General features: G+C 41.6%; 6 protein-coding genes across 16 annotated transcripts; 5 read left to right on the forward strand and 1 right to left on the reverse strand.

Annotated features, from left to right (window-relative positions):
• Nucleotides 1-6997: 6997 nt before the first annotated feature.
• On the forward strand, nt 6998-10486 carry LOC135638995 (transcription factor PHYTOCHROME INTERACTING FACTOR-LIKE 15-like). Of its 5 annotated transcripts, none has more exons than XM_065152656.1 (8): nt 6998-7416; nt 7564-7974; nt 8098-9028; nt 9106-9213; nt 9292-9357; nt 9428-9493; nt 9563-10027; nt 10135-10486. In XM_065152656.1, exons 2-8 carry the CDS (start codon nt 7874-7876, stop codon nt 10189-10191), a joined length of 1794 nt encoding a protein of 597 aa, XP_065008728.1. In that variant the 5' UTR covers nt 6998-7416; nt 7564-7873; the 3' UTR covers nt 10192-10486. The 5 variants fall into 5 exon arrangements, with proteins under 5 accessions (XP_065008728.1, XP_065008729.1, XP_065008726.1 ...); XM_065152657.1 differs by having other exon boundaries at nt 7586-7974; nt 10118-10486; XM_065152654.1 differs by having other exon boundaries at nt 7586-7974.
• A 13485-nt stretch (nt 10487-23971) lies between these two features.
• LOC103985841 (transcription factor MYB61-like) lies at nt 23972-25949 on the forward strand. Its single transcript, XM_009403695.3, has 3 exons — nt 23972-24378; nt 24457-24586; nt 24662-25949. Exons 1-3 carry the CDS (start codon nt 24246-24248, stop codon nt 25671-25673), a joined length of 1275 nt encoding a protein of 424 aa, XP_009401970.2. The 5' UTR covers nt 23972-24245; the 3' UTR covers nt 25674-25949.
• A 2864-nt stretch (nt 25950-28813) lies between these two features.
• Nucleotides 28814-29257, forward strand: LOC135638393 (uncharacterized). The gene is made up of 2 exons (XM_065151509.1): nt 28814-29093; nt 29169-29257. The coding sequence occupies exons 1-2, from the start codon at nt 28814-28816 to the stop codon at nt 29255-29257; spliced, it is 369 nt and encodes a 122-aa protein (XP_065007581.1).
• A 20-nt stretch (nt 29258-29277) lies between these two features.
• Nucleotides 29278-34655, reverse strand: LOC135638008 (pectin acetylesterase 12-like). The gene is made up of 12 exons (XM_065150931.1): nt 34381-34655; nt 33097-33179; nt 32774-32903; nt 32578-32651; nt 31901-31987; nt 31708-31832; nt 31515-31575; nt 31273-31326; nt 31108-31185; nt 30838-30943; nt 30599-30744; nt 29278-29671 (listed from the first exon to the last, which is right to left on the reverse strand). Exons 1-12 carry the CDS (start codon nt 34547-34549, stop codon nt 29555-29557), a joined length of 1230 nt encoding a protein of 409 aa, XP_065007003.1. The 5' UTR covers nt 34550-34655; the 3' UTR covers nt 29278-29554.
• Nucleotides 34656-39820: 5165 nt separating this feature from the next.
• LOC103985839 (germin-like protein 5-1) lies at nt 39821-52772 on the forward strand. 7 transcript variants are annotated; one of them, XR_010496791.1, is made up of 6 exons: nt 39825-40314; nt 40465-40632; nt 40997-41208; nt 41532-41571; nt 50557-50662; nt 50742-50955. XR_010496791.1 is itself a non-coding variant. In XM_065152525.1 (5 exons), coding segments are annotated over exons 1-4 (858 nt in total). In that variant the 5' UTR covers nt 39825-39837; the 3' UTR covers nt 41533-41571; nt 50742-50955. The 7 variants fall into 7 exon arrangements, 4 of the variants coding, with proteins under 4 accessions (XP_065008602.1, XP_065008597.1, XP_065008598.1 ...); XR_010496792.1 differs by lacking the exon at nt 41532-41571 and having other exon boundaries at nt 39821-40314; nt 40465-40542; XR_010496790.1 differs by lacking the exon at nt 41532-41571.
• Nucleotides 52773-53145: 373 nt separating this feature from the next.
• LOC103985836 (ferredoxin C 2, chloroplastic) lies at nt 53146-55265 on the forward strand. The gene is made up of 6 exons (XM_009403688.3): nt 53146-53547; nt 53662-53725; nt 54030-54118; nt 54486-54554; nt 54681-54725; nt 55030-55265. The coding sequence occupies exons 1-6, from the start codon at nt 53254-53256 to the stop codon at nt 55072-55074; spliced, it is 606 nt and encodes a 201-aa protein (XP_009401963.2). The 5' UTR covers nt 53146-53253; the 3' UTR covers nt 55075-55265.
• Nucleotides 55266-70745: the final 15480 nt, after the last annotated feature.

A 70745-nucleotide genomic window follows, 5' to 3' on the forward strand; every position in this document is an offset into this window, starting at 1 on the left:
AAAACTCAAAAATTTTACTAGCTTGCATGATGATAAAACTGAAGATTATGTTTATTATGCAATGATTTAAACTTGTATGTCTTAAAAACTTGATAGTTGTACTTCTCATTTTTGTTGATGACAAAGGGGGAGAAGTATGATGAAGTTTTATCATAAGTTTTATGATAACATATTACTTAGATTTTTTAATCCAAGAGTTCTATCAAATATACCATATTAATAGGGGGAGTTTGTTTAAACTCTAGGAGTTTGTTTAAACTCTGTTATTAATTGGTTGTCATCATAAAAAAGGGGGAGATTGTTGAATCTCGGATTTTGATGATGAAATCAATTGATGTGTTTATGATCTAATGAGTATTTTGAGTAACATAGGGCTAACGTCGATCAGAAAAGGTAAATTGATTAAAGCAAGAGGAATCAGATGTTGGGCCGGAGTAAACATGTCAGAAGATTGGATGTCGGGTCGGAGGAACGATCGACGTATCGCCAGAAGGCTTCGGACTATAAATTCGGGCATCGAGCCAAGAAGATCGGACATTGCGCTAAGAAGATCATATATTGCGAGAAGACAATATGCCAATTGGCTAATACACCGAAGGAGATGATGATGCGCCGATGGATCAGACGAAGCGCCGGATGAACCAATGACATGTCGGATAACAAAGATTTGCTTGTAATCAATTATGTCTAGATCAAGTTAGTTTATAATCTAATTGAGTCAGTTTAGAATGTAATTAAGCTAACTTAATTAGGGGCAAGTTTGGCCCAAGTTTAGGCTATATTGGGCCAAGTGAAAGGCCCAAACAATGATCCAACAGGTGGCACCACGTAGCACAGTCTCCAAGATTGTCAAGAGGTAGTACCGCCGGTCTGGGAGGTGGTACCGCCTAGACATAGTCTCCGAGAGATTGTCAGGCGGTGGTCCCGCTAGTCTGGGCGGTGGTACCGCTAGGACCTTGAAAACCAAGGATGAGACATTTTTATACTCTAAGTTTGAATAAACTTAAGGCCTATAAATACCTCTCTCATCCCAGTCTGGGCGGTGGTACCGCCAGGACCTTGAAAACCAAGGATGAGACATTTTTATACTCCAAGTTTGAATAAACTTAAGGCCTATAAATACCTCTCTCATCCCTGGTTAAATAACACACAACAATTAAGAGTGAAAAGGAAAGAAATGCTACTGTAATCTTGTGTGAACTCCTCTCCTTCTTCTAAGTGTTAGAATAGTTTGAGAGAGGAGTAAGTGGGGGTGCAAGGGTTATCTCATAAACCTGATAAAAGGAAAAAGAACTGTAAAAGGTTGTTGGTCTTCGCCTATTGAAGGAAGATCGATAGTGGATGCCAGTGGTCTCAACGGAGGAGGAATTAGGAGTGAATGTAGGTCACGACAATCGAACCACTATAAACTCAATTTGCATTTACTTTGAGTAATTTACTTTTATAGCAAACTGCCTCTCATCCTTACTGTGCTTTTACTACACCTACGCTCACATACACTTTCAAGTTAACATCTTTATGAAAAGGGTCTAATTGAAATAAATTTTCCAAAATCGATATTTTTACCACTACACTAATTCACCCCCTCCCCTCTTAGTGCCGACTCATTCCTAATATATTTATCATGCCTAAGCGATCATTCTCCTAACACCTCATTGGCTAAGGCTTCAACTAATTGGATGCATGGTGCATGCACCATTAGCCATGGAAGATCAACTAAAATTGAAACATCAGAGTCTACCAAATCGATGCACTTATCAAAAATTAAGACTAAGCTAGTGTATGCAGTTCTACATGTCACCATCCCATGAGAAGAGAGAACAGTGTTAGGACCGAAATCGGCACTAAGAGGGGGGGAGCGACGTGGTGAATTAGTCTATCGAAAAAATTACATTGATTCAAAAATCTCATTTCGATAAAGCCCGTATCGAAAATGATATCGAAAGTATGTTTCACTTAAAGAAAGTGTAATAAGTAATTAAAATAGAGAACACTAGTAATGAAGAGCAGAAAGAGAGTGCACACCAAATTTATAGTGGTTCGGTCGTCATGACCTTTGTCTACTCTTGATTCCTCCTCCGTTAAAGCCACCAGCTTCCATTATCGATCTTATTTCAACGTCGAAGATCAACTACCCTCTTACAACTCTTTTCTCCATTTCATAGGTTTAGGAGATAACCTTTACAAGCCACTCACCGCTCTAAATCAACATTTAGAGCTAGAGGAGGGAAATTCTCATAAGATTACAATAGTGTTTTTCCCAATTTTTATTCTCAGTTAATGTGTTAACCGAGCAAGGATGAGTGGGGTATCTATAGGCCCCAAATGGATTCAAATTTGAAGTCAAAACAATCTCATCCCGGGTTTTCAGGGTACTGCCGGTACCATCGCCTACTAGATTGATAATTAATAGTACCATCGCATGTCAGTCTGACATTGGGTGGTACCATTGCCCAGTCTGACACTGACACTAGGCGGCACCATCATCAAGTCTAGCGATACCACCACCCGACATAGTCTTGGAGACTGTATTTGAATGGTACCACTACTTAATATAGTTTGAAAGACTGTGTCTGGGTGATACCACCATCCGGTCTGGTAATACCACCGCCTGACCCTTTTATGGGTGACCGAATGAGCCTTCCACTTGGCCCAAAATAGCCCCAACTCAGGCTCAATGGGCCCCTAATTGAGTTGGCATGGTTACAGCCCAAAACCGACTCGATTAGACTCTAAACTTCGACTAAGACTTAATTACAATCATGAAGCCTACTTTGTCCAACATGTCATTGGTACATCCAACACTTCATTCGATCCTTCGACATATCGTTTTCTTATTTGGCATATTGCCTAATCGGCATGTTAACTTCCCGTAACATCCGATCTTCTTAGCGCAATACCCGATTCTTTTAGCCCGATGCTCAAACTCATGGCATGAAATATATTCTCTAGCACGTCGACCAATCATCCAATGTGATGCTCTTCAGCCTAACGTTAATTCTGCTTCCATGATTCAAGTCCACGATCAAAGTTTTTCCTACGTCACTTATCTTAAATACATATTAATTTATAACTTTATCAATTAATTTTATCATCAAAATCTAAGATTCAATAAGCAGTACACTCGCAAACTTTCCAGATCTTTGAATAAGGGCCTTTGTGTCAACCAATTAAGCACCTAACCACTTGACCCTTATGCCTAATCGTTTACCATGGCACTAACCAATTGAGTGCCCGATCGCTTGGCCCTTTTGTTGATCGATCAAACGATGATGCATAGCCCATGGGCCAAATGCACATTCAACAATGCACATCCCACGGGCCAAGTGTACACTTCGACGATACACAACCCATGGACTAACAACATGTTACGACAACACCCGACTCAAACATGCATCTCCCATATTCTTCTATGCACCATTACCCAATTGGGTATCCTCACGACAACTTAATGTCTGAGTAAAGAACCATGATTGATACACTTTGTAGATTAGATTGATGAATCCACGACGGGGGAGGATTGCAATGATAGGGAGAAGCTGACGTGACAAACACACAAGCCCAAATGTGATTGACAGGTCGACCATCCTAGTGACCTATCAACCATGTCTCGTAGATAAATGGTGATTGGATCTGAGGACACATGGCTTCAATCGGTCACTCATGGTCAAACGACCGACCGACAAACATTACGCCATGCCCTTTCCCAAAATATCATACGTCCCATCTTAGTGCTCGGTGATCTTGAATATAATCGTTCTCCAACCGCGCCCTAAGGTATGCATTCTAGACATTCTTCACCTACTTAAATTTTACCAATTAATCCAACTAGTTTAACAAATTTTGAATTTTTTAATTTCAAAAATTGATTTAATTATCGGAGGAGTCATTATCGGAATACCCCCGACTCAATCTTATAGGTTCCATTCGCTAAAAAATTATAAGTTAAACTTTAGACAAATTTGAAATGAGCCTCGATTGAATAATTAAAATTTGACTTAACATATAGTCACCTGTACCCATAGAGTAATTAAAAATACAATTTGAACCACTTAGTAGTCTGCCCCTTTCACGTATCAATCTTTTAACTTGCTTCGGATAAATCAAGCCCAAGTGCCTCAACACGAACCCGACCCACTTGCTAACAGGACCAGTCCTACAGGGTGGAGCCCACACACGTCAGTTTCATGTTGACTTGGTAGAGGGCCACGTCTGCGTCCCCGGTGAGGCATAAGGCTGAGAGGTCAACCGTACGAACAACGCACGGTATCGATGGTCAATGTGGTCAACACCACGTGCAAGCAACGCCTGCAGCGCGCGTCACGTGTCGGTCTCCATCCATTTGATGGAACGTGTCCACCACGTTCTTCTGCAGTGTGCACGTCATATCTGGAACCACGCCCAACACGTAGCACGGCCCACCACAGAGACATCAAGGCCCGAAACGTAGCCTCATCACAGATGTGGATTACGGACATGCATCATGTTGTTCGTTCCATGTCACTCGCTATTCATTTTGATTCAGGAGCTGCATGATGTTATTCTTAAACAAAAAGTCTTATTGAGGAACAACAAATCCTTAATTTATAAGCCACAAACTTCTTTTATTGTTCGTCCTCTTTCATCTACACTATTCTTTGTATATTGGATTGGATTATACTATGAACATCATTTTCTTTTACCACCAAGAATCTAAAACATAATATTCCCTGCGATGAGCATACGAAGCATCTGTGGTTTCAATTCCATGCCAACTAGCTGTGGGATTTTAGATAAGGAGAGACATGGATGCTGGGATATGATGCCTTATTCTCATGCCTAACCCCACTTAATTGTTCTCTGATGCACCCTTATCACGCAAAATTTGCAGGAATGTAGAAATCTGTAACTATGCTACCATCCAACTCTTCAAAGTAATCATCAGGTCATGTTCTCATCATATCAGCCATGAAGAGGAATTGATGAAAGCCATTTGCAGAGGCTTGTATTGAAGAAGTTCACAGAAGAGGAAAGCTCTGACAGCCATTTTTCTGTAGTTTCCATGGTCAACAGTAAAGTGTGGACTTTGCCAACTCAACTGACACAGGCTGCAGGACCCACCCATCAGTGTCACTAAATCTCAGTTGCACCAATCAAATCTCCTTTTCTCTTCTTTCCTTATCTTAAAAAACATACATGAAGATGATGTTTTCTTTTCTTCACTGCAACTGCTACCTGCAAAACTGTGGAGGATTCACATTAACTCTACTGCTGTCTGCTGCACATATCTCCATTGGATGCAAGAATTGGTTGTGGCAAATGATTGCCAATGGAGCCCATGCCATGGCAGGTAATTATATTTCTTGAGAAGGGGGTGGGGGACAACCTGCTTCTTCTGATACAGAAGAAAATAGAAACCTCCACAGTTCCTCATCCTCTTTCATGAAGTACTTCACAGGGCATCATATGTCATCCCCCGTGAGATGATTCAGGCATCACAGTACAATAATAGAAGACATGGCTCAGATTCAAATAGTAAGAAAGGGAGGGCATCACATATAATATATGGTGGGGATGATCAACCTGTCCACATATTGGCATTGCAATCACCAATTGTCTTTGCTATAAAAAAAGCCTCCCTGTTTTTTTGGAATTGTGACATACCATTCACAACATCTATTCAGACCCATTCCATTTCTTCCTCATGTTTAGCTTTTCCCCACTTCATATCTCAGGATATATGTCAGTAACATTCTGTGTTCTTAACAAAAACTGGGAGAAAGAACTCACTGTTCTAACACTCTTTTTTTTCTCTTTAATTTAATGATAGTATCTTATACCATTTTTTAATTGCACTCTTTCTTTCTTTTCCTTTGGAAAACTGAAAATTTGCCTTCATTTTTTGATGTTTCAAACTCTTAATCTCCACAATAAATTCATGAATGAATTCTTTTTAAATTGAGTTCTACTAAAGAACACTATGAATATAGTCTCACACAGAATATTATGACGCATATAAAAGCAAATTGTGCTTCTAATCTAGCAGATGAAGGATGCAGAATACACAATATAAGAAACATGGTAAGCCTTCATATGTTCACAAAGTCAAAAACCATCTTTATTATCAATGAAAGAATACCACACACATCATAAAACAATGAATAGGGAAGCAAACATAAAGGCTCTAAATCAAGTTCAAACTTTGCTTGCTCGATCAAATCAGATTTTAAAGGTTGAAAAGGATTTCTCAGCAAAATGTAGGAAAAGCATCCAAAAATTTATTATTAGTTTGGTATTAGATATTTTCATATGCGGCTTCCGGCAACTTTGACAGGTTGTGTCACTCCCTCCCTTTACATGCTTCACATCAATACTGTAGCTTGATGTGATGAATTGTGTGTGACTGTCATATCCCTGTGCCACTGGTTCATCCCCTATTTCCTCCCTCCTTTCTCTAATGCCAGTACAGGCATTCTTAAAGGTTTCTTCTTGGGAATTCTCATGCCAGTTTGTTCTGCAAGAAGAACAGTCTCGATTGCTTGTCTTAAGCTCACTCAGATCCCACATAAGGTTGGAGTGGTTCATGTGTCGCTGTCTCTACACAGTAGTATATAATATCACCATCAGGGAAACAAGTAAACAGCTCTGGCATGCATCAGTCTTCCAACATTCTGGCTTACTTATCTTAGGAATTAACATAGTACTAATACCACTCAATGTAACTCTTTTTAGTCTTACAACGGTTGGGTCTACATGACACTCCCATCTCATTCTTTAAATTAAAGTCAAATCTCTGGTTTTAGAATCCTTCTTAGGAATCTCGAGTGGAAAACACCATGTGCAGGAGTTACCATAGATATGCTTTTCGGAGGAAGATGAGTTGTGGCGTGGAAAAGGGTGAGAATGGAGATGCGGAGAAGAGATCTCGGAATGGCAGGTCAAAACAGGGGATGGGGAGTATGGGAAACGTAATCTCCTCAGAATATAATTCATCCTAGCCTACGGAAACGGGTCCACCGGACCTTATCCCTTGTTCCACTTGGCCGCAGGCACAAGGAACCGATCGTGGCCATTGGATGGCAACTCCGGGGCGGGCCGCGCCACCCAATTATTGATGGAACCCGGTAACCACGAGGGAAGTCCGATGATAGAACGGTGGGGGAGGCGGAGAGCGCAATAGGAGCTGCCATTTCAGGTCTCACCTCCTAAGCTATATACGTCGGCTTTACGCACTAGCCTGCGCCCGTCTCCTACCTCGAGAGGCTTAGGATCCGACGTTCCTTTTTCTTCCTCCTCTCCTCCGCGGATTTGCTTCGCTGAAACCAAGGTCTTTGCTTGTTCCAACCTTTCTCTAAGCTTATGCATGCGCATGTCTTATGTATGTGGAGATTTTGGAGAAAAGAGGCGACTTTGGTTTGGTTGCGAGCAAAAGGAAAGGTTGGTTTGTTGTGTTTTCCATCTGGTTTCCGAAAAGATTGGAATTTTGCTCCTTCTTTCTCCCCCTTTCACCTCTTTGAATCTTTGTGCAATGGTTTCGTGGTGTCCTGGTTCGGTATGCTTTTTGAGTTGATCTCTTGCTTGCAGTATGTTAATCTTTGATTCTCAGGTCGGATGGCAATCCTAGAGAGCAATCGTTGAAGAAGATGCGAGTTTTGACTGGATTTGCGATGCAGCTACTCTCGGATCGAAGAAAAGGAACGATCTTGTCAGCCAAAAAGATGGAACTTTACCTTGTGTTCTGAGAAGATCTTGACCTTCGGTTCCACTTTGTTCTGCCATGGGTTTGGTCTAATCGAGCCATCAATGGAATGTGTCGGTGATTCAGGCATCCGTAGTTCTTCGCACACAGTATCTTCAGGGACTCCGTAAGCATCTTCTTCTCCCCTGATCTATCATGCCTCTTTCCGAGTTCTATCAAGCATCAGCAAGGAAGAAGTTTGACTCTGCCCAGTCCAACAAGATGGCCAGCCGCTCGTCTAATCGCTCTTCTTCCATGTAAGCGCTCTTCCCCTGTGCTTAACCCATTTCCTTCACCTTCATCCTTGTTCATCTTTTAGTCTCGATGCTACGATCCAAGTTATTATCCTCTAAGTCGAGGTTCATGGATGTGTGACCAAGGCCTGATAACGAGTTCGTCGAACTACTCTGGGAGAACGGTCCGGTTGTGATGCAGGGCAAGTCCAACAGGCCCCGGAAGACCTCCATTGCCACCACCAACTTCTCTTTGCCTGCAGACAGAGCTGAAGGGAAGGACAGCACAGCTATCGCCAACATGCCCAAGCTGGGTGTGCTTGAGGCCATGGACCCATTCGTCAGCAACTTCTCTCCCTCTGATCCTTCTGGCAATGCCGGAATCATCAGTACTCAATTCGACAATATGGTTCCTTGGATCAATTATCCGATTGAAGAGGATCCTGCGTCCAGCAATTATTGCTCAGAGTTCTTCTCTGAAATATCAGGGATCTCTATGCCTGCTAATGAGAACAATAGTTTTGGTCATCGTACACCATATGTGGAGCATGGAATTATTTCTAAAGCACTCGAAGCTGGATCGTGTCAGAGTTCATTTCCAAGCATCATGTCAAGAATTGAGAATTCACCGAAAAAAGATGTAAGCAGTATGGATTTGATGAACTCCTCCCTTTTCTCGAGACCGGGCATGAAAGGAAAAGCTAATCTCCAGAGTGTTGAGAATTCTGCCACTGCCACTGCAAGCAGCAACCGGATCGAATCGACAGTAATCCAGTCTTGTAGTGGTTTGCAAAGTACTTCAGGTATTCAAGGAGAGTTGAATTCTGTCTCATCCATGTTGGAGATGGGATCGTCCGCAGAAACTCCCCGAGAGATTGCATCTGTTGAGCCACTGGAGGATGTCTGTGAACAGGACATGCCAAGAAAGAATCTCAAGTCGGTAATCGAAAAAGATCACGAAGCCATTGCTGCATCTTCTTCTGTTGGTTCAGGCAACACAGCAGGAACAGCATCCGGCGATCCTGCACAAGGTGCAAAGAGGAAGAATCAAGGAGAAGAGTGTGGTAACCACAAAGAAGTAAGTAAAAATATCGACAAAGATAATGAGATTTTCTGCCATCAAACCGTGATTCGAATGTACTGTCCTTCAAATAGGATCTTGAAGATGCATCCACGCCATCAAGAAAGCCCGATGCTGATGCTGCCAAGGGAAGAAATGCAAAGAGAAGCCGTGCAGCAGAGGTGCATAATTTGTCAGAAAGAGTGAGTCAAAGCTCAACCGATCTCTTTGATTTGCAGTAACTCGAACGCTGACTTTTCTGCTCATCCAATTATGCTTAGAGGAGAAGGGATAGGATCAATGAGAAAATGCGTGCGCTGCAAGAGCTTATACCCAATTGTAGTAAGGTACCGCAAAACTCTATTTCGTTCTAAGAGATGGAAGAACTTTGATGAACTAAAGCTGTGTACTTTGAAGGTGGACAAAGCGTCAATGCTTGATGAGGCCATCGAGTATCTCAAGACCCTTCAGCTTCAAGTTCAGGTAAAACCCTTGCAGCATCCTCTGAGCTCTCTTCGTTGTGTTCTAAGCATGATCCTCTACATACCGCAGATGATGTCTATGGGTAGTGGGCTGTGCATGTCTCCGGTGATGCTACCAGGTGGGATGCAGCATCTCCGTGTTCCCCCCATCGCTCATTTCGCGCAGATGGGAATGAACATGAGGTTTGGTTATGGGATGGGGATGCTCAACATGAATGGTTCTCCGGGCTGCCCTCTAGTTGCAGCTCCTCCTCCCATGCCTGGCACACAGTTCCCTTGTTCTCCCCTTCAAGCACCTCAGGGTTTATATGGGATGCCTCGGCCTACGAATCTTCCCATGTTTGCACAAGGACAAGCACTTCCTGTGCCAGTGCCTCGTGTGCCACCACCATTCAAATCCATGTCAGGCCTCCCTGCAAATTTGAACTCAGTGCCTGAAGCTTCGACGACCACAACAAGCAATCCTTCACGAGCTCCAGATGCAGAAACCTCATCAAGCTTTAAAGATCAAAAGGCTAGCGCTAGTGATTCACAGGTATAATTGCTTTTGTTCAAGTAATGAACACTTGGTCCTAGATGACAATCTTGCTTTGGATGCTTAGATCTGATGCTCCTTCAAACTGAGTTTGCTTTTATTGCAAGGGAACAAAAGGATCGTCCCAACAATGTCTGAGTACACCGAGCATTAGTGATGATTAACCAGCAGAACTAGTGAACGGAACATGAAAAGGAGAATATATCGTCTTTATGGTTTCCTATGGTGCAGGGCATGGATGATAAATTTCAGATGGTGACTGATCGAGATAGGTCAATGTTTCTGGATGGATGCAGAACCCTATGAGAGCACTGGAGTAGCCATATAACTTCATTGCAGGAAGTTTTGGGAGTTCAAAGCTAGTAGAAAGACTCATCCTTTTGTTTGTGAAAGGATGAGGTTCATGAATCTACATAACAATTTTCCTTTCGTTTAACATTTGTTTGCTGATTACCATAACTCAGAAATATCACATGTCCCTGTGCATCGGAATAACAGCCGCCACGAACACATTATTGAGGCCAAACCTTCCGTCGTCTTCTTCCTCGACAGATGCAGTTCTTCCAAGTAGATCAACACCTTGCGTCGTGCGAGATCAAGTCTCCTCCTCGGCATATTCCCGAACACTTCGCATGGCAGCCGCACTTACTATCGAGGCTGTCGAGCAGCATGCTTCAACGACGAGCAGGGACGTGAAATCGTCGGCATCCGAGTCTTCGCAGATCATCTTCCGATGGAACGCGAATGCTCGTGCGATCGACAAAGCCTTCGACGACCGAGTTGTCGTTGCTATGGTACTACGTGCATGCATGAAGCACGCGTCCTTGGTTTAAATGGCCACTTATCCCACGACAGGCCTGATACCCACGTGAGCTATTGAGGATTCCACGTGTTAGCCCATGGGCGGGCCCAACGTAGACTCCACGTGTCTGAATGGTAAATTAGAATACCTGCAGCCTTTGAACAACTACATGCATCGACGACAGACCTCAAACAAAGACCTATGACCTTAAACAAGGAAAGCTTAAAGTGCCCGGTGATCCTCCAAGGAGAGTCGAGATCTTCGTAAGCTAGATCAATTATAAATTATCTTCCTTTGGAATAGTTTATTGATAGAAAATATTCATAGGAATATTTAGTAGGAATTCAAGATGTAGCTCAAGTCTGTTGCAAACCATCTGTCCCGTGAAATCTTAGTAGTATATTCTCTCTCTAAGATTATGTATAAAAAAACCTTCAACTTTAAATAAATATATTAAAATCGAGAATATAAATTTAAGAAGTTAAATTCAAAACTAACTTGATCATTCAAGGGATCCGACTCATAAAATCTCTCCGGATGACTTTGATATTTGTCCAGCACTTTTCACTTTAAATTACTTTACATGTACGGATTAGAATAACATCGTGCCGACAAGAACATCAATGACATCAATGGGATCTGTCAAACCGCAAGAGGAGATGATACGAGGAGGTTTACATGGAAAGAGGAAGAGCCGCAGGCCGCAGCTAGCTATAGTAATTTGCTAGGGATAAGATGACGATTCAGTCTTCCAAAAAGCAGAGAACACATTGGTTCTCCCCAAAACAGCAAGATTGTGAATTGTGTTGCCTTGGTATATGACAGAACATGGTCACCACATTCAGTCGCATACACAGGTTAGCAATACTACTGACAAATGGGTTTGAGGAACCAAGGGGTGTCTGTGGTGCTGTTTACATAGTTAACGATGTTAGCTGAGTCGGTGCAGAGCAAAAGGTTGCAGTATCCCTCACGCTCGGTAAAACTAAGGGCTTCCAGGACTGCTGCTCCTTTTGCTGTGATGGCATTGTGAATTTAACAGTTGCACAGCCTGCTGCAGCCACCTCTCCATTGACTCGGATTCCTGAAGAGTCGAGAGGATAGCTGTGAGAGCCATCGCACTCAACAATACAGTCATTTTCCAGGGTCGGAGGGGAAGACATAATCTCATTATGAATTATGGATTCCCTGATCCCCGGGTGATCACTGTAGCCTTCTTGAGAGGAGGCAATGGTCCTGTGAACAAGATTGGACTGGTCGCTGGCAATAATAGCAAGGGTCCAAGTGGATTGAGATTTGTCCAGCATCTTTCCTTGCTCAAGCCATCAGCCCAACTCCCAAGTGTCAAAGAAGTGAAATGAGACTTCGGCTTTTTTCTGGTTGTCTGACCAAAATATTTGGGCTGTGCGACAGGTGAGGAAGATGTGCTTAGGGGAGTCAACGTCCATCTTGCTGACAAGGTAAGACTTTTTGGGAGTGGGAAGCCTACTCCAACTTTTAGTTTCCAAAGAAAATTTTGGACGTGTGGCCCAACATTGGTGCGCTATAGGATTTTCCAGCTCGACCAATCTTGATCTCTGTTTCAGGGTCATGCTTGATGAAATGGTAAACACCGCTAGAAGTGACTAAACCAAGCGAGCTAAGGGGGCAAAGGTTTAGTGAATTTGTGTGATCTTATCAATAAGGAGTGGGTGGAAGATCCTGTTAAAGGAAGTGAGGTTGATCCCACTTGCCTTCTTGTGTCAGACTCGAAATGAGATTATCAAACTCATACTGGTTGAAGAAAGTAGGCTAGTGTAGGAGAGGAACGTTAGAGATCCATAGATCTCCAAAGACCCCCTTTGATGTTGGTGATGAGAGTGAAAATATTGCGGAAGGTCAGAGATATTCTAGATTTGGGACAATGGCGCCAAGGTTTAATCGACCCATATATAATAGCTTTGAGGAGTTTGACCCAAAGCAATTTATCGCTGTTAAGGAGAAGTAATATTGTCTTGGCACATATTGTAGATATCTCTAAGACTCAAACTCCTAATATTTTCTTCCAAAAAAATTTCTTCTAACAAGCTTATCCAGGAGTTGGACAGCATGTGAGTTGGAATTAAATTGATGATTGAATTTGTAAGGACTATTTTATCTACTTGGGAAAGTAAGTTTTTTATCATCTTTATATGCAATTGATGGCTTTGTCCATAAAGAGTAGTTTAGTAATGGAGGAGTCTATCAAAGGACAAGTAAATGTTAAAGTATTTCATTGACTAGTGACCTTCCTTGATAACTAATGGAGGGTGGATAGTTTTCGGAAAGAAAATATTAGATTTAAGATTCACTTCTCGTTGAGAGAAGTTAGATTGTTGAAGGAGTTCTAGATTTAAAAGATTGGTTATAAGATTTAGTGTTAGCTCTAAAGATAAGTAGAACAACGTCAACAAATATTAACCGATAGATACATATGACTTTGATTTGGAATGGGTTGAGATTTCCAAGCTCAACCGATGAGGCAATCAAAGTTGAGAGAAGTTGGTACATAATAATGATAAATAAATAGGGCAATATGGGTCATCTTGTCTCACCCTCCTCTTGCTCTTAAACAACAGCATATCATTAATGAGACAAGAGGAGGAAGAGGAAAAGAAACAAGCAGAGATAACCTGTGAATTGGAAAGCCTCTTCAGTTATCCCTATTTAAGTATAACTTTTCTTGTACATCTCTCATATAAACATGAAAAAATTTTCTTTTAACCCTTAATTTAAGAGCATTAAACTTAAGAGCATTCAAAAGTATCTTGTCTCTTTCTCACCGAGACTTAAGATGTATTTATAGGAATAAACCTTAATTTATCAAGTTTTAATTTATTTAGGATTCTACCAACTAATTTGAATATAGCTAGAACTTTTAAAGATAGTTACCAATCTTAATACTCTCCATATTGGTGAGTATTTTACCCTATAGAAATTGAACTATTGGCTTAAAAAATTCACTACAACTACATAAACAGAATCAGTTCATGGTCCATCACCTGATTCCAATAATCTCTCTAATGCATCATGTGTAGTTGTAATCGAATCAATGGTGTTACTTGATTTCAAAGAGAGACTTCTATCTAATTATCTTACTACTAGTTGGATTTTTTCTCACAACCGTCTATGTAATAGAAACCATGAATATCATATTTTGTTTTCTCTACCACGAATGAAACTTACTATCTTAGGCACTTACCATCCTCTACAGTGAAATCTATTTTTTTTGTCCTTTGAGGTCTTTATTATACTTTCTTCCAAACGGTACAACCCTTGATACAAACACTGAGTAACTTTAAGATATTCACATTCAACCTTGTAGTTATAATGTTGAGAATTTAAAAGACTCAAAAAAATTATATTCTTTCGTATTTTTGGAATATAGGTCACATCCTCTAAAGTAAAGTATGCACCACTCTATCGATCATTTTGATCTTCACTGCACCAACACTCATGACCTTTACTATAGAGAGTCTTCGTCTCAACTTATTAGTCATCTTATCATTCCATGAATCAAAATAATTCTTATATGAGCAAACATGAGTAATATAAATAAAATCTAAAAACTAAATCTTTTGGAAAGATATATTATTACCTTTGGAGATTACGAGGACATCTTCATCATCGTCCATTCGTAAAGAGCACTCATTGGCCTCTTCTTCATGTTTTCTTTTCCCAAGATAAATTCGCTTGATATGTTCTTGTTCTTTACATATATAACATCAAACATTATCTAAAAATTAAACTCTCGATCTCAACCTATCATGCTAAGATCTACTTCTGTCAGAAAATCCTCTTCATCGATCTCCACCTTGAGTAATTAATACCACACTATCCATATTTTCATATTTATCCCTTTTTCTAGTTGCATAAGACCTTAAAGAATTATGTAAGATCAATTTCAAGGCTCTTAAGTTATCATCATTAAGTATGACTCTCACATAAACATAAAGAATTTCTCTCTTAATTTTTTTTAGAAATCCTATAGATCACGCTTGGGATCATCCAAAGTGTTTTGACTTTCTCTTCTTATTAAAATCCTAAGACTCGATGTGTATTTATAGGAATAAACCTTAATTTACTAAAAAAATTTAATTTAATTATGATGTATTAATTAATTTAAATATAATTAAAATTTCTAAAATTACTTACCAATCCAAACAGCGAATAGCCTGCGTGTTGCCCTTAGGACCACTAAACCGAAGTCCATAATTGCACTGGGTAGATGCATGCAGACATTAAATGGTTTTGGTTGAAGGATTTATGAAATGTCATTAAGTAGTTGAGTCTTTCCTGAGTGTGTTTTCTTCTATTCGATTTTGCCTTTCACTGATTGCATTTTTCCTCCTTTAGTTCTTTTCTTATGGTCTAAACTATCTGCTGGCCTGTAGTTTTTTTATTTTAATGTTAATAAATTTAAAACTTCAAATTTAAATCCCTTAAAAGACTTAATACAACTCAGTAAAAAGATAGCATCATTTTGACTACAGTGTCAGCACCACCTCTCTTGTCCTGATTTCAGGTAAAGATCAAACAGTTCAAAATCAAGAAAAGAAAAGCCACAACTGCAGATGGAGTTCTTTGACAGACCAGTCCTAACGAAACAAGGCCCACCACAAATCCTGTGTTTAAAGCGAGACATGCATGGTTGTTGTATCAGATCAACATTTCATTGTAAATTAGGCTGGATAAGACGGATCATAATCCCTCAGGACGGGGGCAAAGCATGCATATAACATGGAACGATCAAGAATTCATATGCTCGATTCAAATCCCAAGTATCTCGACCAGTTAGTGAATCAATGGTTCATTTCGAAGAGGTCAATCGGATTCCCACCCTCAATCCGGGAAGAATTACTTGAATTGCTGCAACCGTTGAAGTTTAGTTGAGATTGTGAATAATGAGATCGATACAAAGTTTTCGTCGGCATGAGACGATAGATTTGATGGCACAAACTGCAGACTAATAGTTTATCGTCAAGGCCACTCACGTCCTATCTATTGACTTACCCATCTCTGAAGTTGCACCTGTGCCAACTTCCACTCCTGTAGCTCACTCTTCCAAGAAGTATCAGTGCGTTAAACGTGTATCTTGAGGTTTCAGTTTGTCTTTGTCAGGACAGTCAACATGATCAGTGATGAGTGAGCAACATCTGAGAAGGAGATAATAGTTCTAGAGCTATGAGTTTATCGGTCAAGCTCTTCCCCATGATGTAAGATGTGATGAGACAATGATGTCACTTGCCACTTCTCAAAAGGAGATCAGTATCACTGCGTATTTGTATATATAACACTTGGAGACTTAAGAGTGCCTTTCTTGAATCAAAGGTTGAACACCTTTTTGTGGGTGTTTTCTTTATTTTCATGTCATTCTTTCAAAAGACTTTAAAAGAAAAGAAGAGCAGAGCACCATTCTATGTCCCCAGTAAGACGTCCATGTGAGAGGAGGATAAAGAACCTCAGCTTTTCCTAGGGTTCCGTAGCTGCACTCGGTTTAAAGACCGAGTACCAGATGACGCTTCCCTACTGCGACCACCACAAGGTTAATTTGAATCGGTAGATTCACCAGTCAACTACACAGTTCAAAGGTGAAAACGACATGCTCGGCTCTACAAGAGAGACGAAAGAGAAACGTTCACAGGCGGACTTGTACTGGTTAGAAGATCTCTGTGGTGCTGTCTGACGAGTGTTTGTGTCTCCCTGAATGCGATTTGTACCTCCCTCTACTAGTGGATGTGGTACTCTGTATCTGTAGGCAGTCAAACGATGGATGTTTCCTAGTTTTACGTGAAATGCTGCTGCGTGATCGCGTTATAGAACAAAAATCATTGCGACCAAGTCTGCTCAGCCTCTTGCTGGCACGGTGTGCTTGTCATATACTTTAATGCAGAGCGCACTAACAGCCGGACAAAGGCATCATCGTCATGCATGCGACAGTTGCCCTTTATCGTCAAGGAGCTGTCCTCCTTGAAGTTGGGTACACATGTGGGGCTCACGCAATGAATTCTTTGGGATAGTGCAGTGAACAGTCACCTCCCGTTCGAGGTTTCCCTTGTCGTCATAGTATCGAGCTCGAGGAATTATTCATTCTGGTCATAATTAACCCTCCCACCTTTGCTTGTGTGAGCAGCGGCCACAGGGACTTCAATGCGACTCCTCCTGATGAAAGAGGAGGTCAAGATCATCGGAAGTGGAATCCGAAGAGCGAAAACTAGAGAAGGAAACCAAACCCTACAGCAACAAACTGCTCAGAGAAGGCCAAGGTTACAGCGTAAGCCATAGCACAAACAGGTGAGGCTTTGTGTTGCACAGCAATGCTTCGGTAGGCATTGCATTAAACGCCTCGTTTCCTTACCCAAAGAAAGAAGCTCATATGCTATTACTAATCATCTCTCCGTTTTGAGCCGTTCACTAATTCCGCCGAAGAGAGAGGGGGAAAACGCAAAGAGAGGAAAAGCGACATTTGCGACTCGTAAAAGTCAATCTAAAAGGAGAGGAGTAAGGAAAGAAACAGTCGCTTGGAGATTCGTGCAGGGCTACTAGATGTCCCAGATCGCCTCGGCACGTGCGCCGTCCTCCCCCTGTAACGATGAGAACTCGCCGCCGGGAACACGCCACCGCGGGCAAGGCAGCATTCCTCGTGGGACCCGCGGGCCGCCACGCGGCGGCGCGGGAGCGGAGCCCAGGACGGCGACCTTCTCTGGTTAGGTGGATCGGTGGGCCCTTTGACGCGACGGGTAACTGCTGGGCCGCCACGGCCAGGTGGGCTCGGACTACGTGGGTCGAGCGTACGACGTTGAGGACCGCGAAGCGCGTCGGTCGCGAGCCGCCCGCACGTGTTTCGTGTCCGGACCGCGTGGGGGACATCGCCCTCGGACGACGACTCGGCTGTCGCGCGTAATGTCCGAGCGCCCTGCGAAAGAGGGACTCCCGAATTGATTGAAAGCCACCGTGCCACCTCGTCCTCTTCACCTAACAACAATAGGAAGAAGGAAGAAGACGACCCTCCCCTCTTTTTTACCTGGCTTCTATGACTCTGCGGTAATGAAAGCTCGGAAACTTTGATCTTCTCAGTCCCTACTTATCTAACGAAGCACTTCACGAGGATGAGGACGGTTTTAATGGTACGGTGCTGGTCAATTGATGAGGTGCATGTGCGAGTGATCCCCCACCACTCTTTAAGCGGTGGGTTCCCGTCTCGGTGATCTCTATCCTTCTGCCTTGGATGGTGATAGAACTGAGGCTCCTATTAACTGCATCTCCTTTCAACTTGCTCAAGATATCAACTTTTGATGCCCAGTAGGTTTCTCACCTTTAAACAGAGTGGTCACTGAGATCAAGATATATGGAGAGAAGGTAGTGAAAAGGAATGATCATAAGTTCATGGCTTTTGAGCCATTCATCAAAAAGCTTATAGTATATAGTGAAGTAGAGACCAATTTAGTGTTCCTTTCACATATCAACCATTAGAGGTGGCTACCTTCTTTTTCGATCATTTCTGCGCTTAATTAACTTCTTATTAATGAGGTGAAATTGACACTTCACATCATTGCCTTCATCATGGAAACTTTCTCGTGCCATAATACAAGAACAAGCCAATTGTCCTTTCAAATCTATCAAGGTCCAAATGACCATGGAGGTGAACATATACTGTACAAACAAATGCATTGCCTGATAATGAAGGCAAACCGTAACTGTTCTCTATGTGCATATAATTTTTTTTCTTCTTTTAGTAGATATCTTCCTCGTTCAATATTGACAGCAAAATTGTCTGATGTAAAGACACTGAAGATAAATAAGAGATTTCTTACGATATGATGTTCATAGGCCAGAAATTCCTAATAAGGATCGACTTAGCTTGAAGGCAACCTCATTACCAATAATTCACTGGCAACAACTGTTTGAGCTTGGCCCATTATTAATAGTGGAAGGGGTGTAAGCCCCCACTTCAGATGAATTATGTGCATCTCTCAAGCGTCAGGCCAAGGCCCGGACATTTGGTGACTTAAGTCTACTTTGAGTCAACGGGAGGAGTCTTTTAGGAACCTTTTGGCAAAAGGAGGGCAGTGGAGAATGTTCACTGCAATGCTATATATATCATAAGGTGAAGTGAAATGGAGGACAAAGAAATATATGCATGCATGGGGTGGAGCCTCTCGGGTTCGCCTTTTGCCCAAATTGCGCCATTATTGAGGCACTTTCCACCTTGTTCAGACGGCTGCTTCTGTGGGCATCATACTTCCTTCACAACAGAACATTACCTTAAAAGATGGGACGTCCATGCAACCTAACCTTCACAATGGGACAGTGGCCCTGACAGCTGCTACGGCGCTCACTTGCTTCCGTCATCGCCTTCTCGCAACCCATGCAAGCTTTCACTTCCGTTAAATCAGAGGGTCCCCGTGTAGGGCACGATGCCCTGCTACAGAGTCAACAGATCCCTACCGAGATCCTTATCCTCCGTTAATCTGCTTCTCCGCAGTGCATGTGCAGCAGGTTTGATGAGAGGACTATGTCGCTCATGTGACGGCGTTCGGTGGCTTCAGACCGCCTGGATACCCTGGACATTCCGGGAGGGCCCGTGTCAGCGAATGCCTCGTGCAGTTGCGAGACAAAGCTTGGTGATGATGCTTGCTGTGGAGGGGCGCGCATCAGGCACTGAACCTAGACGACGAAGGTCCCTAAAAGCTGAAGCTTTCTTGCGTGATAGCCTGAAGGAGAGGACCACCTGTGGGTCAACGTCGTCATCATTTCGCAGACGACAAGCCGATGGCGACCAAACGATTCTGCTGCTAATGACCCATAATCTGTTCCATGATTGATTGATTGATTTAGTTCCACTTGGGTATATACTTTTTACAGGGCACACAGATAATTAACTGTGAGCTTGCAAGAAACTACAGCCTGCAGGCCGTACGTACATCATTATCCGCTACTGACTTGGTAGCAAGACATGCATGCACCTCAAAGGCACGTTACAGGTCATGCAGGTGGGTTTCTTGGAATCAGGGACTGTTAGCACCGGTGAAAGTTTCCAATGGGAAACATGAAGATCGCATGCAAGGTGTGCAGAATCGGTGGAACGACATCTCGCCTAAATTTCTTTGAATTGCGATAGAAAAATGATAGACATGATAGACACCTTCTTGACATGAGATCAACACTTCTGACTGGATGACACTATGATATTATGTAATTGACACTATGTTATTATATAATTAATATTTTATCATTACATAATTGATACTTTGACATTATGTGATCGACATCTTTACGCTACATGATTTTCTAACTCCTTTTCACATCGTGAACTTTTCAACACCACATCCTCATTATTTCAATATCACATGGTTGATATGGCACTATCTCTCAAACTTTACCAATAACGTTAGATTATTACATATTCCTCGAGGTCAATTATCCTTAACATTAATATATTAGGGTCGAGAGAAGCACATAATTATCCTTAACATTAATATATATGTCTGAGTATAACAATCCTAAAACTATATTATAAAAAGCCACCTCTAGTGTGTTCCTCAATACATTAAAAAATTCATAAGTTTTTTATGCATTCGATTTTACAAGACTAAACACTTGACGGACACCTTATTTCCTAAATATTAAAGAGATCTTATAGAGAGTACTCTCGATGTAATTTTATATAGTTCAAATTTTGAAAGCATCCAAGGGAATTCAACATTTCATGATATTAACAAGAAATAGATGCAGAATAAGACTTCAGTTGATTCCAAATCGACATCGTGTCCGATAACCAGAATTTGTATAAACAAATTGACTGCAATGCATACGAATCACCTAATTCATGACCTCATTGAAACATGATTCTAACACACACACACACACTCTCTCTCTCTCTCTCTCTCTCTCTCTCTCTCTCTCTAAGATTTATATTCACAGCCACAACTCCAATACATGCATGCAACCTAAAAGTCAAAAAAAAAAAGTCTCTACTCTAGTAGTCTTCGACATTAAGTGTGAGAGGAATTTATTGGCACGCAGATTAAGCATCCGATTCTTGGAACAAGTAGCTTTCCGAGCTTAATAACGTCACCTTAACTACAGTAGAGTGAAAGGTTAAGTGAGAACTACAACACATGGACGTGGGCCAATTTGCATTTAGTACGGGTGGAGTCTTTTTCTCTTTGTTTCTTGTCGGTAGAGACGTACGTGCAAAGTAAAGAAACCCCAACGAGCTCCCGTGCCACAAGTTTACTCGGATCCATTAACTCTCTTCGATATGGGCAACTGCATGCATGCATTGCTATTCCTTTTAAGCCAGTCATTTTCTTCAGAGCTTCACCGGTGCTGAAGATGACTCCCTCTTGCTTTTTCCAATCAGTCTCCGTACGTGTTCTAGAAAGAGTACTATCAGAAAATATAAGAGAAAACAATTACGAACATGCATTCTTTTCATTAACAGGGGAGACAGGAAGATGCCTCCTGCACCCTTTATGTGATTTCTATGCTTCCTCCTAATCCATTAGATACAAGAGTGACAAAGATGATGCTAACCACAATGTTCGACATTTCGAACACCTCTCACGTTCGAGGAATGCTCGATAATTTCGTAAAATCGTTCGAGCAAATTCTCACTAAGTTTGGCGATCACTACAACTAAGGGCTTTAGTTTTCCTAGCATTTCTCGCTTCGGCATCAGAGACCTAATTTTGTAGAACGTCCATTCGAACTCACTCACTGCCCGACATGATGTCCAACTCATGGTACAATCAGTTCCGAGCAACCCAATGTCGACGCATCGGACAACCAAAGTTACGGGTAACAAAAAGTAAAGATGATAATTCATGTCAATACATGGTTGAGTATGGAAGGTCAAGATGCATGTGTAACAACATGTCGGAAATGATATTGATGGAACATATGAGACGGATTTCTGTAGCAGAAAACTAGGATTGAGAAAGCTTGATGCAACCTACCCGAAGGGATCCTGGGTATCTAGTCGTCTTCGGTGACCACCTTGGAGGCACAAGTGAGATTTTTCTTCAATGACAATGAATTAGTGATGGCTAAGTATTGCTTTCGACACACTTGCTGGGGCTGATATAACAGGTGATGTTTCATTTCATGGCTTGTCTTTGCTTTCATGAATAGCTGCAGTTCTCTCTACTAAATATATCTTTTTTTTTGTTTATTAAATGATATCGATGTCACATATCCATTTAACACTGTGGAGTCGATCAAAAAAATTATTGATATGGTCTAATGATGCTAGAAAGGATGCCAACATCTCTCATCGCCATCGTCATACATATGGGCTACATCTCATTACCATATAATCGAAACCTCATTATCGTATGACAACACCTTATCACTGTACGATCAATATCTCACCACCGTATCACCAATATTGTTTGGACGTATGGTTGACAATGTCACCTTGGAATACTATGGTCTAATTATATCATATTCTCCAAATTTAGTGTAATACAACTGCACCGAATATCAATATTGAAAGAGACAAATAACCATTCCCGATATTAAATCACCATCTTAAGTGCAATGATCATAAATATTATTATATAAAAAAAAAAACCCATCAGGTACATTTTCCAAATAAAACCACTAATTTAAAAGCGAACATAAGTTTCGAGAGACTTTGTGGAGTACATCCTCGATGTAGCTTTGTATGGTTTGGCACAACTCCAATAGGAATGTCTCGGAACCTCTCAATCGGACACCACATTACGTTGAAACCGACGTAGAATAACGTTTCAATTGGCTCCAAATTAGTCTCATGGTTAGACAAACAGTTTATGCTATTAACATCTATCAAAATGAATATTAAACCGGTATTTAAATTCTTAATTTTCCGACGAAGTTAAGTCCTCATAATTTGGTTATGAAATCATAATAAGCATAATTTTATATCCCTTTGTGGAGGGTGGTGTGGAGATTCTGCTTGTTTCTGGGGGTACTTGTATCATTCTATTCAGCGGTTTAGAGGGGGGGCCATAATTTGGTCCACTAAATCATTGGTTTTCCCCGGTTCCAAGGCATCTCATCAGACTGGTATGATGTGTATATCCTCCGACATATGAACTCATACGAATTAATTAATAAATACCGATGAATAAGTAACATCGACTTCTAAATTATATATATATATATATATACACCATCTTATCCTTTTCCTTTAATATCTTGTCACATATCAAACATGCTTTTGCACTACCACACGTGATTATACACCTAAAGAATGTATCAAATAGGCTGTATTTTGTTGATGAAATGGTTTCATGCATTGTTTAATGCTGCGGTCAATTGGCTATGCTTGCAAGTTACATCAATCTAAACCTGCTGGAAACAGAAAGGATTAGAGCTGTAGAAACAATTTGCCCTTTTCTTATGGACCTAAACAAGATTAATCACAGATTAATCATTGTTTGGTGAAGAATCAGGCAGAGTCACATGGCATGGATCATGCAATGTGTACCCTTCTAATCATTGACGCAAACTAAATTAACTTGCCAACACACAGTGCTTTATTTTTCTTGGTGCCCACCATACCCCCATTCATGACTTTGGTAGATATCCCTTCTTTCTTCTTTTTGAAGAAAGCTTTTGGGAGTTTTCAGTATCAGTGTCTAAAGATTCATGACAAGTTCACCACTAGATGTTGCTTCATTTCTCTTCTCTAACATGTAGTCACTGATTCTCTACAACAAATAAAAGACTGATACTTGCATGATGAGCATACAGGACTTTGTTCTTTTGTGTCCAATGATGGAGCTTTCCATGGTGATGATCATCATGGATCTTGTGGGAATCATGAGGGGAATTCAAACAAAAATATTTCAACAGAACTGTCTCCCTTCCCATAGATGCGGGGGGGGGGTGTGTCTCTGTGTTACCTGCTTGCAGTGAGCATGACTTGCTTCGCACCCAATCTAAGGGCAGAGAATTCATGGCAATTTCTCTCTCTTGACCTCACGTCTGTTGGCTTGTTTCTTGCACCGGTTTGGGTGTGGAGTAATTAGGTTCCAAAGCTCTCGGTGCCTCTCATGTTGACATCGGAGTCACTACCCCCACCATGGTAACAGTAGACTTCAATACTAAGAATGTGATGAGATACAAGCAACTCGGATAATGAAACCTCTCTTCTTCTTCTTCCCACTTGATAAAGAAGAGGAAAAAGGTGGGGAAGGGACCTCAAATGAGTCCCAACCACTTGATTGTGACCTTCCTCTCTCACACACATTTTTAAGCTCAGCCTCCCTCTTGTTTCCAACTCCTCCACTGCAACTACGATTTCTCAGCCATTTCCTGATTCAATAGACGACTGTATACTCGCGGCAATTGGGAGAGTTTGTCTCTGAGGAGTTCCTGGGCGCGTCACCTCGGCTCTCCTGAGAAATGGGAGGCCACTCCTGCTGCTACAAGCAGAAGCTAAGGAAAGGCCTCTGGTCTCCTGAGGAAGATGAGAAACTCATAAAGCACATTGCCAAGTATGGTCATGGGTGTTGGAGCTCTGTCCCTAAACAAGCAGGTACGGTACCGGTCAATTCGGCCTCCCCGAGTGCTGAAATGACGGTGATCATCACCTCTCACTCGCATCAAATTTCAGGTCTTCAAAGGTGTGGAAAGAGTTGCAGGTTGAGGTGGATCAACTACCTCAGGCCTGACCTCAAGAGAGGCACATTCTCACAGCAGGAAGAAGACCTCATAATCGAACTCCATGCCGTCCTCGGGAACAGGTAGAAGCCCCTTCGCCTTCTCCCGGTCTGCGCTCCTCTGATGCCTCTTTTCTGGTTGCCGATTGACACCATCAGGTGGTCGAAGATTGCAGCGCACTTGCCGGGAAGGACAGACAACGAGATCAAGAACCTCTGGAATTCCTGCATCAAGAAGAAGCTGAGACAGAGAGGCATTGACCCCAACACCCACAAGCCGCTCGCCGAGGTCGAAGGCGGCGACGAAAAGGTCCCCAGCAACGGTGAAAAGAATTCTAGCTCCAACGACCTCCGATTCCCTGCCAGTCCGGCGAATGCTAAGCTCGCTGCAAAAGAGCTGACTCCTTCGACATCGGCGGTGGATAAGCCCTTGGACGAGAGCACGACCCCAAAGGGTTCGTCGACGCCAACCAAAGAATTGTTTCTGAACCAGCTTCTCGCGACCCATGAGAGCACATTGTCGTGCCGCTCCTCCATCTCCATGGGCTGTTTCCCCCTTCCTCAATTAAGCCGTGCTCCTGACTTCTGCGGCAATCCCACAACTCTGGCCGCTCTACCGATCAGCTCGAATCCACTCCTCTGGCTCAATCACACTGCAACGCAGTACGACGTGAATCCTGAGCTGAACTGCAATATCGCGATATCCACCGACGCGCCATCACTCTCAGCCACAATTCTCTCGACTTCAATGGTTCTCCCACCCAGCTGCGCCGGAGACGACACCACCAACTGGTATGCTGGTAACTGTGACAGCAGTCGTCGGAGCATGGTAAACGACGGCGCCAGCATGGCGCTACAGAGCAGCTGCTCCTTTGACAGCGGCATCTCCGCCTGGTCGGACCTGACACCGGACAAAGATGTGCAAGTCCATCTCGGGGAAGATAACCAGGACCTCAAATGGTCAGAGTACCTTCACGGCGCATTCCCGGCGACAGCAGCCACGCAAGCCCAGTGCCAACCTCTGTATCTCGACGTCAAGAGAGGCGGCCAATTCGCTATGAATGGTTTGAGCACTTGGCACCAGAGCCCGCAATTACAGCAGCAGTCACATGCCTCAGATATATATGCCAAGGATTTCCATTCTGTGTCTATGGGATTCGAGCAAATATAGATCGCAGACAAGAAGAAACACAAGAATTACGCTCTTCGACAGAAATCTCAATCTGTAAAGCTTGAGCAATAAATTCTCCAAATTCATACAGGTGTGCGGGCCGTATACATTTTTCTCAGTGATATATGTAGGACTGATGATATAGGGAATTATTTGTCAGCTGTTCATCCTTGTATATCTTGTGCAGAGTGTCACGCCAAGTGTAGACCAAAAACTGTACTAGTTTGAGCCTTGCCTTTTCACTTTATTCTGCTATATATTTGCTTTCAAGTTTTTGCCTCAAATTAACGCAGTCATGAAATGAAGCCAGCAGCTCTCGGAGATGCAAGTCAACATGGACGTCCACGAAAACTTCCGCATACTGCATATGCCCCTGATGAAGACACGATTTTTTGCTGTCAATTATTTGATTATTCATATGATAGCTACCACACCTTTTATATTCCGGAGGAGGTGATGAAACTGATGTGAGTAAGAAAGCAAATCATCCAAAACAACAATAAGGATATCAACACAGTTTAATCCGACCCGAGGAAGGAGATGATCTTGACCGTAAGGCATGTCACCCAGCCATCTTTACCTCGCGGCACCATCTCGAAAGGTCAGCAAAACCGAAGATCTGCGAATCGAGGGATGCCATGAAACACATGTGGTGATGCTGTGTGATGGCACGGAGAAATTGGTAGGGATGGTGACTTGGACTCATCGTCGAGGGTTGAAAACCTCGAATATTGCTCGACCTTTTCCTATGTTGGTAGGGGGCCATCATCTGGCACTTATCTGTGAGTGGGACTTAGCTTTAGCGCGACTCATCCCCAATGCTGATCACTTCGTTGTAGGGATGGGAAAAAGCATGGATACCTTTCTTTTTCTCTCTCACTTTTTTTGTCATGTATGCACTCTTTCTCTCTCTCTCTCTCTCTCTCTCTCTCTCTCTCTCTAGTCAGATGAGGAAGAGACTGAATATAAGAAAGAGGAATGATTGATCTACTATTCCTTTCCTTTCCTTTTCTTAGGACAAGAATCCCATCGTCAATCCCTTACATGGTACCATGATGTGGATAGTAGAGCACGTATAATAAGGTTCCCCTGTCGTATCTCACTTTTGAGTATAATGCTACATGGAGGAGAAGAAACCTGTGCATCGATTCCGATCATTAGCAGACAAAAGGATTCAATAATGGCGTTAGCCGTTCACATACGACAGTCACGTAAGAATGACTGGTCACTGGCGCAAACACAGCATGATTGTGTGAGGATGAGGATGACTCACCGTCGAGCGAGCAGACAATTCCTGTAGCATGGATGGCAATGTCCCACGTCTATCTTTTCATCTCCTTATCCGCTACAGATTCGTGTGGGCTCGCTGGAAACCCATTCGGTGCACTAGTTTGACGCTTCTGCACACTTCCATCAGTCTTGTTGAGCTGTCACAGGAGCTGCTGCTGAAGGAAAAATGGAGGGATGGACGGAGCGGAGGAGCGGCTTGAGTGTCTACCATTTCCATCACATACTTCGAATGCTTCCTGCGTTCGGTAAATGCGCCGTCTTCTTCCCGGGCCCCACGTGGGGCCTCCTTGCCTTGCTATAACAAATCAGCGACAGTTAGTGATGCTCTTGCATAGATTTAGGGTTGTGACGTAGGCGGCCCAAGAACAGGCCCACACGAGCTTACTTGTACGTGGCGGCGGGTCGTTGGGTTTGATCCGTAGCCCGTTTTGGGCCATTGGGCTTGACCTGACTTGGATTTTAATTACGGTGTAGTCGGATTTGATGTCCGATTCCGATTCCGAATCCAACAAACGATCGAACACGTAGCGTGCATGAAAAATGATTAATATCTCCAAGTTCTTCCGTGTGTTTCGGGATTATGTTTGATTACCATTCGAAATCTAAATTGATCATATGATCGCTATTAACAATCATATTTTTACTATGGACATTCTCCTTACTTCACATAATCATCTAATAAAATAATTAAATAATAATAGTTTTACTAAGTACAACTCTTTAATTACCTTGTTTTCATATAATCCATTTCATCGGTCGGTCGGTCAATTAGCATTTCGTACGATCTTCTCTAGCGATTAGGAGTAAAAAAGAATAATAGAGGGGAAAAAGGGAAGAAAAAGGAGGTAGGGAAGGAGTTAAAAAAAAATGGAATTAAGTGATAAGGATATTTATACCCATTTATATTTATATAGGGTGTATTAGGAATATTAAAAGTTCTAAAAAGAAGTTTACTATTTAGAGCCCATTTATTATTTATAATATCTACAAATTAATATAATAATATTTTTTTTATTACTTATAACTCCTCTAATTTTAATTTTTTCCCTTTCTTTTCTTCCCTTTTTTATTACTTGTTACTATTTAGAGCCTTTATAATCACCGTCTATGCACCTTGTCACTATCACTGCCCCCTAGTTGTCGATTATGACTCTCGGCCTATACTCTTTATCCCCCTCAATAGTGAGGTCCCATATTCGAATGGTGCAATTGACATACTCAAGACGATAGAAAACGACTATTATAAGAGGGAAGGTTAGAGATACCATTCTCATGGTCAAACAGCGAAAGAGAGAGAAGTAAATGGTAAAACACATGAGGGAGTCTTATTATAGAAGGAAGAGATAAGAAAGAGATGGAGAATTTGATGGTGGAAATGATATGACTGTCTCAAGTCTTATTAACGAGGAAAGAGATAACGAGGGAACTATAGAAGGAGACTTGACGGTGAAAATGGAAAAAGAGAATGTTTTAGTTCATTTGAAAGGAATAATTTAAAAATATTTAAAATAATTTAAAAATAAAAGATTATAAATAGTAGAGAGAGGAGTTATAAATAGGAAACTCCACTTTCTAAAGTGGGATCATAAATGTGAAAGAGAATTTTCCCAATATAAACCTTCTCTCCTAATCCGTTTCAATCAATATCTAACGTGAGACGTGCGGTTTCCTATGTACGTACGTCAATATTCTCAACGCCGCCAAATCAATCGTCGACTTAAAGACAGATCAATCTCACCATATCCGCCACTGCGACGTCGCTCCTTAGCGTGGAGTCTGAAGGCGACGACGGTTGTGCAGAGTTGGAGGATTAGACAGAGGTGGCGAAAACCGACATATCGCACCGTTCCATGGAGTCTGAAGGCGGAGACGACGATAAGAGAGACGTGGCGAAGCAAGAGAAGAATGCAAAGAGTAGCCAGGCGGCGGAGTGCCGGGTCCTGGTTCTGCAGCCGGGCAGGTCTAGGCCGATCAGCTTGAACTTGGATGAGTTGAGGGCGTGTCACGAACTCAGGCTCGAGTTGCCGTTCGAGGATCTGACGGTGGCGCTTCCACCAGGGTTCTCCGACATGCAGGTGAACACTGTGGCCGGCGACTCCCCCCTCGTCGACTGGAAGATCAACCACCCAGGTATGAACCCTACTCGCATGGATCGAAGAAGAACACAATTGATCTGATAGTAACCGTGTGCACAACGTGGAACAGAGGAAGACCCCGAGAAGATGAAGGAGAGGATCAAAGTATGGGTTCAAGCGGTGGCGCTCTCCTACGCCTGCCATCATCGCAGCAAATAGCTTCTTCTCTTGCACGCGTGAGCAAGTAAGATGTCTTCTTCTCAAGATAACAAGTCTGTAGGAAACAATGATTGTTGATCTTAACAATAGCGATCGTTTAAATCAATGTAATTATTCTCCGGAGGAATGCATGCAAAATTTGACAGGGAAATTGGTGTGTGTTCTAAGCTCCAAATCTAACGCATATTTATATCACTTGATGGTGTAGTCCTTGTTATTCTTCTTCTTCTATGCCGGCTGGCGATGACATTGTGTGAGAATTGGTGGATGAATAGGAAATGAAATAGAAGAAATAATTCATTGTCTTCCCCTGAAGACGATGTGATGGCAGGTGTTATCGCAGGGGTATGCGCAGTCTACTGCATTTACTTTGCTCCGATCGAAGAACCAGTCGCCAACATCCGTTGCTATTCTCTGCATTGCCAACACTCCCGTTGTTTTAAATTCTCATAAATGTACACTAGAAAAAAACAGAGAGTTTACTGACTTTGATTACAGAGAGAAAGCAGAAGAGAATGGCAAACTAGTAAAGATTAACTGGAAGCACATACCAAAATAATTAGTCCAGGGAAACATATTGTACCATCCTGATCCCACAGGAACATGGCCAACAACAAGTTGTGTCCCATATTCCCCAGTCAAACATGCTTTTCCAGATTTTGTTCTTGTGGCAAGAAGACAAAAATTCTTTTTTTCTTCTTTTTGTACCCTAAACAATATAATCCGATTGGTTTTGGCTCTTAGCTTCCGAACATGTTTCATTTGTTTCTTGACTATTTGAGTTAGATGGACTATTAAGATAGGAAGAATTTTTGAAGCCATCTACATGAACAAGTGAAATTTTGAAGACATGTATATACAAAGATAAAATCCAAATGAGAGTTTTATATGGAACACAATCGATTGATTGAAAAGAAAAAAGAAAGATTGGTGAAGATTACGGGTTGTGGAGTAAAACCTTGAGCAATTTTTGGGAAGAGTCTGATTAAATATGTTTAACATAGGAGGCTAAGATTCATGACTTTAGCTGTCACCAAACTTTTATTGCATAGTGGACCAGCTACAGGAGATGAATCAGATGAAAAAAAGAAATACTAGCTTTAGTTCATCTGTCTTAACAGTTGGTCTTACTGGGAAAGTGAAAAGGCTTCAGGCCTTTGTTGTTATTCATCTAATATTTTCTTCGGTATGTCATCTTATTGCGCATGAATCTATATCCATGAGGTGGCATATCTTGTCAAACAATATGTAATATACATAACTGGAGTTATTAGTAACTTTCTCAAATATATTTGCATGTGAGTTACTTGCACTGAACAAGAGCAGTTTGATGAACCATACCTTATACCCGAGTTGTGGAGAATTATTCGCGTACCATGTGTCCTGCCTCTCACTTTGACAATGAGCAAAACATGAATTTATAAACAGCCCACTTTTCCTGGACATGGAGAAGCCTCTGACGGCACTAAGCATTTGGTTTCTAAACCCTGCATGTTTGGAAGATCCATATGAATGAATTATAATTTGCTGAATCTCATGCATCTGTTATCAAGAGAAAGTAAGAAGACAGTAAGGAAAACCTAGCAAAAACTGGAGTTGATATCCATTGCAATTTGCATGGTTCATTTTGCATCCTCCCCAGTAATCATGAGGATCAGCTGTTTTGGGAGCTAAGCTTTGTTGCAACTGAAAATCCAGTAAAAAGCATTTGTCACAAACAAAACTGGTAGCTTGATGCACTAAAAAGCTCACTATGTGGAGATTGGCATAGATCTATGAACACAATCCAAGGTTTTTCATGTTCAAAAACAAGTGAAACAACTTAAACATCCTCAAGATGTAGTATATACCTGCCATACATCATATGCTGTGTTAACCAAAAAAAGTGGAGTCCGGATATTATCAATCACATTCTGTGGGAAGAAGCACTGCAGAGGAAGGTCAAGAAAGCTTGAGCATAGGAAATTGGTACCCATTATCTTTGTCATATACCTCTGTGTCACAAGAAACATTACCGATGTCGCATCCATGCGGGAAGTACATGTCCTTGGCAAGTTCCTCCAGGCACCCTTGAATTGACAGATTCTTATGATAAGAATGGTAACATATCCATGATTAAAACAAGCAAAAAATTACAAGGGAAACAATCATCTTTTAAGTGCAATCCTCATGCATCATTGTTGCACCAATAAATTTAAATAACTAGATTGATTTAACATGAGATGGTCCCAGAAATGCAGAGGAAGTGATCATTTACCTGCAAGCTTACTACACCTCCGAAGAAGGATCTCATGGTGTGACCACCAGCTACATCAACACTACATTGTTTACATAAATCATATGTAAATACACTATGATGATTTAGCAAAAAATTATGTTTACAAAAGAAATATCAAGCTTATTCAGATATAGTAAATATCATTATTAAGTTGACAAACATTGAGTCTTACACATCAAGAAACATGCCAGCATCAGCAAAGCACTTGACTTTTGTGTTTCTTGGAAATAATGCTCGAAATTCATCACAGTGTTGTATGGTCGCCAGACCACCAGCAGAACATCCAGAAAGGAGAGCCTGGAAATATAGTAAGCATTAAAATTATAAACATGTGCAAAGCTATGTTAGATTAGTGCAAAAGAAACCTGGTTGGCATAATGCATTCCATTTGACATCAGTTCTTCCATAGCAGCCAACCAAATACGCTGCCCTCGAAAATAAAGGCCTGCAGCCTAAAATATCAAATAGACATATTTTAAACACCACAGCAACAGCCAAAACCTTTACCTAGAGCTTAGCTATAATTTTCATATTTGTTGCAAAATTAGATGCACTTCAAAAACATGACATAGGTAGACCCCTGCATAAGATGGGATCTACCTTCTTGATCTTAAATAGATTGTTGCATTATGATGTCCCATGATAAAGATAACTAAGAAACTCTATGTACAACAGAGTCAAGGGTAATTTGAGTCCATCATATTCTAAACACCAAGAAACTGAACTCCTCAAAAGGAAACGGAGGGGAAAAGGAACTGAGGCCCACCTTGTAAGCATTATTTAAATGTGTAATTTATCTTTCTGGTATTTTCTTTTGCTCCTAAAACTTTTGAGCATAATATTATTGTATACACACTAAAATCCTTAGGTTACAAATCGGGATGGACATCTACTCTGGTTCTTATCTACATACTGAGAGAATCTGCAAACTGATAATGCATGTATCCTATGCCTGAGATAACAATTGTAGCCATGATGACTCAAGGCAATCATATCACTATTTTTTTTGTCAATAACCTAGTGGAAGAGGCATTAAACCAACCTTGTTATATCCTTCACCTAGAAATGATGCACCATCACAATAACGAATCTTGACTCTGTTCCAGTTATAGAAATCTGCAAGAGGTGGAATTATATATGTTGAGTAAATTATGGAACATGCTCGTTCTGTAAAGATGAATATACCAAAATGCTAAACTGTCTATTTATGAAAATATAAGTGCTGGTTTGAGGAAAACCAGGATTTTCATCAGGTTTGTCACTGAGTATTCCAGTAAATTGTAACTGCTTCTCCATGAAGTAGGATGAACCATGGTGACTTCTCTTTCGGTAAACACATGATTTGATGTCATTGCACCAGCCTCCTCCCTGAGTTGTATCAAGTTTGAATCACATCAGTAACAATATTGGACAGAAGTGTGATGTTGCATAGACCACAATTAATATGTTAAGTTCTGAATTATTTTATGTATCAATAATTCCCAATAATATGTTACAAGACCAGATTTTCTGAAGCAAATTCAGAATTAATAATTTCCAATTTGTAGATTTGGCTAATCACCTCTAAATTGACAACCCAACTATTCGCTCCAGATCCATAGCCACGATGCAAGTGGTAACCAGGTAAGCTCCCATCCAAACATACTGGATTCATGAAGATCAAAATGACTAATCAGTTTCCCTTCAAATAACTTGATGGTATTAATAGATCTCATTATAAAATGCATAGATGTTTAAAGCAATTCATATGTTTTTGGATTGTTCTCTTAACCAAAACCATAAAAAGGATATTGTTGTAGGATGATAATGGCTGTTTTGGTCGATAAGTTTATTTAACAAAAACTTAAGAACTAAGTAATAAATAAGTGGAGAAAAAAATGCCTTCCATTTACAAGGTGATAAGGGGATTCGGAGTTGCAAAAATATTGTGAAACTACAATTGATGAGTCAAGTTATGACTCTCTAAGAGAGGTGATTCAACAAAACTTAAGATAACAAATGGGTATTCTCAGTACTCTGCCAGGAGTATCAGCTGCCAAGACTATGTATTTGTTAAGGTAAGAAGAGTTACTTATGGTCCTCATTCAACTGGAAAAGGCATGTTATAAAGTTACTTTAGATGCAAGATGGTCGACATAAATCAGATGAGTTTCTTTATATAATTATGAGTTTGATCCATTATGATGAACCAATTCCTAATGTCAGAATAATGGAAGGACGAACAACATAGTAGAAACAGGGATGCTGCAATAAATGACCGGTATTATGAGAAATTACAGTTTTTAATGGATGACATACATAATGATCCCCAGAACATTAAGGGCATTCAAATGGATCCACAAATATGGATCTCTTGGATACAAACTAAAAGTTTTCTTGCTGCACATCACCATTCACCAGGCTCTCTTTTTATTTAGATCTGAAAAGAGAAATCATGTTATTGAAAGTGTCCAAATAGATGGAAGATTTTTCCTCCAGTAATCTCACCCCGCTATCTTTCATTTAGGAAAGCATAAAAAAGAAAAAGAGGGACAAAAAGATATGCAAAGCTGTAATGTGCAATCATTATATTGACTCATAAAAGAAAATGAAATGAGTTGCAGAGGAAAGCAGACATAACCAAAATGGCTTTTTTGGAGATTCAACATGGACAGTAAGTCCAATCAAACAAACAACAAACAATGATGAAGGAGATGGGTGACCATCCCATAAACAATACCACAGATTGCATCGCACTGGTTTCCAGCTCTGAGATGAGAAGATAATCGCAGAAACCCAAACAGTGTGCAGAGATCAGACAATGCAAGAAACAGGAGGAGGAATGCGGAGAGGAGATGGGTATTACCAGCACCCTTAGCTGCCGCAGATTGGATGAGGGTCAGACCCACAAGCAGAGGGGGACTGCCGCCCCCAGCCCCATAGTAGGCAGCCTCCAACTCGGTCGCATTCCAGTACTCGTTCCCATGAGCCCATCTTGCCAGGAAAAGCAACCCAGCAAACCAGAAAACCCTCATAGGCTCCCTCCTCCTCCTCTTCCTCCTGCCCTTTCCTCGCAGAAGAAGAGAGAGGGGAGACAGATTGCCGCAGCAGATCTGGAACAGCAGCACAGTGAAGTCCCCTGCTGCGGCCAAAAGGCATATATAGAGGAGAAAGTTTCATGTGCAAACAAGAAAGATAGCTGTGGGTTTAATTACCAGCGGAGTAAACCGAGTGATTCCGCACTGAGACGAGAGCTTAACGACAAGTGCTTTGGTTTAACGAGTTGAGTTGGAGGCTTTTGTTCCTTCTCTGCAGTAAGCAAAAGGAAACTTCGCTTCCGCTTCTGTGCTGCCAAGCAAATGCAAATGCAAATGTAAATGCAAGTGCAAATGCTTTCTAGGATTCCTTCCACTCTCGGCTCCTCACCTTTAGCTTCTGACTCAGTTTGATTGGGTTCAAAGAGAGAAAGAACTGCGGATTTCTTGCGATTTCATTGAACTGTTTCCATTTACCATTCCGCAAGGATATGAGATCTGCTGTAAGGACTGACCAAGTCAACCCGACGCACCATGAAAAGCTAAAAAAGCAGCTGCCATGATCTGTGAGACGATGCTCGTTCGAGAGAATCTGTACTCTTCGAATTTACTAACAACAAGAATCAAAGACGACCACATGACTAGAAATTAGCTGACTGGGTATTAGTAGGGCAGGAAAAGATGGATTCCAGTGGTGTATCATGAAACCAGCGTGAGTAACGTGAACCTCTTTGCAGTCACCAGTCTGTGGTGCATTCAATTCTGCACCGTGAACAGCTCTCTGCAATGCTGCTGTTCTTCTCCTAACCATGGTCGGAAGATGGAGCTCTAAAAGGCAAAAGACATTATGTGTTCATCTTTAGCTCCCTCCCATCTCTCGACTCCTCAATCACAGCCATTTGAGAGGCTGATAGCTACAGGGAACAGCACATAAAGCGACGCCTTTGCCAGGATAAGGAAGCAGATCGATGCTCCCAAGTACAGCGATGATGGAGGCCAGAAGGCTACAGAGATCACATCATATGGGTTGGCTGCGCACACTGACAGTGATGTGGTGTGGATTCACCGATGAGCACGCATGTTTCTGCAGGATCCATGACCTCTTGTTGGGAGTAAATTATTGTGTGTGTGTGTGTATCTCCCTCTCTTCCAAGAACGATGATCAATGAATAATCTTGAAGGCAGATGCATGCACATGGAAAGAGGACGACTCTCTCATGTTTGGTTGACTCTTGTCGGGGACAAGAGTCGATTCGGGGTCCATGTTTGTGGCTTGGGCGGACCGAACTGTGGTGGGTCTGGCATTCCAAGTCGTCTTTATTCCTAGACACATGGCGTGATTGATGTCGCTGGGCCACATCACGGGGAAGCCAACAGGTGGCACCCTATCTCACGATTCAAGCGGCGCCACAACGTATGAGGAATTGGAACGACAAAAGGTAGGTCACAAACTATTTAGTCATTCATGAACAAGTAAATTGAATTCATATTATAAGATGGGATTCAAATAACATTACAATTTGTATGAGATAGGTTTTAAATCAGTGATTTATCCCCTTTACCAATCGTGCCAGTTTCGTTGATTACAATATTATATCTATAGTTAATTTTTCGGGAAAAAAACCATAAGTTTTATTTTTTTTTCAATAGTACCCTAATTTTCCAGATGTCTAATAATCTAAATACATGGATATTAATATATTATACACGTATAATCTCTTTTAGTAAACGCATTTTTACTTATCTACTCTTACAATTTTGGAATAATCTATTTGCCCTACAAACATTAGATAGCATATATTTTTGTTCAAAAATTAAGAGTCTTCATATATACAAGATAATGGAATTAATCACTTTTACTCGTTAACAATATATTAGAATTTTTTTTCTGAGCTTTTAAATAATATTTATTAAGTCTGTTTAGTCTATTTATTTATTGAATCGATTTGATTCGATTAGAGTCCAGTAAAAATTTATTTAATATTTATTTATTATTAGAGTTCGGATAGATTCTGGATGTAACTTTATAAATATGGATGTAACTTTTCAGTAAAATATGAAAAATATTATTATGTCTGTGGACAAATCCTAGGAGGTCGATACCCTCAAGGAGGATCGCAGCTACCGCACGCCTGTTTCCCTGCTTCCCTTCTCTTCCACCGCCGGCGCTGCTTCCTGATCGGCGACCACCGCCGCCGCTGTGCCCCGGCCAGCAACCTTCTCACCTCGCCTCCTCGCTGCCCGCATCTCGCTCGACCGAGAAGGACCGCCGCCGCCGATTCCCAGCCAGCGGACCACCCATCGCCGCTTATACCGTCGGCGACTCTGCCCTAGCCGCACCGCCATCGCTGGCTTCCCTTGGTTGCAGCTTCGGCCGTGCGATCTGTCGGCGTCGCTGTTTCTGTGGTGCGATAGAAACAGAGCAGCCGCCGGTCCCTCTGCTGCCGCAGGCGTCGGTCGCCTCTACAGCTGCCGACTCCTCCTTCTCCACCGCTGCCGCTGCTTCTCGGCCGCACGATCACCGCCGCACCGCCGTTGCCAGCATCGCAACTTCCCGGCCAGCGACGACGCTCGCTGCCTTTTTCTCCACCGCCGCCGCTGGTTCTCGATCGCTCTATCACCGCCGCCCGCCTCCCAGCCGGAACCCTCGCCGTGCCCCCCCCTTGGTCGCAGCCGCAGCCGCCGGTTGCCGCAGCCCTCGTTGCAACGGTTGCAGAAACAGAGCTTCCTCTGTTGCTGCAGCCCCCGTCGATCCCAGCCGCGACCCTCACTGCCTCCTTCTCCACCGCCAACTCTGCGCTCCGGCCAGCGACCACCGCTGCTGCCAGTCACCGCAGCCTTCTCCTCAACTGCTCGTGATCCTTTCGGCCAACTCCTTCGGTGGTGCGACAAAAACAGAGTACGCAGCAACAGCCGCCGATTGTAACCACCGTCGTGGCTCCCGGCCAACGACCAACCCCTGCAGCAGCTGCCCTCCAACAGCGAACGCAGCAAGTACGCTGCCTTGCCTCAACCCCGTTGCTCGGCGATCGCCCCTTGGGTCGCAGCAACTGCAACCACATTAACGCAGTCGCCTTCCAACCCTGGCACTCTCACCCCACGCCTCGATAGAAACAGGGCAGTTACTCTTCTTCCAACGCAGCGATCGCAGCACTGCCCTTGACGTCTACCTTCTTGGCAACTTCGCATCTACAGTGTTGATGCCCTTGTCCGACACCAAAAACAGGAGTTGAGATTACAGATTTGCAGTCTTACGCAATGGCTACCGATAATTAAATGAAAGCACAAATGGAAGCATTGGAAATTAAAATTGAGAACCGATTACAAGAAGTACTTAATGATTTCAAAAAGGATTTACTGGGAAGCCTTAGTAAATTTCATTTCAAAAAGGATTTACTGGGGAGCCTTAGTAAATTTCAACAAGGTGGGAGCTCAAGTTCTACGTTGCACAGATCTGAAAATACAAGAAAAGGACCCTAAGATTATGACATAAATTACTCACATATGAAGATAGAATTTTCGAGATGGAAAGATGGAGATCCGACCAATTGGATCTCTAAGGCAGAAAATGTTTTCCGTTTTCACAGAACCCCAGAAGAATCCAAGGTAGAAGTGGTCTCAATCCAACTCGAGGGAGATGCACTCCAGTGGTACGATTGGTATGAAACTTTTCACGGAGTTCCTTCGTGGGAGCAGTTCAAAAGAGGGCTTTGTTCGCTTTGGCCCATCAGAATATGAGAATTTTGATTGTCAGCTCGTCAAAATTCATCAAACTTCTACAGTGTTAGAATATCATAGTAGGTTTGAAAGATTATTAAATCAAGCTAGAGATTGGTCGAACCGACAACTTCTGGATACATTTATTGAAGGGCTTATTCCAGAGATCTAGTGTGAAGTTAAGGCTCGTCAACCTCGTACTATGATAGCTGCGATCTCATTTGCAAACCTACATGAGAAAAAAATTAGCGAGGAAAGATCAGTAAGGGGTTTGTATTATGATGAAAAATGGAGTATGGAGCATCAATGTAAATAAGGGCAACTTCTTATGATTGAACTAATTGGAGAGGAACCGAAAGCTAAGAATGTGGACTCCGATCATGAAGGTATAAATTCTAATGAAGATGTTGGACCTACCATATATACAATGCATGCATTAACCAACTACTCTAACCCGCAAATTATGGAAGTTGGCGAAACTCTAGAACATCAGCCTGTTATAGTTTTGATTGATACTAGTAGCACTAACAATTTTATGGACAGTGAGATTGTTGACCGATTGGCCCACCACATTGAAGACTATGACAGATTGGAAGTAAAGATCGTTGATGGACGGATTTTCACTTGTGATAGCAAAGGTTCAAAGATAAAATTGATTATACAGGGTCAGAAGTTTCATGCAACGATTGCTACATTGAAAGACGACTTGTTGCTTACACTATTAAAAAGTGGAGATCATACTTACTCGATCAACGGGTTGTGATGCGTTACAGATAGCCTAAAAGACAAATTCCCCGAGATTGATGCTGCTCAGCCTTGAGGACAAGGTTGATTTGAAGAGGGAGGAACTATTAGGACCATTTTTCTGAGCTTTTGAATAATGTTTATTGAGTTTGTTTAGTCCATTTGTTTATTGAGTCGGTTTGGTTCCGTTTGAATCAAGTAGAGGTTTATCTAATATTTTTTTATTATTAGAGTTCAAGTCCTGATGGACTCTGGGTGGAACTCTATAAATAGGAATGTAACTGTTTCTTTTCAGTAAGCTATGAAAAATACTATTCTGTCTTTGGACAAACCTTAGGAGGCCGATCCCCTCGAAGTGATCAAGGAGGGCCAATCCCCTCGAAGCGATCAAGGAGATCGATCCCCTCGAAGCGATCATTATCATCCCCATTTCTCTCATTTCTTCCACGATAAGACTTTAGGGTCTTATCATTTGGTATCAGAGCTTACGATAAGACTTTAGAGTCTTATCATTTAGTATAAGAGCGACGATAAAACCTTCAGGGTCTTATCACAACACTAATTAATTAAGTTAAAAATATAAATTTAAAATACCTAAAGTTAAATAAAAATAATATGCTAAACTAAAATTTAGAGAGATGACTACAAAATTATTTACTTTGGAAGGATATATGAAAATGATAATAAGAAAAAAAATATAAAGAGAGAAAAAAAATGGAAACTGCAATTTTGCATTAAAATCTGAGAATAATAATAATAATAATAATAATAATAATAATAATAAAAGCTATAAAGAGAGAAATGAAAAGGGCAGAGCAAAAGAAGGGATGTTAGGTGTAGTAGCAGTTCAACTCGCGGTGTATTCGCCTCTTCCCGTTCGCCCCCATCCCCATTCTTTGTTCTCACCCTTCTCCTCCGGTCCTCCTCTATATTTCTCCTCCTTATCCTCCTTGTCTCACGGAAAATTCATCTCTCTTAATCGCACCATGAGGCACCCTCTCCTCGCCAATTCCGCCTCCAAATTTCCCCGCGATGGTCCCGACGACGACGGTGGCGACGAGGTGCTTGCGGGGCTCGATTCGGCCTCCAGAAACGGCGAAGGGGAAGATAGGTTCGAAATCGAGGTCGAGAAGGTCGGGGAGCAGAAGAATAGGCGGAGGATACAGTCCCGGGTCCGTGTGAACGCCGACTTGGAGTCGGTGTGGAGCGTCTTAACGGACTACGAAGGCCTCGCCGACTTCATCCCCAGCTTGGCCGTCAGCCAGCTGCTCGATAAGAAGGACAAGTTTGCGCGGCTTTATCAGGTGATGGATCCTCTCCGTGCTGCCACATTTAAAGTTGCGATTTTTATTCGATTTGGGGAAGACATTATATTTGAGTTTGAGCAATCGTAAATTCTAGTCATCGAGGCGGCGTTAAAATGAGTATCATAAAGGGTTTGTCTTCTTAAACAGGTCGGTCAGCAAAACCTGGCGCTCGGTCTCAAGTTTGATGCAAAGGGTGTCCTAGATTGTTTCGAGAGAGATCTCCAGGTAACGTCTCGTGGTCGGAGGAGGGATATCGATTTCATGATGGTCGAAGGTGATTTCCATATATTTGAAGGGAAGTGGTCGATTGAACAGGTGGAGGTCTCCTTGCTCTTGTTTGCGTCTTTTTTTTTGTGAAGTCAGCCGTTCCAAATAATGCTTCTTGATGTGAATTTAGGGCAAGTCACCTGTAATTGAATTATACACCCTCCATGGGATATCTAACTCTAGCCCTTGGGATTTATAGTTAATTTTTTTAGCAAAAGTTAGAAAAGCATGACCTTTGACTTTCCATAGAAACTGGAAGATTGGAATGGGATTCCGCTTCACAATATAGAACTTGTCACGTTGCATTCATGTGTCTCTGATTAGTTGCACTCAGTGTGTGAGGTGTGTGATGACTTCTATAAGTTTAATCTAAGTTGTTGAACTGAAACCCTAATTTCAGTCTTCTATCTAGATTGGATATGATGTTGACGAAGATGAGAAGATTCTGGTGGGGAAAGAATTCCAGACGACACTGTCCTATGTCGTGGAGTTGGTGCCAAAGCTTTGGTTACCTGTCCGCCTTATTGAAGGGAGACTTTGCAGGGAAGTCAAAACTAATCTTTTATGTGTTCGAGAAGAAGCTCAAAGAATCCAAAGACTGAAAGGCGAAATGCTTGACATCTGGTAATCCACAATTGTTCTCATGCATGTAATGATATTTTAAGATTTCAAGTTCAGGAAAACTTGATTTGCAAACTAGGAGATATTTGTTAAGCTGAGTATGAATAGGAACCAAATCTAAAGGTTGGTCAAAATATCTTTGTGGCATTTTGTTGAAAATATTAGCTAGTTGCATCTCTTTGTTAATTTGCTACAAAAGCAACAAAGACAAGAAAAAATGTGTTACAAATTCAAGAAACATCTTGCATTCTGTGGAAGCCCTTATAATCTTATTTGTTATTCTGTTAGTCAAGTCCTATTTACATTGATATGTTTTTGTTCTGCAGATTTTAAAGCTCAGTGAACTTGGAACACAAACATGATGAGGTACAGATATTTAATGGTAAAATTATAAAAAAGAAAGTAGGTTGTGGCATGGAATTGACACAAGAGTTAATATTTATCTTCTATTTATTGATATAACTTTGCTAACAAATATGCATTTTGTGCAAGTTGTATCCATAAAATTACAAGCATACTAGCTGTTTAAATGATTAACATGCTGTAGTTATTAAAATACATTTACAAACGTATAAGGAGACTTTCACATACATAGTAAATTAAAATGTACATTGTATATATTATTAATAACAAGGTTTTTAATTTCGAATGATGCCGCTCGTACCGGGTAGTACTTATCGGTCCGTTAGCAAACCGGTACGTGGACCGTCCGCTACCGGGTGGTACCGTCGATTGAGGTTGTTTTCGCCCCCTTACCACATGAAATCGGTCGATGATGGTCGATTTCAATCGTCGCCGCCCTCCCTCGTCGGACGATGCAGATGAGATGTCACCTCCTCCTCGTGTTAGGCGATAGGTCTCGGCATCATTGGCGACTTCTCCTCATCCGCACGAGGAGAAGAAGCCTCGGTGACATAGCCGAGGCTTCACAGGGAGAAGAAAATGAGGTTTCTTCTCCCCGCTGTCACGAACGGTCGTCGCGCACCCGCAACAACTCCGTTCAACGAACCGTTCGTTGCTCACACCTGGATGTACAGCTGCTTGACAGCATGTTTTCTCATGGTTTTGGGTCATTTTGTTTGTAAATATGTAAGTTCGAACAAGCTGCAGCGTTGCAAAGCGACCGCTCACTGAACCGAGCAAAACAACCTCAAAACAACCCAAAACAGCTCCGTTTTCGCATGCCGCGGGAGGTGAGCGGAGAGCTGCCTCCGCTCACCAAAATGTCAGCCATCTCAGACCCCAGGAACCCCTCGGGTGGCACAGGGCTGGATGGGGCTTCGGTTATATACCGGGCGTTGAACTCTCTTTCGCAAGTTCGCACTTGACCTTTACGGGAACTTGGTTTTGCGCGCCCGGGACCAGGTGAGCGGCTGTTTGTGGGCTTGCAGCTGTTCGTTCATCCTTGAAAGCCTTGTTTTTCTCCCTCTCCCTCTTTTCTCTTGTGCACACAAGGTGTTCGACGAATTGCTTGTAAAGCTTCCCTTTTCGTGAGACTTCAAGACTTGTCTATTGCTCGCTCTTTCGAACTAACTTCTTTCTCTTTTACAGGTCCTTCGGGACCTGCGAGAGGTTACAAAGTGGGCTGATCCTTGCGGAGCAAGATCGCAAGGGCGAAGCGCGACTTAGGCAACGCAAGCTAAGTTCACGTCTTTGCCACAAGGGTGACTCGCGACTTAGGCAACGCAAGCTAAGTTCGCGTCTTTGGCCGCAAGGGTGCCTCACGCCTTAGGCAATTCCAGCTAAGGTCGTGACATTGTGGTATCAGAGCGGGCAAGCTCTTCGATCGAACAACGAACGAACTTCGCAACTTCGCCATGGCAAAGCATCGTGGTGAATCAAGCAAGACGGGGCAAGCCGGACCCTTGCCCCAAGCAGCCGCAGGTGGGCTGCATGTGCACACTCGCTCTCATGCTGTTGGAGCCGCTCACGAGGATCGCAGCAGCGAACAGGATGAGCGAGAAGTTGGCAACTCTCCGCGAGTGGAGGAAGCGCAATCTGGTACGCTAACTGGGAAAAAGAGTCATAAGGAGAGACTCACGACGGCGGAAACCCGCCTTGATGTTTTGGAAGCGAGCATGGAGGAACTCTACCATGGCCAACAAAGACTTGTTGGGGTAGAGAGCTCGCAAGAGGAAGCGGAGTCCAGGATCGACAAGGTCGAGGCCCTAGTCGACCGACTGTGTGATGACACCAAGGACTCCGTGCAGCACTTACAGGATGTTGTGGCGGAACTCACTGCAAAGGTGGCCATGCTCACAAGAACGTTAAATGCGGGAGGAGGCAACACTCGCGTTGCACCGCCACAAAATCTGAGGGCACCTGAGCCTCATGGATATGGAGGGGCCAGAGATGCCAAAGAGCTCGAGAACTTTCTGTTTGACATGGAGCAATACTTCCGAGCTACGAGGCCCGATTCTGAAGATACCAAAGTTTCTATAGCAACAATGTATCTGAACGGAGATGCGAAACTTTGGTGGCGAACTCGTTGGGAGGAGATCCAACAAGGTCGGTGTCAAGTCGACACATGGGAGGACTTGAAGCGGGAGTTGAGAACTCAGTTCCTACCAGAGAACACAGAGTTCGTCACAAGAAGGAAGTTGAGACAACTCCGCCAAAGTACCACCATCCGAGACTATGTGAAGCAGTTTTCTGCACCAATGCTGGACATACAGGACATGTCCGAGAAGGACAAGTTGTTCAGCTTCCTTGATGGTTTGAAACCATGGGCTCAACAGGAGCTAAATTGAAGGAATACTACTGATGTGGTCGGGGCAATTGCAGCTGCAGAAAGGCTCACCGACTTTGTTTCCTCTAAAGACCCAGTGAGAAGGAAACAATCTTCAGGCAATCGCCCTCCAAAGCATTCTTGAGAGAAGGAGCTCGAGGGCGAACAGAAGAAGAAGAGCTCCCACAAAGGGCCGAACCCGAAAGGCAAAGCCTCAAAACCGGGAGGATGCTTCTTGTGCGGAGGACCGCACATGGTAAGGGAGTGCCCACAAAAACAGGCATTCAATGCTTTAACGACTTCCATACACCCCTCCCGATCGGACAAGGGCAAAGCTGTTGCTCTTAGTTCGAGCAGTTCAGAATCCAGCAGCGACGACGAGGAGTCGCAAGGACCCCGAATGGGAGCAATGCGTTTGTTGAACGCTATGCGGGGTCAAGTGGGGGAGAACATGAAGACAAAGGCACAAAAAGTAGGAAGTAGTGAACTGATGTATGTGGACATCAAGCTGAATGGCCAAACGACCCGTGCAATGGTGGACACAGGCGCTACCCACAACTTCATAGCCGATCGTGAAGCACAGCGACTTGGGTTGACCTTGAAGAAGAGCCCAAGTCGAATGAAAGCGGTGAACTCGGAGGCCAGGCGAATATCCGGGTTGGCGAAGGGAGTTCCCATCAAAATCGGAACATGGAGCGGGAACACCAACATGATGGCCGTGCCACTGGACGACTTCCAAGTGATTCTTGGAATGGAGTTTATGCACGCGGCGAAGTTGGTGCCGATGCCGTTATTGAATTCCCTATGTATGATGGGAGGCGATGACCCCTACGTGGTTCCCGTCTCTCGGAGAGGAACTAAGGAGCCCCAACACATTTCGGCATTACAATTGAAGAAAGGGGTGCGAAAGGGTGAACTGACATTCGTGGCTGCTATGAAGCTAAAGCCACTCAACGAAGAGGCCATTCAAGAACCTGCTGTGGTGGCGAACGTCCTGAAGGAGTTCAAAGACGTTATGCCACCCGAGTTGCCGAAGACTCTTCCACCACGCAGAGGCGTGGATCACAGTATCGAGCTGGAGCCAGGAGTGAACCCTCCAGCGAGACCACCCTATCGCATGCCCCCGCCAGAGTTGGCAGAACTCAGGAAGCAGTTAGGTGAACTGCTAAGCGGTGGTCTCATCCGCAGCTCAAAAGCACCTTTCGGAGCTCTAGTTCTCTTCCAGAAGAAACAAGATGGGAGCCTCCGATTATGCGTCGACTATCGAGCCCTCAACAAAGTAACAGTGAAGAACAAGTATCCCATCCCGCTTATCGCGGACTTGTTCGGCCAACTGGGCAAGGCTAAGTATTTCTCAAAACTCGACATTCGGTCGGGGTATTGGCAGGTGCGCATTGCTGAAGGTGACGAAGCGAAGACTACTTGTGTGACTAGGTATGGAGCGTTTGAGTTCTTGGTGATGCCTTTCGGCTTAACTAACGCTCCGGCCACATTCTGTACTCTCATGAACCAGCTATTCAAGGAGTATTTGGATAAGTTCGTGGTCGTCTACTTGGACGATATCGTCGTCTATAGCCAAACGCTCAAGGAGCACGTCAAGCACCTTCAGACGATTTTCAAGGTTCTCTGGGAGAACACTTTATTCGTAAAAAGGGAGAAATGCTACTTTGCTCAAACTGAGATCCTATTCTTGGGGCATTGAATCGGTGATGGCTCCATTCGGATGGATAAGTCGAAGGTGCAAGCAGTTGCGGAATGGCGAACTCCAAAGAAGGTGCCAGAGTTGAGATCCTTCCTTGGTTTCGTCAACTACTATCGATGCTTCATTGCGGGATACTCGAAGCGAGCAACCCCACTGACGGAGTTGCTGAAGGAGCAGCCTTGGAAGTGGTCTGACAAATGTGAGATAGCATTCCAAGATCGGAAGGTTGCTGTTCTAGAAGAACCAATGCTCAAATTGCCAAACTATGGAGAGCCCTTTGAAGTCCATACAGATGCTTCGGACTTCGCTATTGGGGGAGTACTCATGCAGGAAGGTCATCTGGTGGCCTACGAGAGCCGCAAACTCAACGAGACCGAGAGGCGGTATCCAGTGCATGAGAAAGAGATGATAGCAGTAATCCACTACGTACGAGTTTGGCGACACTACCTCCTCGGGTCGCGATTTGTGCTGAGGACAGACAACATCGCCTTGAGCTATTTTCAAACTCAGAAGAAGCTCTCCCCAAAGTACGCACGGTGGCAGGACTTCCTGGCTGAATTTGATATGGCAATGGAGTACAAGCCTGGGAAGGCGAATGTCGTGGCCGATGCACTGAGTCGGAAGGTGGAATGCGTGAATGCTGCACAACTGGAGGGCAGAGGCCAAGCAAGTCAGTTGCACTCCAACTTCCTTTCCCGAATCAAGGATGGACTGTATAGTGATCCCCAGGCAGTTATCCTGATGCAGCTCATCAAAGAAGGCAAGGCACGACGATTTTGGGTTCAGGAGGGACTTGTTTACACAAAAGGGAATAGGGTCTATGTTCCCTGAGTGGACAATTTAAGACGTGAACTCTTAAAGGAGTGTCACGATTTCCTTTGGGCTGGACACCCAAGCATTCACAGAACGTTGGCTCTCGTGGAGAGGGCTTTCTACTGGCCGAAGATGGGGATTGATGTGGAGGAATATGTTCGAACATGCCTTACTTGCCAACAAGACAAGGTGGAGCAGCGAAAGCCGGTGGGACTTTTGGAGCCGTTGCCCGTACCAGAAATGCCGTGGGAGAGCGTTTCCTTAGACTTCATATCAAGCTTGCCACCTGTAGGGGGACTTGGATCGATACTTGTGGTGGTCGATCGGTTTTCAAAGTATGCAACTTTCATTGTTGCTCCCCTACACTGTTCAGCTGAAGAGGCGGCCAGACTGATGATGAAGGGTGTAGTGAAGTATTAGGGAGTCCCACACAATATCATTAGTGATCGAGACGCTCGGTTCTTGGGACGATTCTGGACCGAGCTATTCAAATTGTTGGGGTCAAAGTTATACTTCTCTACAAGCCTCCACCCCCAGACGGATGGTCAGACTGAAAGAATAAACTCGCTCTTGGAGCAATATCTCCGGCACTACGTGAGTGCCAATTAACGAGATTGGGTGAAGCTGTTGGACATTGCCCAATTCTCCTACAACTTGCAGCGGAGCTCTGCGTCCAACAAGAGCCCCTTCGAAATTATCACAGGACAACAACCGTCGACTCCGCACACCATGGCAATTGGGTATACTGGAAGTAGTCCTTCAGCTTATCATTTCGCAAAGGAGTGGCATCGAAATGCAGATATTGCGCGGGCTTACTTGGAGAAGGCGGCAAAGAGGATGAAGAAGTGGGCCGACTTGGGAAGGCGACCGCAAGAGTTCAAAGTTGGCGATTTGGTGTTGGTAAAGCTCCAACCAGCATCACTCCAATTCTTCAGGAACAGAGTCCACAAAGGATTGTTGCGTAAGTATGAAGGGCCCTTCCCAATTATCAGCAGGGTAGGCAATGTTTCTTACAAGTTGCAACTGCCGGCGTGGTTCAAAATTCACAACGTTCTTCACGCCAGCAACTTGAAGGCCTACCATTCGGATCCGCAAGATGCTTCCCGAAGTGTTCCAACTCGGCTACCTCCCATCACAGCCTCCTACGAGAAGCGAGTGGAAACCATTCTGGCGGATCGCAAGATAAAGCTACCCAACGGAGTGGAGCAAACAGAGTACTTGGTGAAGTGGCGAAAGCTTCCTCGAACTGAAGCCAGTTGGGAGCCTGAAGACGCCCTGCGACATGAAGAAGAAGTCATCAACAACTACCAACAAGCGTCGACGAGGGCGTCGACAGTTTAAGTGGGGGAGAATGTCACGAACGGTCGTCGCGCACCCGCAACAACTCCGTTCAACGAACCGTTCGTCGCACACACCTGCATGTACAGCTGCTTGACAACATGTTTTCTCATGGTTTTGGGTCATTTTGCTTGTAAATATGTAAGTTCGAACAAGCTACAGCGTTGCAAAGCGATCGCTCACCGAACAGAGCAAAACAGCCCAAAACAGCTCCGTTTTCGCGTGCCGCGGGAGGTGAGCAGAGAGCTGCCTCCGCTCACCAAAATGTCAGCCATCTCAGACCTCAGGAACCCCCCGAGTGGCACAGGGCTGGATGGGGCTTCGGTTATATACCGGGCGTTGAACTCTCTTTCGCAAGTTCGCACGTGACCTTTACGGGAACTTGGTTTTGCGCCCAGGACCAGGTGAGCGGCTGTTTGTGGGCTTGCAGCTGTTCGTTCATCCTTGAAAGCCTTGTTTTTCTCCCTCTCCCTCTTTTCTCTTGTGCACACAAGGTGTTCGACGAATTGCTTGTAAAGCTTCCCTTTTCGTGAGACTTCGGGACTTGTCCGTTGCTCGTTCTTTCGAACTAACTTCTTTCTCTTTTACAGGTCCTTCGGGACTTGCGAGAGGTTACAAAGTGGGCCGATCCTTGCGGAGCAAGATCGCAAGGGCGAAGCGCGACTTAGGCAACGCAAGCTAAGTTCGCGTCTTTGCCACAAGGGTGACTCGCGACTTAGGCAACGCAAGCTAAGTTCGCGTCTTTGGCCGCAAGGGTGCCTCACACCTTAGGCAATTCCAGCTAAGGTCGTGACACCGCGTCGAGGCGATGTCGCCCTTTTTTATTTTTTAACTTTTTTATTATATATATGTATATACACCAAGCAGTACGCCATAACGTACCACTCAGTATACTCGTACCGTACCGAGTTGAGCTCGATATTCCGGTACGATATGAAATTACAAACCTTGATTAGCAATGATATGTTTTGAAATGTCTTACATATTTTGTGTTTAGTTTCATAAAAAGGTGTAGACAACACACTTGTTTTGTATCAATGTTGAAGAATCTGGCATGTATGCACCTATGGATATATCAAGTATTTTCAGGTGTTCTTTCATGGTTGCTAATATATGATTCATCCATCTATTGACATTATTATGGTTCCTATTATAGTCCAAAAAACAAAGTTACATGGACATTTTCACCAAAATAATGCATGAAAATTGCTCTAAGGGGATGGAATTCGTGCTGCATCATCTCATAAATTATTAGGATAGCACAATTCCCACAGTTAAATCCTTTGACATTTTTGTTAGCTTTTCTATATCATTAAGAATTCATGAACTATCTACCTAAGACATGACAGCCCTGTCACATTGTTGCTCCATCCTTAATCCTTTGTTCCATCCCCTTAAATATTTGTAAATAGATGCAGGGCTGCAGATATTTCGACACTTGAAACAAGTGGTTAACTTGTGCTGATTGGTTAGTATGCGGTACTCTGCCATGTAAACAGTAAAGATTGATCAAATTTTAGAGGATGCATGGTTCTGTCGATAGCACAATGTTCATGGATAAATGAGAAATTGCACTATCTCCTTATAAAATGGGCAGATATACATTGCAGTAATGTCTTTCATTTGACAGGGTGATGGTTGATGGTGCATGTGAATTGTTATTCCAGTATTGATAAGAAAACAGCAAAGTGGAAGTAATAAAAATAGCATTGACTTGTAACCTAATTTATTAAACTTTTGCATTGTGGACTTGCAATGATGTTTGACTTTTCCTGCAATAATATGCTTGCAGAATAATCTACGGAAAATGTCTCCCAGGTAGTTGTTGCTTTGTTTTTTCTTTTTCATAAATTGAAGGTCACCAAATGTACCATAGATCTCAAATTGAGCCACCCACCACTATGGTTATTGTTATGATGTCATATTGTCACAAATCACAAGAACCTTGTGCCGAGAAAGAAAAGTAAGTTACACTTTGGGGTTGATGCAGATCCATGTCCCAAATCATATTACAATCTTTTCTATGTTTTAGTTATTGCATATTTATTGTGGTTATTGTTTCTATATATATACTGGCCTTTTCTGCTTAGTTGTTTCACATGCCAAGTGGAATACTACTGGCAATTTTGGCATGCTAAGTGTATGCTGACAGAGCACTAGGCTGGCATAGAGTCGATATTTGTTGACATGTATCCAATGCCAAATGTCATGTATCATACAATCATCTAACCATTATTTGGGGGCCATGAAACTATGCATATCTTGTTTAAACAGCCAACTTGATGTTTTCCTATGACTAAATGGTTGCTGCATAAAGAAAATGAATTGCTTGTACTTGCTCCAAAGCCACAGACTGCCTCTTATCAGGTCGAAATATGATAGATTTTTTCTAAAGAGATCTCTTAATTTGCAAAAAGGTGTGATACTCTGATTGGATATGAAATTCAATAAAGAAAAATGGCATATCATCTTTCAGAGAACTGTTTAACAAGTTTTAAGTAATTGTGACTTTTATTTTAATTGAAGGCAAGGATCTTCTTTGTGTTTATCTGTTTTTTTATCAGAATAGAAGGTCTATGGTCATTGCTGATCGCTGGAAATTACTCACCTCAAATTTTCTTTTATAACTCTTTGCCTCAAATCTTCTTTCTGTGTATCTTCTTTGCGTTTATCCTTTTTTTTTATTACCTCAAATTAAACATGAAGCTTTTTTTAATGGTTTATATTCTTGCTGGAACAAGGAAGATGACATGGACCTGGTTGTTTGTAGGAGACCCTGTCATAGGAATGGCCAGTAATAAAGTAGGTCACTTTGTTGGGAGCCTCACTTGTTATCTGCTGCACAGGCAGCAGGACTGCAGCTCCCTTTTAAGCATGTAATGATCTTTTTCATTTTATTTGGGATGGAGCATGCAGTAGCCATCGTCAACTGATGCTGAATGTTTGATATTGCAGATGTAATGCAAAAAGCTGCTACCTGCCATCATTCAAGGTGCATCTCCTAAAGCTAATCAGCAGAAGAGACAAGGTTAGCATTGGCTTCCAACCAATCTTTGTAACAGAGACCATTGAGAGCTCTTGTGAAAACTTCTTTCTAGCTAAACATGTTTTAAGAACTTACATAATGGGGTGTATATTTGAAAATAACTTTGGCTGATGCCTTCGGACCCCTCCTGCCTTTGAGAAGAGATATTTTTCAAACTCGAGTCAGCCCACTATAAAAGCACAAGAGAGAATAAGTTGTGAAGAAGGTTCCAGGAACCTGTCATGACCAGAAGAATCTGGATGATCTTTTCCCAGCTGATGAAGTCTTCTCCCGCCCACTTTGCTTCCCAGCAATGCTTTGGTGTCAATATCACCATTCAGGCTTGCACTGAAAGTTAAAGCTGTAGTTAAGTATTGACTCCATTTGCTGCAAGTTGGAGGAGCCCATGACAGCGTCCGGAGTTCAGCGCAGTTCATGCTTTTGATCAATCAGCACTGAGCACGGTATAATCTCATTAGACTCTGCACTAAACTGCAGCTTTACCAGTCTTATCTTCATCTTTGTTCTATTATGAACTCTGATCTCTTCAGAATCTTACATAATTTCATATCCTGGTTGTTAATTAATGAATTAACAGAGCCTACATTAAATGCGTCCCAACTTGGTCAGCAAAGCCTGCTGTTGGTTGGCCGCTGCATTATTACGCCATTCGAAGGGGGACCATTGACCGTAAGGTTCATACTTCTTTTCCCCTCAAGACTGGGTCTCTCTTCTCCGTGTATTCTTCCATGTTTTCTCAGTCCATAAGATTCCAGTTTGAGATCTTTTAGCTTCATAGTTTAGTTGGAAGGATAATATATTGGTTTAATCTCTTCGATTATATTAAGTTCAGATAGTTCTACTAAGCTATAACTATATCCATCAACTGAGACATACTGCTTCATCTGCCTTCCTCAATTTTTCTTGGTTTGGAAGGTCATTCACCCCTGCATTACCCAAACCTTACTCCCAAGTTATCCTTTACAAATAGCATCACCTCTTTCTCCTTGTCCTGCAAGTCCATCAATCTCTCTTTCATACCAAGATAGTTCAGCAGCAACCAACGAAAGCCATGGCCACGTCTTCCCTCGTCACCATCTTCTCATTCCTCTTCCTCGTTTCTTCCAACCTTGCTGCGGATCCTGACATGCTGCAGGATATCTGCGTGGCGGATCTCAACGCTGGTAACGCGCCTTCTTGAGCTCTACTTGGTTTCGTTACTTGATCTGATGTTTCTCTTGGTCATGTTCACGACTGTCCTCGGCAGGCGTGAGGGTGAATGGCTTTGCGTGCAAGCCGGCAGCGAACGTGACGGAGGCGGACTTCTTCTTCCAGGGGCTGGCGAAGCCGGGCGCGGCCATCAACACCACCATGGGCTCCCTGGTCACCGCCGCCAACGTGGAGAAGATCGCCGGGCTCAACACCCTGGGCGTGTCCATGTCCCGCGTCGACTACGCCCCCGGCGGGCTGAACCCGCCACACACCCACCCCCGCGCCACCGAGGTCGTCTTCGTGCTCGAGGGCACCCTCGACGTGGGCTTCATCACCACCGCCAACAAGCTGATCGCCAAGACCATCACCAAGGGCGACGTCTTCGTTTTCCCTCGCGGACTCGTCCACTTCCAGAAGAACAACGCCGACGTCCCCGCCGCCGCCCTCGCCGCCTTCAACAGCCAGCTCCCAGGCACACAGTCCCTGGCCGCTACCCTCTTCGCCGCCACCCCTTCGGTGCCCGATCACGTCCTCACCAAGGCCTTCCAGATCGGGACCAAGGAAGTCGAGAAGATCAAGAGCCGCCTCCAGCCCAAGAAGTGAGAGTTCTCATTTCTTGGACTCGGCCACTATGATTCATGGTTTGTATGAAGTTGCTACTTCTAATTCTTATTGAGATATGAGAGAGTGTAATAAAGACTGCAACTATAGCTCCCAATCAAAGCCTAATAATTCAATGCCCTTTCCTACTCTCTTGTTGAAATAATTCTATCAGAAGCAATAGACATGATAAACATTTGCGAAGTTAGAGGGATTTTTTCCTACTCTCTGGCTGAAATAATTCTATCAGAAGCAATATACATAAAAGACATGGTTGCAGAAGGTAATGGCAAATTGAAACCAAGCTGAGGTGACTCAAACAAGTCAAAATGATTCAAGATGCTGTAGCTTTTATGTAAAGGCCATAAGAGCTCCACATCAGCGATCTTTGCACGATTCAACGGACTCAAAGCGTCCACGTGTGTAGAGGGCTCTACTAGGCTTGCCTATGTGGCGCATGACTAGTGGAGAGTGTGGGTGATGAGCGATTAACCTCGTCGAATTGTTTCACAGTCCGTCTTATCCGTGCTGGTTGTTAGCCGGGAGCGAGCGGCTGAGAACGCGCGAGACGAGAGGGAGATAGGAGGCGGAGGAGGAGAAGTAGCGAAACAAAGTAAACACTATGCTCTTATGATGCAAGCGGCGGTCGTGATGCATCTTCCGATCCCTTCGAACAACTGCTGCCGTCCCTCCTTCCTCACATCCTCTTCCTCCACGATCATCCTCCCGGCGCAAGTACGAATTTTACAACTTCGTCGCTATTCGAGCAGCGAGCGGTCATCGATGACGGTCCGAGCGGAGCTGCAGACCACGAATCCGACGTCGGCCGCGACGGTCACTTCGTCCTCTTCTTCTATCGCGACTCACCGGGTCACAGTTCATGACCGGCAGCGGGGTATCGTCCACGAGTTCGTCGTTCCGGAGGTAGTCGGCATTTCCTTAACCCCATTGTCGAAGCACCTGCTTGAGCTTCTGCAAAGAACCTCCACTTCCTTTTCCCCATGTCAATTAGCTGTTACTTTACTTCATTTGATGCAGGACCAATACATCCTACACACTGCAGAGTCCCAGAACATATCCCTGCCCTTTGCTTGCAGGCACGGTATGCCATCTTATGGCCTTCCCTTTCCTCAAATTTAGTGCTTTATTGTGTGAATAGCATGGGAGGATGTCGGCATCTTCATGCCTTTTTTCTCACCTTGTACCTGTTTGAGAAAATGATTGGCAACCTTTTTGGCTGGTTGAGTTCTGCATGAGTTGCTATGATTTTACAAAAGGTTCAGCTATCACAAGTACACTATAGGATGTTGATGGGGATTGCAGAATCCATACATGTAGTGTCATCAGCTAGGATTTCTTCCAAATTAAGCAGAAGCAAATGATCCCAAGTGGAATTTACTGTTCAGGTTGCTGCACCAGCTGTGCAGTTCGAGTGAGATCTGGTCAAATTAGACAACCAGAGGCTCTTGGAATATCTGCGGAGTTGAAAGCTAAGGTTGGTTGCCTTATGTTTGTATTATGGCTATATCATACGGGTGGTAATTCCCTGTTGCATGTGATAATAGAGTACTGTTTAAATTGAGTTATAGATGTTGCTAGCTGTTTCATCGACTCCAGGATTGAGATAGTGAAAATGTGCCAGTTTGGTACTCGAAATTGTCCTACTACAAGATTAGTTTCCAAACTAATATAATCCTGATGGGTTAAATTACAGGTTGGAGATTAAAGCTTCATGTGCATTGTCATTTAAGACTATGACAAGTTCTTATTGTAGTGGTAGATGCTATAGTTCGATAATTTAAAGCATATTTGTCGCAATCAAATATCTTGAGGATGTTTTGAAGACCACTGAATCTTTTCAGGGTTATGCATTATTATGTGTGGGTTTTCCATCTTCTGACATTGAAGTTGAAACTCAAGATGAGGATGAGGTATTATTATATTTCAGTTGATACCTGGAAACTGCAAATCACTATTAGTTTGTGTATTTTTGCCTCCTTTCTTTTGAGAAGATAATGGGACAAATCGCATCTATTGACTAGTAGTCTACTTTTCAGGTTTACTGGCTCCAATTTGGACGGTATTTTGCACGAGGACCAATTGTAAGTTCTTTAGCCTCAGAAGACAGTAAAATAAATAGGAAAACTCAGTTGTCTTGTCTTAGTATTCACAGAATGAAGGACTAGCATTATCGTAAGAGTTCATTTTAGGAATTAATCCAACCAACTGCATGTTGATTTGATTCCTGAAACCTGTCAACCTTGCATTACTAGGCATGAATTAGTTGCCTCTGGAATAAATGTTATGTGGTATTCTTTTTTGTATTGCATGACAAGTGTAACTTCATTTTTCTCATTTTGAGGTTTAGTCTTACTACTTGATGCTCTGTTATTGCATGAATGACAGGAAAGAGATGATTATGCATTGGAGCTTGCCATGGGTGATGAGTGATTGATGCCTGGAAGATAAAGTCCATGTTTTAATCTTTGATAGTTAACGTGAGCTGCCTTTGCTGTCTTTTCTTTCGGACTTTTGAGTTGTGTGTTTGTGCAACTACTTGGAATTCCATCTCGTTCGTTTGCTATCACTGTGTCGACTTTTCTTTAAGATGCTTATATATTGCTGGTGTATCCGCTTTCGTATCCTATGCCTTCATCAATAAGGTATGGCATAGAGGGTGATGATCCATCTCATTCAGAGTCCCCATACGAAGTTTCCTCTGTGATCATATTGAGCTACAAGCTGTTGGCTGCTTTTTGCAAAGAAGAAATAGTTTGATGTGATTATCGTGGACAAAGCCAAGCTTTTCAAGCATAGCCGGGAATGCATTAGCATGTTTCTTAGATCAACTTCAGTGGCACTTCAATCCTTATTTTACCTCATGGCGACAAAAAAAGAAGGGCTAGTGCAATTGATCTGCACCCGAGGAAAGAACACAAAAAAGAGAAAATTTACAGATGACTCGGTTTGATACATGATGAATCCGAATCAAGCCGAAAAACAAAAAACATGTTAGGTATGATTTTGAGTTTTCTTGTTTTCTGTTAATTAGATTAGTGTATAATTATATTCTTATATCATGAATTAATTGATTTTGATATTCTTATATCATTAGATATTTATACCGGGAAGAATAAGGAAAGGAAAGGAAAGATGTACGAAGGATATATCGATTAGAATAAGTGTTAATGCATGTATCTTTATTTAATTTATTTTTGAAAGTATTAATGCATGTATTTGAAATTAATAAATACATATGATTTTTAAATTTTTATAAATTTTTATTATTTAAAGTATTACAAAATAATTTAGATGATGATAATTTGATGGATAGAGGATATTAGATGGATTAGATGGATGAGAGACTATATACATACGGTAACTGAGGACAGACAAGTCTAATAAATTGGAATCCCTTGTATTATTTGGGGATTACGACATAGTGGCATAGTACGTCCGTAGTCGATAAGTCGAGTAAATTATTATAGAGATGATAATTTACTAACCCAGAAAGAGTTCTAAAAGGTGTGATTCACGGCAAGCTCGATATTGGGCCTAGAAGGTCATACATATATGGTAGGTGTTACGATGAATAGAGATTCAAATATCTAATATCTGTTGGAGCCCCTATCTTATTGGATATCTAATAAGCCCATCAATTATTGGATTTTGTGAATAAGATCCAATAAGAGCCAATGAAAGATTATTTAGATAGAGATCCACTAATCTAAGTGGCTTGGGTAGTTGGATGAAGATTTAGTACCCAATAGGATAAGATCTATTATGATTAAGTTGACATGAACTTCTATAAATAGGAGGGAACTAAAGGGGGTATAGGCTAGACCCTTTTCGTTGCTACCTCCTACACTCCTCTCTCTCTCTCCTTCTCAGCCAACTCTAGTTTAAGGTGTGTGAATAGCAAGAAGGGTTGGCTCTTTCTTGATCGTGTGATGGTCTTGAAAACGTGGATTGAGATATACATGTTTTTAGAGATATACAATCTCCCTAGGTAACATATCTTTTATATATGTGCAATTTCAGTTTTGTGAGTTTTTGTGTACCAATCTTTATACGATGACGATAAACTTTTTATATAAGAAATTTTTAGATTTTATTTTTTTGTCCTTTCGCTGCACATGTGATACTACCCTAGATTTCCTAACAGTAACACTTAGAGAATGCGCTATATCAGGTCTGGTACATAATATGACAGATGTGATAGATCATATCGCTAAGGCATAAGGTATTCTATTCATATCTGCCCTTTCTTTAGGAGTCTTTAGAGACATATTCCTAGAAAGTGATATTCCATGTCTTATCGGTATGAGACCTTTGTTATAATTTTTCATGCCAAACTTTTTGATAATTGTATATATGTACCTCGACTAAGACAAGCCAAGCATCATATTGGATCTATCTCTATAGATCTGAATCTCCAATATATAGAATGCTTCCCTTAAGTCCTTCATGGAGAAATATTTGGATAACCAAACTTTAACTATGGATAATATTCCTACATCATTCCCTGTCATCTACATAAAGCACAAAGAGGTGATACCCTCCCACTTACCTTCCTATACACATAAGATTCATCTTCGTTCTTAACGAAGTCATAACTTTGGGAAGCTTACTTCATCCCATATATGAATCTTGTTGAGAAATATGGGGGGACATCATATGCATAGCCGAAGAACAAAAAACAAAAATATTAGATTTTCAAAAAAATAGTTTTTTGAAGATTAGTGTGCAAAAATCTGCTAAACCAAAAATTGTGTATATAAGATAAATTTGTTACTTAGGGAGATCGTATTGTTGAATCTCAGATTTTGATGATAAAATCAATTGATGAAGTTATGTTTTAATGTATATTTAAGTAATACAGGATTAACTATGATCAGGAAAAGGTAAAATAATTAAAGCAGTAGAATCAAATGTTGGGCCATAGTCAAAGATTAAGTATCAAGTCGGAAGAATTGAACATTATGCCAAGATCGGATGTTGTGGGAGTCAACATGCCGATAGATCGGGTGATATGCTTAAAGTTCGGACGATACATCAGAAGTTCGTCGGGAGTTTAGATGAACAAATGATATGCCAAACAATTGAGATCGCTTGTATTATAATTGTTTAAGCCTTAATTATCATATTTAGGTCTTAATTTGAGTTAGTTTTGGGAGTAATCCTACTAACTCAAACCAATTGGACCTGAATCAGGGTTGAATTGAGCTTGCTAGTTGGCCCATTCAGTGACCCAGAGCCAGATCAAGCGGTGGCACCACTAAGGTTGGCGGTGGAACCTCCTAAGGCATGGCCTCCCAAGTAATGTTTGGATGGTGGTACCGCTAGTACCTTGAAAACCAAGAATGAGACCATTTTGGCTTCAAATTTAAATTAATTTGGGACCTATAAATACCTCACTCATCCTTGCTTGGTTTACAAAATAACTTGAACAAAAATTTATGTGAAAATATTGTTGTAATTCCCTTCTCTAGCTCTAAATTTTGTGATTATTCTAATAGAGGTATGAGACTTGTAAAGGTTGTCTCAAAAACCTGTGAAAAGGAGAAAGAGTTGTAAGAGAGTAGTTGATTTTCACCCATTGAAAGAAGATCGATAGTGAATGCTAGTGGCCTTAATGGAAGAGGAATTGAGAGTGGATGTAGGTCATGATAATCGAACCACTATAAATTCGGTATGCTCTCTTCTTTGCTGTTTATCTTTATTGCTTACTAATTTTGTTGCTCACTCCACCTTGCACTTACTTTAAGTCAAGCACACTCGATATTGGTTTTCATCGAACGAGATTTTGAATCGACAAAAGTTTTCCAAAGCACTAATTCACCCCCCTCTTAGTGCTGATTTCAATCCTAACAATTGGTATTAGAGCCACATTACTCTCGGTTGGTTTAACACATAAAAGAGTTTAAATTGCTTTTATCGACAATCTAGAGGGTCACTCTATCACTCATCCCCCTATTTTAATGGGATGGACTATACGTATTGAAAAACTCGTATAAGGAATTTTTTGATTTCTATGGATTTTGATATATGGAACATTGTCAAATATGGCTTTCAAAAATCCTCTAAACTTCTGAATAAATGGAGTAATTTTTTTTTTAAAATATTTTTGATAAATGCTAAAGTTATGAATGCTTTGTTTTATGCTTTGGACAAAAATGAGTTTAATCGTATTTCGATATGCGAAACTACACATGACATTTGGCATACTTTTGAAATTACATATGAAGGCACAAGTAGAGTTAAAGAATTTAAAATCAATCTTTTAATGTATAGTTTTAAATTATTTTAAATGGAACCAAATAAAGTCATTGGGGACATGTACACTCATTTTACAGATGTCGCAAATGGTTTAAAAGCACTTGGTAAAAGTTTTTCTAACTTTGAACTTGTAAATAAAATACTAAGATCCCTTCCAAAAAGTTAGGATTCAAAAGTAACAGCAATGCAAGAAGCAAAGGACCTGAATAACTTTCTACTTCAAAAAATTATCGGGTCTTTAATGACTTATAAAATGACATTTATGATACATGATGAATATGATAATAATCTTCCAAAGAACAAGAAGGACATAACACTTAGAACCAAAGAAGATCACTTAGGAGAAAACTTATGTGATGATGATGATAATGATGACTTGGCATTTCTTACAAGAAAATTTAAAAATTCTTAAAAATAAACAAAACAAAACAAGATACGAAGAACAAAAATGAACTAAAAAAGGACACAATAATATGCTATGAAAGTAGGGAGCCGGGGCACTTTAAAAAGAAATGTCCCAAAGTGAAGAAGCCACTGAAGAAAAAGAAAGCACTCAAAGTAACTTGGGATAATTCGAGTACATCTGAAGATGATAAGCTAACCAACAAAGACGAAGTTGCAAACTAAACACTAATGACATTTGACAAAGAGGTATGCAACTCAAACGAATCTCTTTTATCTTATGATGAATTACTCAATGCATTTCATGATTTGTTTGATGAATTTAAATTAGTTAGTAAAAAATATAAATTATTAAAAAAGGATCATACTTCTCTTGTTAGTGAATTTAAAAAATTTAAAAATGAGCACGATAATTGTATGTTAACTCCTTGAACTAAGTGTGAAGAATTACATTTACTTAAGAAAGAAAATATTTTACTCTAAGAAATATTAGAAAAAATTAAAATTAGTAACAAATCTTTAAACATGATCATTGCTAACAAATGTTATGTTTAAAGAAAAGTAAAAATCAGTTTTATGAGTAGCAACACTCAACAAAAACAAATTACTTTTGTTAAAGGACTAACATTACATGTTACCTATAAGGTTAAGTATAGTTTTTATTGTGGACATGATCATTTTGCTTATAAATGTTCATTCAAAAATTATGACTCACATAAATTAGTTTGGATTCCTAAAGAAACTATAAATAACTTAATGCCAACAGACAAGATAGATAGATGAGGAATCCAAAGTTAAATGTGTGCCTAGAACAAACTCACCTTTTTTGTATACATCTCTATAATCAAAAGCTAGGAATACAAATTAATATCATAATAATGGATGCTCAAGGCATATGACCGGAGATCCAAAACACTTTATAAAGCTCGCTAGCTGAAACAACAATAATAAAGGAAAGATCATTTGAATTAGAATCATTCGTAATAAATCTTTTGATTAAAAATGGTTTATGATTGATCTTGATGATAATTTGTAATGTTTTGGAATTATGCATTTTATACCTTGATGATTTGAAATGATGTTTTTTTTGATGATGCATGGCTTTTGTATAAAAGGCTAGGGCATGCTAGTATAAAATTAATCACACAGAATTTTAGCAATATAGGAATCTATCTACGTTGCTTTCAATGAATTTTCGAAATGTAAGAAAAGTAATTTTGATGATGACTTCGTATTTGACAAATTGAATTTGAATGAGATTTTTTCGATCAAATCATAAACTTTCTCTTGATTTCTTAACTTGAGGTATCTTTTGTGGGAATCAAAATCTTTTCTATCTTCTAAGATTTCTTCTTTTTAAAGAGAAGATATATACAAACAAACCATGATCTTAATATTTATAACTTGAGATTTATTCTATACGAAACAAGATCTTTTATTCGCCTATGTTTTTTTTTTTTTACCAAAGAAAATATTTATCCAAATGAATCATTATTTTTTTTCTTGATTTCTCAGAATTATAACTTGAATTTTTTTTGTTTGAATCAAGATATCTTACTATGTGTTCTCATATGATTCTTCTTTTTTACTAAATAGGAGACTTACTAAAATGAGTCACGATATTCTGATATTCACAACTTAAGATTTGTTTCTTTCATATGACTCATTTGTGTTTATGATATCTATACTCCATCATCAAATTGATCACTCTTGATTTAAATTTATCTTTGTTATTAACATTTGTCATGATTTGAAAATTAATGTAAAGGGAAAAGTTTTTACACAATTATATCCTTTCTTCTTTTTGACAATGACAAAGGGGGAGAAAGGGTTTCTAGCTTGCACATTTCAAGAAGAAGCAAAACTTGCTAGTTTGCATATCTCAGAAGAGAGGAAAAGTTTGCTAGTTTACACATTTCAAGAAGTAGCAAAAACTTACAAATTTGCATTTCTCAAGAGAAGCAAAAATTGATAACTTGCACATCTAAAAAACTTGTTAGATTGCATGTTCTAAAATGATGTAAAATTTGCTAGTTACACTTTTCTCGTTTTTATTGATGACAAAGGGGAAGAAACTATAATGATTTAAATTTTGGAATCAAGCATGTTACGATGTACCTTGATAATTTGAAATTATGCATAAAATTCTCATGATTTTCTAAATTCAAAGTTTCTTTCAATATGACATATTGATAGGGAGAGTTTAGTTTAAACTCAATCATCAATTTGTTGTCATCATAAAAAAGGGAGGGATTATTGAATCTCAGATTTTGATGTTAAAATTAATTGATGAAGTTATAGTTTAATGTGTGTTTAAGTGATGTAGAACTAACTACGATCATGAAAAGATAAAACAATTAAAGCAGAAGAATCAGACATTGAGCCGGAGTCAAAGATCGGGTATCGGGTCGGAAGAATTGAACATTGTGTCAAGATCGGATGTTGCGGGAGTCACATGCTGATAAATCGGGCAATACACTGAAGGTTTGTATGATACACCAAAAGTTCACTAGGAGTTTGAATGAACAAATGACATGTCGAACAACTGAGATTGCTTGTATTGTAATTATTTAAGCCTTAATTATCATAGTTAGGTCATAATTTGAGTTAGTTTTGTGAGTAATCCTACTAACTCAAATAGGGGTGGTCCTAAATCATGGCTGAATTGGGCTTGCCAATTGGCCCATTCAGTGACCTAGAGCCAGGTCAAGTGGTGGCACCACTAGGGCTAGTGATGGAATCGCCTAAGGCTTGACCTCTCAAGTAGTATTTAGGTGGTAGTACCACAAGTACCATAAAAACCTGGGATGAGACCATTTTAGCTCCAAATTTGAATATATTTAGGGCATATAAATACCCCACTTATTCCTACTTGATTTACAAAAGAACTTGAATAAAAATTTATGTGAAAACACTATTATAATTCCCTTAAGAGTTTCCCTTCTTTAGCTCTAAGTTTTGTGATCATTCTAAGAGAGGTGTGAGACTTGTAAAGGTTATCTCCTAAACTTGTGAAATGAGAAAGAGTTATAAGAGAGTGGTTGATCTTCGTCTATTGAAAGACGATCGATAGTAAATGTCGATGGCCTCGACAGAATATGAATCAAGAATGGACGTAGGTCACGACAATCGAACCACTATAAATCCGGTACGCTTTCTTCTTTGTTGTTTATCTTTATTGCTTACTAATTTTGTTACTCAGTTTGCCTTACACTTACTTTAAGTCAAGCACATTTGATATTGGTTTTCATCGAACGAGATTTTGAATTGACGAAAGTTTTCCAAAAGAACTAATTCACCCTATCTCTTAGTGCTGATTTCGATCATAACACGTATATCCCTAAAAACTTATAGATCTGTGAGAGAAGATTAAGAAGGTTAACTGTTCTCCCCTCTAGCGGTGATCCACATAGCAGGGGTTATGAAGATACTCCTCAAATCGCTGCTCAAATTTCCTCGTTGTGCGTATCACACAATTAATAAGGGGTTAGCCCTTTTTTGCTATCTACATGCCCTAAGCAGGGGCTGCTAGTGAGGATGAGGGGGAGAGAGGAGAATAGGAGGTGGTAGCTAAAAGAGATAAGCATATGGCCCTTTAGTTTCCTCCTATTTATAGAGGCCCCTTATTAACTTAACCATAATGGATATTGTCTTGTTGAGTATTAGATCTCCATCCAACTATCCAAGCCTTTTAGATTAGTGGATCTCTTCCCAATAATCTCTCATTGGCTTTTATTGGATATCATCTTTAGGATCTAATAATTCAGGGGCTTATTGGATATCAAATAATATAGGGGCTTTAGTGAATATCTCATATTTGAACCTCTACTCGTTGGAACACTTACCATATATGTGTGACCCTCTAGGACCAATATTGAGTTAGTAGTGAGTCATACTTATCATAACTTCTTCTGGCTTAATAAATTATTATCTCCATAATAATTCACTCGACTAATTAACTACGGACATACTAGGCCGCTACGTTGTAGTCCCTAAACGATACAAGGGAATCCAATCCATTAGATATATCTATCCTTAATTACTATGTATCTATAGTCCTTCATCTATTTAATATCCCAAAGATTATATATCCGGCATGGTTCCATCAAGCACATATGGTTTTTACTCGAATTTCGCTCTAATCGAATTCTCTCGGAGAACTTTTTCTCTCAATCTGAATGACCATGGCTAGAGATTTGCTTGAGCAAAAATATATGAGATATTCCTCTCATAACACTGAGAGTGGATGATCCTCTATCGACACTCAATAGCTCTCGTAAGGTTGGCTGCCACTTTTGATATCCGATTATGCTAGATGTGAAACTTGCAAGTTTATAAATATGATATCAAAGAGTGGAATACTCATATAGAATACCCTTGGTGTCTTAAGTCTAAAGACCAGATACACTACTAGGATGATAGAATCAATGTTTGACAATGTGGTATCATCAACCATCTAGCATTCTGTGAGCGGATCAATTAGTGAACTTATTCTCTAATGAGTACCTACGCGGTATCCCTAGTGTCCCTAAATGAGCAGCTATAAGACCAAACGCCTCCATTATATGGACGGATATACAACACACTAGTTTATTCGGTCATTTCGATGTCCCTCTCGAGTGACCTATGACCGAGATTATTTATGGTCTTTTTTTAAAAGCAAATCGATCTCATTATCGTGATCTCATCACGATTTGATTCTCATTGCATAGATCCATGAACATCACAATATATGTAATAAATAATATAAAGTAAGAAAAATATCGAATAAATAATAAGAAAAAAAATGCATATCATGTCATACGTGCTATCACTTACGTGATTGGCTTATAGGGCACTATTGAATAACATATCTAAGCAATCTGTATACCTTATCTGGACTCTCCTTGGACACGAATCCCTTAGGTTGTATCATATATACCTCATTCTCAAAGTTGCTATTGAGGAACATAGTTTTCACATTCATTTGTCAGATCTCATAATTATGGTATGTTGTAATAGGCAACAAAATTCGGATGAATTTCAGCATGGCTACGGGTGAGAAGGTTTCATCAAAATCAACTCATTGCCTTTGACGATGCCATTTTGTCACTAGCCTTGCTTTATAGGTTTTAACCTTTCCATCTACTCTGATCTTCTTTTTGAAGATCCACCTATAATCAATGGGTATGATACCTTTAGGTGCTATAGGAAAATCTAGGGGCGACATCACAAGCATAACGGAAGAACATAAAACAAAAACTCCAAATTTTCCAAAAAGGTGTTCATCGTCATGCGAAGATTACTGTACAAGGACCTATGAAACTTAAAACCATGCATGAGATAGTTGTGTTACCTAGAGAGATCATATATCCCTAAATCCCTATAGATCTGTAGGAGAGGATGAAAGAGGTCAAGCGTCATCCTCTTTAGTGGTGATCTATAAAGCAGGGTTATGATGATGCTCCTCCAATCGCTACCTAAAACTCCACACCTGTTATCTGAGGAGGAGAAAGAGAGAGGAAAATAGGAGGTGGGAACCAGGAGCCTCTAGCATATAAGTATTTGGTTCCCTCATATTTATAGAGGTCCTCTGTCTATTTAGCCCTAATGGATCGTGCCATATTGTGTATTAGATCTTTATCCAACTACCCAGGTCTTTTAGATTAGTGAATCTCTATCCAATAATCTCTCATTGGTTCTTATTGGATCTCATCCATAGAATCCAATAATCAGGGGCTTATTAGATATCCAATAAGATATGGGCTCCGATAGATATCTCATATTCGAATCTCTACTTGTCACAATACCTACCATATGTGTATGACATTCTAGGCCTAATATCGAGCTGGCTATGAGTCATACCTGTTAGAACTCCTTTTGACTTAGTGAATTATTATCTCCATAATAATTCACTCTCCTCATCGACTATGGATGTACTAGGCCACTACGCTGCAGTCTCTAGATGATATAGGGGAATCCAATCCATTAGACCTATCTGTCCTCAGTTACTATGTATCTATATTCTCTCATCCATCTAATATCTCAGAGACCATATACCAGGTATAGTACTATCATGCTCATACAATTTCTACTCGAGTCTCGCTCTAATCAGATTCTCCCGGAGAACTTTTTATCTCTTAATCCGAATGACCCTAGCTAGGGATTTGTCTGAGCAGGAACACATGTAATATTTCTCTCATGACACCAAGAGTGGATGATCCTCTATCAAAAGTTAATAGTCCTTGTAAGGTTGGCTGCTACTCTCGATAACCGGTTGTGCAATATTTGGAACTTCCAGGCCTATAAGTCCGGTATCAAAGAGTGGAGTACTCATACAAGACATCTTTGGTATCTCAGTCTAAGGACCATATACACCACTGGAAAGACAGAATCACTGTCTGATAATAAGGCATCATCAACCATTTAGCATTCCATGAGCGGATCAATCAGTGAACTTATTCCCTAATGAGCACATGCACTGTATCCCTAGTGTCCCCACATGAGTAGTTGTGAGACCAGTTACCTCTATCATATGGATGGGTATACAACACACCAGTCGGTCCGGTTATCTCGATGTCCCTCTCGAGTAACGTATGACAAGGATTATTTAAGGTCTCTATTTAAAGGTGAATCGATCCAATTATTATGATCTCATCATGATTTGATTCTCATTGCACATATCCATGGACATCATAATATATATATGCATATAATAAGTAATATAAAGTGATAAAATATCAAATAATATAATAAACAAAAAGAGTGTGTGTTATGTCACACATGTCATCACTCACGTGATTGGCTTGTAGGGCACCTATGACTAGCAGGTGCATTAACTAGGTTGCAAACCTTGTTGGAGTACATGAAATTCATTTCAGAACTCATGGTCCCTTGCCACTTCCTGGAGTCTATGCTTGTAATAACCGTTTCGTAGGTGTGAGGATCAACATCTTTAATATCCTCAATTATGATATCCTGCATATCTCTTAGGAGTGTGGGGCACTCATTAAACCGACGTAAAGTTGGAACTTATATGCTAGGTATCTGAATAGACTCGGTGTTAGGACTCTAGCTAGGAGAGTCCTAATTGAGAGGGACATTCTGTTAGAACTCTAGCTAGGAGAGTCCTAATTGAGAGGGACACTCTGTTAGGACTCTAACTAGAAGAGTCCTAATTAAGAGAGACATTCTGTTAGGAGGTTTTTTCTTAGAGAAGAATTAGGAGTTGTAAGGGAATAGAAGTCTTGAGTATGAGTCATATTAGGAGTTGGTTAGAAGTAAGAGTCTTAAGTAAGAGTCCTATTAGGAGTTAGGGTTTAGAAGCCCTATAAATAGCCATGTATTCCTTCTCTTTTGTTAAGCAATAGATCAATCTTTTCTGCAGCCTTTGAGCAGCAACTTGGAGGGAGGAACCCCTATAGAGTTCCAAGGAGGCTGATCCCCTAAAGAGATCAACCCCAAGTTTAGAATCTGCAAGGGTTCTAACACCTAGTATCAGAGCAGCGTTCTTGGCATCTCGCTGCCCTTCTACTACCATCCATCAACCCTCCACAACCGCCCAAAGAAATTCCCACAATTGCTTAAAAGATCGTCGCCAAATTCCACCGTCATCTCCACCACCGCAGATCATCCTTTGATCTCCCTGTGAATTGCAGCAGGTTCTGGTTTCCTACCTTACTGATGTTGCAATTTAGTTATCCATATTCGAAAATAAAAAAAAAATAAAAAATTTCGTTCCTATATTGCTGCAAATTTCATCGTAAGTTGCTGAAATTTTTCGACGAGAATTCTGCTATCGCAACTTACACCAATTTTCTTGCTGTTACTGCCAAAATTTTTTTGATTAAATTGGACATCCTTGCTGTCATATAAATTGAGATATTGCTGTCAATTCCCTCCTCAAATCTCTCAAATTTTTTGTGGAGATTTCGTCGAGAAATCGCTATTTCTTCGACGTTAATTCTGCTCTTACAAGAAAACACAATTCTGCAGCAAACTTTCACTGATTTCTATCAAACCCATACATGCCTTTAACCCGTCAACAAAAGAGAGATCTTAACATCACAGATTTGGAGTCATATACTATGGCATCTGAGGACGCAATCAATGCTAAATTTGAAGCCTTTGAGGCACGAATGAAGGATAAGATTCGGACTCTCCTTACCGAATTCAGTTTGGGCCGACCACCAAGCCCAAAGAAATCACATCAAGGAGAGAGCTCTAATCAATCAAATCATGCCCAAAGAGATGACTTCCAAGAGAGGGGAGGTTCTATGACCGACCCTAACTATTCGCGCATGAGAGTGGACTTCCCTAGATGGAAAGAAGGAGACCCAATTGGTTGGATCTCGCGCGTGGAGCGATATTTTCGGTACCATAAAACTGCGGATGCATCCATGGTGGAAATTGTTAGGATCGAGAGCACTAAGAGGGGGGGGGTGAATTAGTGCAGCGGTGATCTTACAGCGATTAAAAACCAAAAGCTGCGTTCGTTCAAAAACTGTTATGATGCAAAAGCAAATTCTCAGTTTGTATCTAAGTGCAGTTTGCGTCTAAGCGCAGATTGCATCTAAGCGCAGTTTTGCGTCTAAGCGCAGTTTACGTCTAAACTCAGATTTACGTCTAAACGCTGTTTTACGTCTAAACGCAGACTTACGTCTAAACGCAGACTTACGTCTAAATGCAGTTTTACGTCTAAACGCAGATTTACGTTTAAACTCAGATTTACGTCTTAAACTCAGATTTACGTCTAAACGCAGATTTACGTCTAAACGCAGTTTTACGTCTAGACGCAGATTTATGTCTAAACTTTGAAATTTGTTTGTATACTCGCAGAAGGCAGTATGCAGTTGGAATCAAGACGTAAACGTGAACTGAGATCTGATGATTGAGCAAGGAAAGCCGATTTACGTCTGAATGCAGTATTACGTCTAAATGCTGAAACTCGTTCGTAAAATCGTAGAGGAAAGTTTGCAGTTATCAATAGGATCAAAATGTAAGTATAAACTGCAAAGAAGCTTGTTCGTAAAAGCACGGAAGACAGTTCTGCAGAATCAAACGTAAACGTAAACAGTAACGTATGAAAATACGAATTTACGTCTGAATGCAGATTCGGAAGAACAGCACTTAGAACTTGTTCGTGAAAGCGCAGAGAGCAGTAGTAATGAGGGAGGTTTGCAGTAATGATAAAGTGCTCGAAAATAAACGCAAACCAGAGATTTAGAGTGGTTCGGTCAGCCTTGACCTACTCCACTTTTGGCTTCCTCCACCAACGAGGTTGCCGACGTCAACTAGGTGCCTTCCTTCAATGGGCGAAGGCCAAACTGCCCTTTTACAATTTCTCTCCTTTTGACAGGCTCAGGAGACAACCTTTACAGATCCTTTCTCTCCTCTCTTTACAACTCAAAACTTGAAGAACAGAAGGAGGAGAACTTTAGGACTTTACACAAATTTGAGCTCTTAGAATCACTGAAAAGATCAAGAATTCGGTGTGGATCTGTATCTTTTCAGTGCTGAATGGGTGGGGTATTTATAGGCCCCAACCCAATTCAAAATTCGAGCTCAAAACGATCAAATCGATCAAATCCCAGAATTCTGGGATCAGGCGGTTGCACCTCTTGACTGGAGAGGTGGCACCGCCTGGCAGAGCTCGAAGACTGAGCTCAGGCGATTGCTTCTCTCTGCCAGAGCTCGAAGACTGAGCTCGATGGTTGCATCACCTGGCAGAGCTCGAAGACTGAGCTTGGTGATTGCATCACCTGGCAGAGCTCGAAACTGAGCTCGGTGGTTGCATCACCTGGCAGAGCTCCAAGCTGAGCTCAGGCTGATGCACCTCTCTGCCAGAGCTCGAAGACTGAGCTCGGTGAATGCATCACCTGGCAGAGCTCGAGATTGAGCTCAGGCTGATGCACCTCTCTGCCAGAGCTCGAAGACTGAGCTCGGTGGTTGCATCGCCTGGCAGAGCTCGAAACTTGAGCTCTGGCGGTGCTACCTCTTGGCAGAGGAGGTTGCACCTCTTGGCTGGGGCGGTTGCACCTCCTGGCTGGGGCGGTTGCACCTCCCAACATCGCAGGAAGACATAGCCTGGGCGGTGCTACCTCCAACCCTGGCGGTGGCACCTCTTCACTATTCCAGCTCACTTGGTTTGGCTCCAAACTTGGTCCAAACCAGTCCGAACTTGGGCCTAATTGGCCCCTACTTGGGTTATAGGATTAACACCTAATCCTAACCCTAATTAACGTGCTAACTATGAATTTAAAGACATTTTCTAAGCTATTACAAAGTCCGCAAGTCAAGACTTCTTCTAGCGAGCTTCCGGCAAACTTCCGGCGGTCTTCCGATGAACTCTCGGAAACCATTCTACGGACTCCCGGCAAGCTCCTAGACTTCACGATTTGTTCTTAGCGAGTTCCAACGAGCTTCTTCGGCAAGCTCCGATCTTTCTCGGCGAGCTCCGCGAACTCCCAACGAATCTTCGGACTTCCGTCGAACTCTCGAACTCGCAACAAATCCTTCGCGCTTGACTCCGACACTTTGTTTCGCTTTATGTCTTCATCGTTATCATAGTTAATCCTGCACAACAAAACAAAACTTCAATCGAGACAATTAATCCTAAGCAATTAACCAAGTTGTCCGACATGTCATTGGTCCCTCGACGCTTCGTCCGATTCTTCGGCGCATCGTCCTCTCGTGCAGCCTATTGCCCAATCGGCCAGTTGACTCCGCAACTCCGATATCCTTGGCACAATACCCGCTCTTCTTGGCCCGATGCCCGAGTTCACGGCCCGAAGCCTTCTGTCGATACGTCGACCGATCCACCGGCCCGACGTCCAATCTTCTGACATGTTCCTTCGGCACAACATGATTATCCTGCTTTAATTGTCTCAACCTGATCAAGGCATCCTGCGTCACTCAAAACGCAGATTAAATCATAAACATATATCAAGTAGTTTCATCATCAAAATACGAGATTCAACAATCTCCCCCTTTTTGATGATGACAACTACTTGATGACGGAGTTAACCTTAACTCCCGGAGTTTAAACAAACTCCCCCTATCAATATGCCATATTGATAGAACCTTGAATTCAAACTGAATTCAAGTCATTGCAATATTCATCATGAATACTTGCAACACGTCAACATGAACATATGCATAAACTTTATGCATCACATGTCATGTCATCAACATACTTTCATCAACATACTTCTCCCCCTTTGTCATCAACAAAAAGGAGAAGTACTACAATCAAGTGTGTGTGATATTGGTTCAACTCATTGCATGAAAAACATAGTATCAAGTTTTATCATCATGCAATCTTGGAGCTAGAAGATTTAGCAAGTGTTACATCATGCTTAGAACATTCATGCTATCAAGTTTTAGATATGCAAGTTTTATAGCATATAAGATAGCACTTTTGGTAATGTTCAAGATAGCAAGTTCTACATCATGCAAGCTAG

This window comes from Musa acuminata, chromosome BXJ3-5, assembly GCF_036884655.1.
Source record: "Musa acuminata AAA Group cultivar baxijiao chromosome BXJ3-5, Cavendish_Baxijiao_AAA, whole genome shotgun sequence".
Taxonomy (NCBI): domain Eukaryota; kingdom Viridiplantae; phylum Streptophyta; class Magnoliopsida; order Zingiberales; family Musaceae; genus Musa; species Musa acuminata.

Bases quoted from the DNA above. Each gene is read 5' to 3' on its own strand.
- LOC135638393 (XM_065151509.1), top strand. From the start codon at position 28,814: ATGGAGTCTGAAGGCGGAGACGACGATAAGAGAGACGTGGCGAAGCAA. The intron at 29,094-29,168 runs GTATGAACCCTA...AACGTGGAACAG, and splicing joins CTGGAAGATCAACCACCCAG to AGGAAGACCCCGAGAAGATG.
- LOC103985839 (XM_065152525.1), top strand. From the start codon at position 39,838: ATGTTAGGTGTAGTAGCAGTTCAACTCGCGGTGTATTCGCCTCTTCCC. The intron at 40,315-40,464 runs GTGATGGATCCT...CTTCTTAAACAG, and splicing joins AGTTTGCGCGGCTTTATCAG to GTCGGTCAGCAAAACCTGGC. The intron at 40,633-40,996 runs GTGGAGGTCTCC...TCTTCTATCTAG, and splicing joins GGAAGTGGTCGATTGAACAG to ATTGGATATGATGTTGACGA.
- LOC103985836 (XM_009403688.3), top strand. From the start codon at position 53,254: ATGATGCAAGCGGCGGTCGTGATGCATCTTCCGATCCCTTCGAACAAC. The intron at 53,548-53,661 runs GTAGTCGGCATT...CATTTGATGCAG, and splicing joins ACGAGTTCGTCGTTCCGGAG to GACCAATACATCCTACACAC. The intron at 54,555-54,680 runs GTATTATTATAT...TCTACTTTTCAG, and splicing joins AAACTCAAGATGAGGATGAG to GTTTACTGGCTCCAATTTGG.
- LOC135638995 (XM_065152656.1), top strand. From the start codon at position 7,874: ATGCCTCTTTCCGAGTTCTATCAAGCATCAGCAAGGAAGAAGTTTGAC. The intron at 9,358-9,427 runs GTACCGCAAAAC...TGTACTTTGAAG, and splicing joins TTATACCCAATTGTAGTAAG to GTGGACAAAGCGTCAATGCT. The intron at 9,494-9,562 runs GTAAAACCCTTG...TACATACCGCAG, and splicing joins CCCTTCAGCTTCAAGTTCAG to ATGATGTCTATGGGTAGTGG.
- LOC135638008 (XM_065150931.1), bottom strand. From the start codon at position 34,549: ATGAGGGTTTTCTGGTTTGCTGGGTTGCTTTTCCTGGCAAGATGGGCT. The intron at 33,180-34,380 runs GTAATACCCATC...TCATGAATCCAG, and splicing joins TGCGGCAGCTAAGGGTGCTG to TATGTTTGGATGGGAGCTTA. The intron at 32,652-32,773 runs GTTTTCCTCAAA...CACCTCTTGCAG, and splicing joins CAAACCTGATGAAAATCCTG to ATTTCTATAACTGGAACAGA.
- LOC103985841 (XM_009403695.3), top strand. From the start codon at position 24,246: ATGGGAGGCCACTCCTGCTGCTACAAGCAGAAGCTAAGGAAAGGCCTC. The intron at 24,379-24,456 runs GTACGGTACCGG...ATCAAATTTCAG, and splicing joins CTCTGTCCCTAAACAAGCAG to GTCTTCAAAGGTGTGGAAAG. The intron at 24,587-24,661 runs GTAGAAGCCCCT...TGACACCATCAG, and splicing joins CATGCCGTCCTCGGGAACAG to GTGGTCGAAGATTGCAGCGC.